Genomic DNA, 61,345 nt, shown 5'->3' on the forward strand with positions numbered 1-61,345 from the left:
CCATCTGAGCCTGGATAGTGAATGCCCAAGCCCAGGGCAAGGGTTACATGAGACCTTTACCTCCTTGAGCCTCTGTTTCCTCTCCAGGAAAGTGGAGAGGGTGATACGTAACCACCACAAGCCAACAGCTGGCAGATGGAGAACAGTGGGACTTTCCTCCCCTTCCAGTGCCCTCGGTAGTCTTGGTGCAGTGGGAGCTGCGGGGAGGGGCTGGAGGTGGGGAAGAAGTTGAGAGCCAGCCTGGCACAAAGCAGAGATGGCTCCCCCAGGAGCCTGCCTCCAAAGAGCTGGGAGAGTAAGCCAGGCCATCTCTTCCAGAAGTGCTCTTCTTGAAGAAGAGACAATGGGATCAAGGCTACAAGCATTCGTTTACCGAGCCATCCAGTCATTCGTTCTACAAATATTTATTGAGCACTGCTTATGTGCCAAGGGCACTCTGTGAGACCCTGGGAATAAAGCTCTGAAGAAGCGAGCGTAGAGTTGAGTGAGGCAGACAAGTACTTAAAGATACTTAAAGATACGTATTTGACTATAGTTGTAAAAAGCACTGCAAAGGAAAACAACAGAGATTGCTATTATCAAGAACTAGGAAAGGTCTGAGATCGACCCTCCTTGCAGCTAGCGAGTTAGCCTGCCGTAGCTTTATGGATGCTGGCAGAAGACACAAGACCTCTGGGTCAGAGACGAGGGACAGTTTATTACCGAGAGCACAGCAGTAACCAGAGTATCAGCATTTCCCTGCTCCCGCTCCCCAAGGTCCAGTTCCCACACGACAGTGCAAAGACATGCAATAAGTCGCCTTACAGGATAGGACAGGATAGGAACTCTGAGCTTAGGAAACCCAAAGTGTATGTGTGTGTGTGTGTGTGTGTGTGTGTGTGTGTGTGTGTGTGTTAAATACACATAACGTAAAATTTACTATCTTAGCTATTTCTTTTTTAAATTTATTTATTTATTTTAGAGAGAGAGCAGGAGCAGGGGGGAGGGGCAGAGCAAGAGGGGGAGAGAGTTTCAAGTAGACTCCATGCTGAGCACAAAGGCCAATGCAAGGCTTAATCTCAGGACCCTGAGCTCATGACCTGAGCTGAAACCAAGAGCCGGATGCTGGACCAACTGCCCCACCCAGGCATCCCTATCTTAACCGTTTCTAAGTGTACAGTTCAGTAGCATTAAATATACTACTCATCGCCAGAGCTTTTCCTTCTTGCAAAACTGAAGCTCCATACCCATTAAACGACAGCTCCGCATTTGCCCTTCCCCCAGCCTCTGGCAACTCTCACTCTACTTTCTGTCTCTCTGAGTTCAACTACTCTAAAGACCTCCTCTAAGTGGAATCCTACAGTCTCTGTCCTTGTTGTGACTGGCTTGTTTCACTTGGCATCATGCCCTCAAGGTCATGCATGTTGTAGCCCGTGTCAGAATTCCCTCCTTTTTCCAGTCTGAGTGATATTTAGAAACCCAAATCTTTTATAACGGACAGTAAACATGCCTACCTTCTGCTCTAGAGAAAGATACTATCTCTATCTTCCAAGGCTATTCACTACACAAACGACCTCTAAACTATAGTCTGGAAGGAAGGCAGTTAGTGCCTCTGCTTGCGAGATATGCAGAAATGCAAGACACCCATGGAGAATTGTCTCCAACCAGCTATCCGACCAAAACAGGTTCAGCCCTCCACCCACTCATCGATGCTGGGTAGGGCCCAGCTATTAAATACAGTACTTCGAATGACAACGGTCTGGGCCCTCACCCAGCTCACAACCAGGCTTCAGTCAGACCTACAGACAGAAGCCCCCAGCACAGGGAGGTGGTCTATCGTCACTATTGAGGACACGGGATTTTTCTCACCTACATTCGGCAAGTTCTCTCCTAGGAATTTTTTTAAAAATGCATCCACATGTCCACAAAAAGTCTCCCCCATGAATGTTCACAGCAGCTTTATTCAGGAAGCCGGTACCTGGAACAACCCAAGTGCCCGTCAACAGTGGAACAGAAAAACAACATGTGGTGTGTCAGTACAAGGGAACACTGCCCGGTGTGGAGTAGTAGGGGGTGAACCGCTGACACTTGCAACAACATGGACGCTGAACACCAAACTCGATCCTGCGCAGAGGCAGGCAGATGCGAGAGGGTCCACTCTGTAGGGCGCCATTCCCATGACATCCCAGAAGACACAAAGCTAATCTATGGTGAAAGAACTTGGGAGAGTGTTTGCCCCTGGGACGGCAGGGCTGGGGAAGGAGGGTTTGCCTGGAAGCCGGCAACTTGAAGGAACTTTCTGGGGTAATGGAGAGGTTCTATTCCTTGACAGGTGTGTGTTATTACACAGGTGCCCGCATTTGTCAAAACTGGTCAAACCATACACTTAAGATCGGCGCGTTTCACGGTATATCAAGTATATAGTAATTTGTTAAGTGGTTTTGGAAGAGTGTGGGCTTTGGGCTCAAGCAGACCAACCCCTAGACTTTCTAACCACGTGACCCGATGGAGTCTCTTTTGTGTTTAAGCCAGTTTGAGAAGACTCCTGGTGAAGCCCGGCTCTCCCGGTCGGTGCGGGGCCAGCACTTGCACAGCGCACGCCATGGCCCCAGTGCTTAGCAAATGGTGTCAGAGCCACCAACCCCTGGCTCTGAAGCGTTTTTAGGAGCGGACTTTGTTTCCACACATTAAGACCTTTCCTAAAGCAAATGAAGGGGTTTCTGTGGATGTTTCGATCTTCATTGCTTACTGAAAACTGTTTCCTTGTTTAAAAACAGGGCCATTTGGAGTCCCCAAAATCCCCCTAGCTCGGTTTATTCCTGCATCCCACACATGGTTATGGAGCCCTCTCGTGTGCCAGGTGCTTGAGAAAGAACAGGGAGTAAGACAGCCTGCACGGAGCGCCTGGATGGGTCAGTCAGTTAAGCGTCTGCCCTCGGCTCAGGTCATGATCTCAGGGTCCTGGGATCGAGCCCCGCATCAGGCTCCGTGCTCAGCAGGGAGTCTGCTTCTCCCTCTCCCTCTGCTCCTCCCCCTGCTCATGTGCTCGCACATGCTCTTTCTCTCTCTCTCTTTCAAATACATAAATAAGATCTATCTAAGAAAAAATAAGCCGGCCAGCAGTCCTGCCCCCATGGAGCTTGTGTTCTGATGGGAGAGATCATAAAAATGCAAGCTCGCCCCTGATAGGGGATCATTTCAGGTGCTAATCAGAGCTCTGAGTCGACAAGAAATGGAGGATGTGAGAGAATGCGGTAGAGGGTGGGGTTGGGGGGGTGTCGGGGGCAGCCTCTCTGAGGAGGAAACTTCTGAGATGAGAACTGTCGGGGAGAAGGAGCATCTGCTCAGAGAGCTGGCAGAAGAGCATGCCAGGTGGCTGGTGCCTAGGGAGGGGGGCCCTTGAGTCTTGGCCTTCTGAGATCCTCAAGGGGCAGGCTGGGACAAGGCAAAAGGGCTAGGGCCGGAGCTGCCAGTGGTGCTCTGCCACTCATTTGCTGTGCAAACCCCCCAAGTCTCTCACCCTCTCTGAGCCTCGTTTGATTATCTGAATCCTCAGAAAAGGTCTAACAACAACATCTCTAGGAGCCGTTCCAACTATGACGATCCAGGAGCGTTTGACAGGATACTTGCAAAGCACAGGCCACACTCTCTTAAGGATTTGAGTCCCCAAGGGCAGAAGATGGGGGGACAGAGTCCACCAAGGCAGTGCCCTCTGGGGTGGAGGGGTTAGAGCTGAGACTCGAAAGCTCTGGCAGCTTTGCTGCTCCAAAATGAAGATGTTCTCCTGTCTCCCATCCCTGTCTGCAGGAACAAAACAAGGTGGCAAAAACCCAGAGCGCTCCGTTTAGCTGTCAGCAGCCCTCCGACTGGCTGCAGCCTTGGAGATAAATGGTCCCGTCAGCTGCCGAGGAGGGTGAGCTCAGGATTTCAGATGAAAATGAAATAAGAGGGAATGCAGCCCAGAAGCAATGCAAAGTAACAACAAGGGTACTAAAATCTTCCACTGCAGCAAGATGGATGCTCAACGGGGCGCTGACCTCAGACGCAGGGACACGGGCAATGAGCTCATGCCCACAGGCTGGCTGGTGGGTCCTGTGCTTCCGGGATCCAGGCGCGGGCTAAGGGCACCTGGCCATGGCTGGTGTGAGACCACTGCTTCCTTGCCTCCCCCCACCCCATGCTCCCCTTGCTTCTGAAACCTCTTCCCCCTGCGTGTCTTTGGAGCTAACAGACCTGCGGGCCAGCTCACTTCAACCCTGTGCCAAGGAAAGAACCAGGAAGGAGATGGGCTACATCCCCAGAAAATGAGGCAACAACTCCAGCGAGAGAAAACAACGATAATGAACCCATCATCTACCGGCGCCTCCAGTCCGGCCAAAATTGAGATTCCTGGGTCATTCTGGCTGTGCTGCGATCCCAGCTTCGCGTTTCCTGGCTGCGTGATCCCGAGCGAGTTCCCGACCTGGGTCTCCACTCCCTTGCTCTCAGATGGGGGAAAATAGTACTGCCCGCAGACGGTGAGAAATATATGTAGAAATCTGAGAACGGTAGGCTCTCCATTGTTTTATATTCACACTAAATATATCTCTACATGTTCAGATAAGGCAAATAGCACCAGCCAAGTTCAAACACCCATGTGACTTCACTGATCCTAAGAATCTATGGACAGGATTCATAGCGAGCAGCTTCCTGACGTTCTCCTCCCCCCTCCCCAGCAAATCTTCAGCAATCATGGCCAGACTCCCTCTAAGCCTTGCTAAACATCTGCCAGGACAGAGTGCTCTGATGACCTGTCTCTCCTTTTAAAGAAAAAAAGCTGAAAGCAGGGGTTAAAATCTCAAATGCCTATGGGGGCCATGACGGTAAACTGGATGAGTAAAAGGAGCCCCCTTTTAGACATTAAGGAGTAGTGGGGACTGTGGCACACCAGAGAACCCAAGCTCCCTCTAAAGGAAAAGTTGCTACCAGCTCTAGCCAATTTTTGCCAGGGAGGAAAATAAGGTTCAGAGTTGGCACATCTTCTACGTTTTCAAAGGATGCCAGAAATCCAGATTTTTATGTGAGATCTACTGATTTATAAATATTGGCACATAATTCATTATTTCTAAAACATGGAAGTCCTAGCAAGGTGCATCTGTTTGAATCCTGGGAGCTGAGGGGACAGAGCCCTCCCAGCTGTTCCTGACTAGCAGACAAGTGACCTCTCCCTACAGAAACCAGAACACGCTGCAGGCACTAAAGCAGCAAGGAACTCTAACCTATTCATTGATAAAGGCTTTGGACAAGAGCGAGGGAGAGTCCCCTGAGGGCTGGGGCGGTGAAGGAAAGCCAAAGAAGGAGGTGGGCTTTGAGACAGGGTTTGAGGAACCTGAGGACTAGGAAAAACTAAGGAACAAACCACAGTCCAGAGGAGGAATGGAGGAAGAGGGGAGTTAGAAGGAACTGGAAGCTCTGGCTCAGAGCTCTGTCCATTCAAGTGTGGACAAAATGTAAACCTTTCAGCACTGCCTCGAGGAGATTCTATTAGGAAGGCGAACATACGTGGCTCTGGGCTGATGACATTTGGAGATAGCACCGAGGACGCAAGGTCCTCCCAGCAGAAAGGACAGTGCACAGTTCTCTCGGTGTGGCCCTAACTGGGCGGGAAGTCCTCTACCTCATGCAGACTGCTCGCAGCACAAGGATCTGCTTATGTGCGGTCTCCCTCACTAGAATGTAAGCTCTTCTAGGGCTGGAAATGTGTCTTTTATATCCCAAGTGTTTGCTCAGTGCTTGGCTTATGGAAGGTTCTTAATGAAGGTGAGTCACATGATCCAATGAATGAAACCAAAGAACAAAAAGTAAGACATCAAAGAATAGGGTGTATGATCACAGCTCCAAAACAGAAGATTTCCCCAGGACAGGGAACATGAGCAAGAAAATCAATGCTCATTGCTCACAGCAGCCATAAAGATTTGGTGTGTGCACAGACGAACACCTCACTTGGGGTACCCACAAAAGGACAGTGGCAACCCATAACGACCGGGGTCAGCGAGGACTAAAACTGTTACAAAGCTCCCAGGAAAGACAGATGATGCACAGTCCGTCAGAGCTCTACTGGGTGTCCTGGATGGTTCCGGAACTAGACTCAGGTACAACCTCTTCCCTGGAGAGATGGTACAGCCGAGAGGCTCAGGGCGCCACAGAGGGGACTTGTGTCCTTTCACACGCCTCGTCTAGCAGCACAACCTGAACCAGAACCCGGCTCCCCTGCCCGCCAGTCCGGAGCACCCCAGACTAGGAGCCGAGCTGGGAGGCACTCACTTAGGGTGCAGAATTTAAGGAGGCGCTAAAAATGTTCAACAATCAAATAATATCTTGATATAATATTGTTTTAAAAAATCAACATGTAGTGCAAAATAAACCCCTGATGAACAAAATACCAACTTTAAAAATAAAGACTTGAATACAGCTGCGCCCTTGCACTGCTCAACCTCACCCTCTCCGGGCCCGTGGTCCCAAGGGGACAACTGAGACCAGGGCGAACTGGTGACATGGAAACCTGGGGGCAGGTCGCTCCAGGCACAAGGACAGAGTTTGCTCAGGGTGTCCAAGGCACACAAAGGCAGAGTGCCTGGGGCAGAGTGACAGGAGGTGGCAGAGGTGGCCGGGAAGGCCCTCCATCCCCGCCCTGCCCCCACTCCCAGAACAGCACTCTTCCCATGGGGTGCGTACCCCTCAGACACCCAGGTACATCCCCTGCCAGGAGAGCCAAGGGAGAAAATCCCATCCGTCACCCCCTCTCCAGACTCCTCTCCTTACTGTCGCCAGTTGTCTTGCAAATCAAAGCCCTCTCATCTCAAGGGGGAGGATGGATTAAAAAAAAAAAAAGTTTGGACAGCTCTGGATAACCCTTCCTGTCATGGAAAAACAACCTGGAGCTTTATGACTTACTGACAGTTGGTTATGAATGGGAAGGAAACCATATGCTTAAACCCCTGACAGTAACGCCCTTTTAAGGTATTTCTTTGGGGCCAGTGAGGCCACATCCTTCTCCTGCCCCCATACTAATAGCAGCTTTCTGCCCCTGACAGGCTTGGGCTTTTAGATCTGATGGGCCTGGATTCAGATCCAGCTCCGTCATTGACTGTGCGTTCCTAGACCATCCGCCAGCTCACGTTTCTGCGGCCCGGTGGGCGTGCGAATGACATGATGTGGGCTGAGGGGCTGAGGCGAAGGGGTGTCCCCAGCCCAGCAGCAGCATGCCACTCACTTAAGGGATATCAGCCAGACCTCTCCGTGTTTCAAAAGAAAAAATGTCATGTGAAATCTCCCAATTTTTAAAGGTTGGCAACTAATTCACAATTTTTTAAAAAATTAATCCAGCCCAGCCAAAGAAAACAGTTCTTTGAGCCAGAGCCAGAATCCATTTTGTGCCTCTGACGCCTACAAACCGCCCAGCAACCTGCCTGGCACCTAGTAGGTGCTCAGCAAGCATCGATGGTTCATCTTTCCAGAAAACCTTCGCTGGCATCGTCAACGTGCCTTTCCACACAACAGCTTGGGAAGGAATGCTTCTCAGGAGGGAAATGAAGATATGAAGAGAAGAGCTGAAAATCTGGAAGGCTCTAAAGGGAGGGAGGAACTGCAAAGAGGGAATTCCTTAAAAGGACTTAAAAGAATTTTATTGGACATAGTTTAGCACAAGTCAGGGATAAGATCAGGCAGTAATTTAACTCCTGGGCACAGTGAGTCTGTGTATGTGGGTGGATGGGGGGGAGGGGGAGGAAAGGACTGTCCCTACTGATGGCCTCCACCCAGTCTCTCGGGGTCTCTGTCCACAGGTCACCCCAACATTTGACTCAGGCACATAGTGTTCTGATAGGCCCAACCCCCCGGGGACAGTACCCAGAGGTGCTCATAACGTCCAGCTGACCCTACACCCCAGTGGATCTCATTGATCATGTGGGCTTTGAAGTCAGACCCAGCTGGGATGAGCTTCAAGTCTTCAGCATCAATGGTTCTCAAAGTCCCAGACCAGGAGCATCAGAATGACCAGAGAACTTAGTAGAAGGGCTCCACTCCAAACCACTGAGACAGAAATCCGGGGAAGGGGGAGCACTTCTGTTCTGTATCTTCATCCTGTGCTCTTCAACAAGTCCAATGTCTCCCTGGGATGATCAAATCTACTCCTAAAGGATTGTCTTGAGTGTTCCTCTGTCACTTATTTCAGAAGCCTGGTCTGTCTGTGCCTGGCAGTGTGAAAGATGCTGGAGGGATAGCATATAGTCCCAGCCCTGATGGAGCTTGATGTCTAGTGGGGAGATGGACAATAAGCAAGGAAAATAAGGATACAGATGCCCATTTTCAGACGGGAGGGGAAAACAAGGACCTATCCACGGCATAGAGCCTTGTTTCTCAAAGTGTGCTCCGGGGACCACCTGACCGCCAAAGCACACACAGCTAGGAAGACCTCCTCTCCCACACACCCTCCCCAGCACCTCTCTCTGACGTCCCTGCCGTCCCTCAGACATGCCTCCCTCCACCTGGAAAGCTCTCTTACCAGATCTTCCTGTTCATGGCTGTGTAAATGTCCCCTCTTCAGAGGTCTACCGAAAGTGGTCTCTCCCCTCACTCTGTACCCCCCACCCTGCTCTGGCTTCTCCCTTGCCCCCCTCACATACTGCAGTCGTGCCTGTCAGCGGTTTTCCTGGTTCAGCCTCTCCCCGAGCAGAAGGTGAGTTCTTGGAGACAAATCCTTGTCTGCTGTGGTCACCCCGCGGCACCAGGAAGCCACTGCCGAATGGACGGACACTCGAACCCTATTTCTCTTCATCAAGTCCCAGAAAGCAAGGGCATTCACTCACGTGGGCATTCACCCTTAAGGAGAAGGTCTCAGGCCCCGCCCACAGTGGGGTTTCTTCCAGGCCCTTCTACGTTCTCTGATGGAGGGAGAAAGGGCGGTAGAGACTGGAAGGAAAAGAGGAAAGGCGGGTGTGAGGCAAGCGACCCTAAGGTGCCAACTCTGTGGTGGCGCCCGCCGCTCGGGCAGAGCCGTCCAACCCAACCCCCCCGCAAAAGCGCAACTCCTACCAATTTCGAAGCGCCACGTCGCACCCGACCGGCTGCCTGTGCACCACAGGGCGACGGACCCCCGGACCCCCGGACCCCCGGAACCTCAGGCCCCGGTGTCAGTGCCCCCTGTCGGTCGAGCGTGCGAGCGGCCGGTTTACGCAGACCCGGAGGGAAGGGCGCCTGGCGCGGCAGGTGCAGTCCCTAAGAAGTTGACGCCGCCCGGCGCGTGCCGTCCCCGGCCGGCAGCGGCGCGAGGGGCCCGAGGGCACCGTGCGCTCAGACCTCGCGGGAACAGCACACGAGAGGCGGCACGTGGCCCCCGCAAGGTTGAAGAGCGTGCGGCCCGGAGGCCGCGGAGCGTGGGGATTTCACATGGCACGTGTAGACCCGTGGGCCGTGGCGCCAGGGGTGGAGGGCCCGCGGGGCGCCGGAGCGGCGAGGGGAACGCACGTGACGAGGCGCGCGACCCCGGGGGTGGGGGTGGGGGGACGGACGGCCCCGGGGCAGCGAGGGCGGGGGAGCGCCGGGGCGGGTGGCGCGCGGAGGGGCGGCCGCGGCGAGGGGCGCGCGGTCCCGGGAGCGTTCGGGCAGGGCCGGGCGGAGCGCGGGCCACACGAGGCGCGAGGCCGGCCGGAACCGGGCCGCGGGGCGAGGCCGGCGCCGCGCTCTCCGCCGCGCGCCCACTCTCCCCGCCCCGCGCGCAGTCCCCTCCCTCCGTCCCGCCTCCTGCCCCGCTCCCTCCCTCGGCGGCTGCGGCGCGGCGCTCCCGGCGCACTCGGAGCCCGGCGGGGACCGGGAGGCGGAGGCGGGGCGGCCCTGGGTCCGAGTGCGGGAGCTGAGCCGGGCCGGGGGCCCAAGTTTGCCCGCGGCTCCGGGAGGCGGCCCGGGCGGCTGCCAGCCAGCCCCTGCTCGCGCCCTCGCCCGGGACCCGCTGGCCGCCCGGGGGGACGGCAGCCGCGGCCGGGCCAACTCCGCCGCGGGGACGCCGTGACGGGAACTTGAGGTGGGAACTTTGCGCGCGGCAGCCTCGCCGGGCGCCGCCGAGCGGCCCCCCGCGCCTGCACACTCGGGATCCGGGGGCTGCACGTGGTGGTGACCCCGGGCTCCCCTGCACGGGCACCGAAAGCCGCAGGGCGGCGAGGCGGGGGCGACCGGGAACCCGGGAGCGGCTGCGGGCGGCGGCGTGGGGCGCGCTCGCCCCCGTCACGGTGCGGGTCCGGCTTCAGTTCTTCCCGAGCCGTCCCCGGGGTGCGAAGTGCTGGACGTGCTCCGCCGCAGTGACGGGGCGGGGGGCGCATCCTGGCTGTGGCGGAGGTTTCTGGATGGGGGGGGGGGTGTTGGGGGAGGTGGAAGAGGGGGCGCCGGTCTCTGGCTTATTCACTCCATCCTTGGGCACAGAATGGAGCATCTCCACCAGCGGGCTTTAGTTAAGTCATTCATTTACTCAAGTAGCTTTTATTGAGCGCCCACTGTGTGCTCGGCGCTGGGGATTCCAAGACAGCTGTGTTCACTGGAGGCTCTAGGATCTCATAGGAAAAGTGGGTGGTCGCCTCCTCTGCCTCAGGGGCTCCATGCCCGGGAGGGGCTCAGCCTGATGGACTGGAATCTTTGGTTAAGGAAGGAAAAGAGAGACGTTCGTTCATTCATAAATTGGACAAATATGGGTTGAGCACCTACTATGGGCAGCTCACCATGCCAGTGCCCAACAGGCATTATTTCATTCATTTAACAGTTGCTGAGGTGCTGAGCTAGGACGAGAACACTGAAGGAGAGGGATGGGATGGGATGAGCATCTTGCAGCTTAGAGAGAAGTAGGGATTAAGCCCCAGCCCGAGCCTTGAGGAGGCCCCAGCCTGCAGGGGTGACTGACTGCAGCAACCCCTATGTGTGTAGACAGAAACAAAATAGCCTTTCCTTGGTTCATGTAATGCAGTCATTCTCAAAGAGAGCGGGAAAGCTGGAATAGGTTCTGGGATAGAAAGAAAATGTCTTCAAAAAGCTCCTTAGGGGAGGCTGATCACAGAGAGCGGCTGTTGAGAAATAGTGATCTAACCTTACTGATGAATCAGGCTCCCACCAATAATGGTTTATTAAAGTTGTCTGTTCAGCAGGCATTATCTGAAGCACTTAAAGGCTGCCAGGCACCAAAGTCACCCAGAGGATGAGACAGACATGGAGACCTCCTTCACTGGTACCATGAGATAAGGGCAAGGGGAGGTGCCTTGAGGGAGCAGGGACTGCTCTGATCATTGGGCAGGGGGTGGAGGGGCACCTGCCTGGATGAATCTGAGCAGAGATTTCTTCACTAGGGTGTGTCCGATACCCACACACATGACTGCAGTCAGCATAGGGAGCAAGTCTCCAAGGAAAGTTTGGCCTTCTGGAGACCCAGCGCCAGTGCTGGAGCCAGGGGACGCTGTGGGCCATGTGGCCTGGGCCTGCGCTCTTTCTTGAGTAGATTTCCTGGATTCTCCCGGACCTGAGCTTCGCCCTGGTGTCCTCTGTCTCGGACCTCTACAGAGGCCCCCGCTGAATGGGGAGTGAGGGAAGGTGTGTCTGAAAGACAGGCTAGGATGGCCCCTGGGGATGGCCCTTATGGGTCATTCCCTAACTCAGCCCATTCCAGTGGAAAGATGTCTGTTGTGGGACACACTCCAAACCCATGCGGAGCTGTGAGTGGGCTGGAAACAAGGCAGCCTTGATCCCTGTCCCAAAGTTTGAGAACCCAGGCTGGGGGCACCCTGGAGCCTGGTCAGGACAGATGTGGGAGCCAGGCTCCAGTCCCACTGCCGCTTCGAATTCTCTGTATCAGACACACAGCTGGACCCTGGCAAGAGACTCGACTGATGGCCCCAGGGAATGTGAGAGCAGAGAAATGTGTCCTGGATGCAGGGCTAAGACAAACCAGAACGAATGAATTAATCGCTTGCACCCCTCAAAAGTGTCTTCACTGCGCTGTCCTCTCTCCACCTCCCCTTTCTGAATACATACATGATGAAGCGTCAGCGTTTGCCTTCTGGAAAGTTTTTCTGCTTCACATGCCTCCTCTAAGAAGGAGGGTCCAGGAATCCACTCTTGGTTGATTTATTAAACCCAGAAATGGAGTCCCTGGGTGGAAAATGGTGGCTGGAAGAGCCACCCTACATAGAATGAATAAAAAGGGAGAGGCAGGGAAGCCTAGCCTGCAAGCACTCCATCAGTGTTGGCCATCTTTATGACAGAGCAGGCAGTATGTGGTTAACAAAATCAGAGCACAAAGTAACGTGCCACAGACAGGATCTGCATTTTGCCTCAGATGTGTCCCTGCTCTGTGGTGCCTTCGCCTCACCCCTGCGCCTCCCCAGGCGGGCACGCACAACCGGGTTCCCCCTCATTCCTCCCTGGGCCGCCACGGCTTACCGCAGACACTGCAGCCTTAGCACTTACTAAGGAAAAAGAACGGACAGACTGCGCGTATGCAGGTGTCCCCTTCCGGCTGCCCAAGGTCCTCAGTGCTCCCCCAGCCGGTTCCTCCACTGATGCCTGCGCTCCCAGGTTTCTGGCTGTAAGGAAGCAAATAGAAAAGGACCCTTGGCTCCCACCCCAAAACACCTTCCGGTAGAAGGCAAATGTGCCCTTTGCTGTTATTTTGCCAGAAGCAGAATAAGGAGGCTCCAGAGGCCACTTGGTCTTTTTTATGGGGGCAGGGGGGAGACCCTGGTACATTTTCTTTTAGGGGGTAGGTGGCGATGGAGGGAAAAGCCCAGCTCCCAGCAAATAGCGTCACTATCACCAGGGTCTTGGGCCCCAGCTCTCAAGAAGCCAGACTGAGATCCATCTGGCATGGTTGCAGGGTGATGAGGATGGACAGCAGGTAGCTAGGAAAGACAGATTCTCCATGCAGGTGCCGCATCTCGAGGTGGTCCAGCATGCTGGGACCGGGGCCAGCCTACTGGCTGGATCCATTTTGATTAATGTTTTAATTGGGAATTAATGCAGCATGACCCGCCTCTGAGTCAGCCCAGCGAGGAGCCCTAACCCTGACAGATGAAGCCACGCTGGCAGGGCAAGGGCAGCGTGGGGAGATTTCAGAGTGAGGGAACAACGCAGGCTGAGAATCGTGATGGGAGAAGAAGAAACCCAAGCCCGAGTTGCTCAGGAGAGAAATGCTTTTCTTTTAGAAAGTTGCCTTTGAGCTTGTGTTCGTTCCTTCCTGCCACGTATTACCTCCAATTTCTTGGCTTAAAGCAACACAAATTTAGCATCTTACAGAGTGGGGGATCAGAAGTTGAAAATGGGTCTCCCTGGCCTAAAATCAAGGGTTCAGCAGGGCTGTATTCCTCCTGGGGGAGAATCCATCTCCCTGCCCTTTCCAGCTTCTAGAACCTGTCCTCGCCCTTGGCTCCTGACCCCACATCACTCCAACCTCTGCTTCCACCATCACATCTGCTTCTCTGACTCTGACCCTCCTGCCTCCCTCTCTAAGGATGCTTGTGATGACATGTGCCCCCCCTCGATAATCCAGGATCCTCTCCCCACCTCAAGATCATCGATTTTATTAGTCACACCAGCAAAATCTCTTCTGCCACGTGAGGTCACACGTTCTCAGGGTCTGAGGATTAGGACATAGAACTCTTTGAGGGCCCATTCTTCTGCCTACCTCATCAGTTTGTTACAGATGGGGAAACTGAGGCCCAGCCTAGTGAGCGACTTGACGTCAGTGCTGGGTAAGAGGAGAGCCAGCACTGAAGCCCCCCTTCTGGAAAGTTTTTCTGCTTCACATGCCTCCTCTAAGAAGGAAATGTGAGGGGAGGTGCCAAGCTTGCTACACAAAAGACATTCTGGCAAACACAGAGCATGTGCAGACACAGCTCCGAGCACTTACAAGGAAGTGTGATGATGACCCCGGTTGATAGCTAATAACACTCAGGCACAGAGAGGTGAAGTCATTTTCGTAAGGGTGCACAGCTAGGAAGTTGGGAAGCAGGCAGCTGGGCCCAGAGGCCACACCCTCACCTCCAACCGGTACCTGCTTACAGTGGCTCAGGAGAGCTCTTCTGCCCGGAGGCCAAAATGGCAACTCGGAATTCGACAATACCAGGGGTTTTGTTGATTTCTTACTCTGTTCCTGTGCAAATATACACTAGGGATAAACGTGTTGCCCCCAGCCATGGGCAACTGCCTGCTTCTTCCCATCACAAAAGACCTTCCAAAAGCTTGTCAATAGACATAGAGATAAGAGATCCAGTCCCTAGCTTGCTGCAGGTGGTGGAGACCTCCCCCTTCCGCTGGGAACCAGTAATCCAGGGAGACAGTAAAATACAGAGGTCAAAGAGTCCTATGGGCGGGGCGTAGGTTGATTCTGGCTTTATCACTTATGTCACCAGAGTCCTGAGTTTTTATTTATCAAAGCCTCAATTTCTTCATCTATAAAATGGGGGTGTTAGTGGTGCCTGACGTGGCTCACTTGATTAAGACTCTTAGTACAGCACGTAGCACTTAGTATGCAATTAAGGGTGGCTGTGGTTGTTGTCATTACAGCACCGTGAGTGTTCAGCACTCTCTCCGCATCCCCCCTCCCACTCTCAGAGGAGGGACAGAGAGTTCCGTCCCAAGGGAGGGGCACAGGACTGGAAGAACAGAGTCCAGAGAGACTCGTGGTTTGTTAAAAATACCAGGAGGTATTTTAGCAGTTAGGATCAGTGCACACCAGTTTATGGAACCTGTTCATGACCTTGATGGGAGGTGGCCATGGGGGTGAGCGATCGGGCGACGCTGCTCATTCCTGCAGTAACCCTCCATTCACCCGATCCTCACAACAGCCCCGTGAGGTGGGCATGCTTCTCCTTTAGGGAAGAAAGAGGCTCAGAGAGGGCCGGCAACTCGGTGGGTGCAGATGACTGTCTCAGGCCAAAGGCTCATCAGCAGGAGCAGCTGCGGTGGCCAGGCCAGCCTGTCCTGGACCTTCGTCCCACCCCGCTCCCCTCTCCAACCCCCGCACCCAGGTCTAGCCCCTCCATTCGCGGCAGACGCTGACCACACAGTAGCCTCTGCCACTCAGAACTCCTTACGGTTTCAGTGACCCTTTATCTTTGGAGATGAGCACTCAGCCCTCCGTCCTAGCTTGTGGGCACCATCTTTCTCCCAAGAGGAAGGAAAAGAAGTTGCATGGGGCGTTTCAGCAGTGCTGTGTGCTCCCAAAGGGGAATTTGATCAAGGCGGCCCCAGTGCAGAAGTCTGTTCTCTCAGAGCGGAAAGGTTTCTCCTCCAGTGAAGTTCCCAAGCCTGGGACCCCCAGGGCTTTCCAGAGCCCCCAAAGGATGGAGAAGTTGGTCAGGGGGCTCCCCACCAAAATCCAGAGCGGCTCTTGCAGCCCCCAGCCCGAGGGGATGTGGGCTCCAGGTATCCAAGGCACTCTCTCTTTTTTGTCTCTTGAACGTGGGCATCCGTAAGGGAGCCTGTCAAACATGCCAGTTCCTGGGGCCCCCCCACTCAGGGATTCTGACTGCAAAGGTCTAGGGATGGTCCTAAGAATCCGTATCTCCACTGAGCACTTGGGGCAATTCAGAGCCTGGTGGCTTGGTTGGTTTCGTGCTCTTCATTTTTCTTTGCCTGGATTAAATCCCAAAGTTGTGTTAACCACACTCTTCACTTCATGCCACCACCCATCCCTGGCCTGTGCCAGGCTGTCTTATTCATTGTTCCCTCTTTCTACACACACACACACCCCTTGCTTATCCCCTTCCCCTGTCCTGCCAGGCACCTTCCCCGTGGTTGATATAGATCCTTCCATGTGCTTGAGTCTTTGTCAAATTTGTAACGTGTGTGTGTTCATTTACATAAATAGCATAGTGCTATAAACTTCTGTTTCTTTTCCACTCGGCATCATGCTTTTCAGATCTAAATGTGTTGCTAAACCTACATCTAGTTCAATGCTTCTAATTCCTGTGCGATGTATAGGAGTTCACCATCTGTGTCTACCACGACTCACTTGCCCATCTCGCCCCCCCCACCCCTCACCCCCCCCCCCCCGCCCCCGGCCCCAGGATGGATGCCAGGGGACCACGGGCAACATGGAACAGGCATTCTTATACTTTCATCCTCTCTTGGATCTGAGTCCCCAGAAGCAGACCTCTGAGGCAAGGATCTGAGTACAAATAATGTCTTATTATGTGTCACAACCCCTATCGATGCAGGTCTGAGAAATACACCCAGGACTGGGATTCCTGGCTCATACAGCAGCAACGTCCTTCACTTCCCTCAGCACCCCTGATGGCTTTCCCTGAGGCTGTACCAGACTGTACTTCCTCCAGCAGGGAGCTCTGGGGGTCAGACAAATGCTGGGTTCAAGTCCCTCTGGATCAGGTCACCCTCGGCAGGTGGAGAAAGATGACAGACCTCCCTCATAGCTAACGGCACAGCAGGTGTCTGTTGAGGGTCTGCTATGGGTCAGGCATTGGGCCACGCACATCACCCAGGTCATCTGCTTTGGTCTTCACCATGACACAGGGAGGTAGGAGCTATTCGTATCCCCATTTTACAGACGAGGCTAGTGAGTCTCCGAGGTAAGACATGACTTGCCCAAAGTCAGAGTGACTGGCCTTGAACCCACGTCTCCTGATTTCAAAGCACATGGGCTCTTCTGCTTCCGCAGCTTGGAGTAGTCAGCAGGCTGTCCCCCAAGCTGGTGTAGGACCTGCTTTTTCCAGTATCCCCTGTATTACTCTCCTGAGTGGCAGAAAACAACATAAACTTATGACCTCACATCTTGGAAGACAGAAGTCTCAAATGGGCCTTGCAGGGCTAAGATAAAGGGGTGAGCAGACTGCATTCCTTTCTGGAGAGCCCCGGGGAGAGTCAGGTCTTGCCTTGTCCAGCTTCTAGAGGCTGCCTGCTGTCGTCAGCCTGTGGCCCCTTCCATCTTCAAAGCCAGCGGTGGCCAGCCAAGTCTTCCTCACGCCGCATGGCATCCAACACACTTTCCTGCCTCTCTCTTCCATCTTTTAAGGACCCTCGTGATTGGGCCCCCGGAGAATCCAGGATCATCTTCCCATCCCAAAGGCAGCTGACTGGCAACCTTAATTCCTCCTCATGTGTAATCTAACCTAGACACTGGTTCCAGGGATTAGGATTAGGACATCTTGGTGGGGGTGTAGCACTCTGCCTACACGTCCCCCCCACCCAGTGGTGTCTACCTGCACTAACCAGGCCTGGTATGGAGTGCAGCTTTGACAGGGAAGTAGGTGCTGGGCACAGGGAGCACCTCGGCCTCTGGGTTTTGCCGTTTCTCTGCTAGGCTGGCCCTCTTGCCCTCTGCAGCTCAGCCAGGTCAAAGCTACCAGCTGATCCCACCACCGCCACCACACACACACACACACACACACACACACACACACACACACTCATCAAGACAGCTTTGGTGTGATTTGACTCCATCCGTCCATCCATCCATGCAAACCACGTTCATCCCTACTCTCTCGCTGATTTGCCCATCTGCCCTCCTGTCCATCATCCCACAGCCGGCAAATGTTGCCTCCTACACAAGCCTCATCAAAACGCCACCTAGTGTCTCCTCAGTGAATGGCACCGCTGGAATCCATTCTCCCCCTCACCACACTCCCCTCCCCCCAAGTCTTGGCAGCAATTCCTCCAAAGTCCATCCGGAATGCAGCCAGTCCTCTAGCCCCCTCCACTGGTCCAAGCCTTAGTTGACTCTTTCAAGAATGACTACAGAGAATTCCAGCCTGGTTTCCCCAGCCCACCCAGTCTACTCCTGAGGACCCTCCCTCCCATGGAGAGTAAACCCCAGCCCCTTGTCATGGCCCACTAGGCTCTGTTCCATCTGGTATCTGATGACTTCCCCATACTCAACTTCTCCCACCTTCTCCTCACTCACTGCATCCCAGAACTCGGCCTTCTCTGGCTCGACCACCAAATCCATCCCAGGTCAAGGAGCAAGCTCTTCCCATCCAACCTCAGCCTTAGACCCCCTCCTCCAGGTCCTCATAGGACTGGCTCCTTCCCATCCAACCTCAGCCCCGAAGTTGTCTCCTCCAAGAAGCCCTCCCAGACCCCTCCAGCTCCTGTTGCCATCATGTTCTTGCTCTATTTCCTGAAATGGTCTGTGTACTTACTTAGAGACCACCTCCACCACTAGAATGTCCGCTCCCTGAGGACAAGGGCTGGGTCTGTCTTGGTCTCTGCTGTGCCTGCAGACCTGACACAGGCCCAACACATGGTGAGTGTTGAATGACATCTCAGTACTTCTCGTCATCCTCAGTATCACAGCCCCTTTCTCAAATGGCTTTCTCTTCCCAAGCATCCATTGACCCTTGGAGACAAAATCACCAAAATCCATTATGCTCTAGGACTGACAGACCTAACACTGCAGAGAAATATTAAAAGACCAAACCTCTCATGAGGGTATCGGGCTGGGTGAAAAGTGGCATTGTTTTCCGGAAGCAGGACTTTGGGGCCTGTTTGATTTATGTACTTTGCTTGAGACTCTAGAATCTAGCATGCAGAGCCATCCCCCCTACACCCATCAGATTGGGTGTCCCCAAGACCAAAAACCAAGGAGAAGTGTGCCCATTCCTCATTTAGCAAATCCCAGCATCTGGCCTTCCGTGTGCAAGCAGCCTGCACGACGCGGATTTTTTCCTTCTCCATGCTAAACAGTACGCTGGGACAGGATAACTTTCCGCGTAGGAAATCAGTATTTAATTTGACTTCATCAGGCTTTAATTCACAACTGACAGGGGTCACGAGAGAAAGAAATAAAGGATCGCTAATTGGGGGAGCTTTGTGCTGGAGGGAGAGCTGGGAGCTTGAAAGAAGACATTCGGTCTGTAAGACGTGACTACAGCCGAGGGGGTTTCACACGGGCTCTTCAGGGCTTGCAGGACCAGAGGAAGTTTCCTTTTCCTCTGTCACCATTCTTACCAAACAGAATGTCACTTTTCCTCTTGTCTTTGGTGGCAAAGATGAAGCAGCGGAGCTGAAAAGCGGTACCGCTCATGTGAAGTGCCTGGAAGGGATTATTCTCGCTCCTCCAAGGGATTCTGGCAGGCTGTGCCTGAGGAGATGGGTTCCAATTTTAGGTGAAGTTAAGAAACATTCTCAACACTCTAAAATCATATCATTTTCATTTCAAGCGCAGGTGTACCTAGTTTTCCAGAACCCAATCTGTGAAACCGTAGCTTTCCCCGAAGATAAATGAGTGGAGCAATGATTTGCTTTATGTAAAAGAATTTCTGTTAGGAAGGATCCTCTTTCCGATGGCACCCCCTCCCCCCCGGCTCCTGTTGAATGCTTTCTCGTCCCTACAGATGTGCCTGCGCGTGCGTGCGTGCACGTGCATTTTCCCTGCACGTGTCCATGGCACAGATCGACACTCAGGTATTAGAAATGTTATTGGTAGACTTTGCTGGTACTACTTGCTTCCATGGGGGACTGGGCTGGAGGGAGGGATGGTGATTTTTAAAAAGCAGAGTACTAGACTCTTACTACTTTTCTGTGGATCAGCTTCATTCTGGAGAGCTCAACTGCTACAATTTATTCTGGGAGTCTCGAACTCAAATGCCTACGGGGGCAGGAAGGAAACATACATGAGTGAAGGCGAGGGCATATTAGAAAGACAACAAGGAAGGGTGGGGACTGTGGTAGATTGCCACATGCATGCCCTGCCTACAGGGCGCAGTCATTTCTCGGCTGTAACTTAGGCCAAATGTTGCCAAATAGTCTGATTTTTCAAGAGAAACCAAGAATGTCAATTTTACAGGAAATTCCTCAATTTTCAAAATCTTCTTCAAGCCAGGCAGAATTATTTGTGAACCAAATTCAGCCCATGAGCTACGAATGAATAAGCAATGTCATTCTAGTAGCACACACCCTTAGTTAGCTTGGAGGGCCAGGAAGGAAGGAGCCTGTGTAAGTGGATATTTTGACCTCCGGTTCTCAAGTGTCTTCCTCGTGTTGGCCTCATTCAGCAACTACTTCTTTGAGCTTTTACACTGCTGGGCACAGGGATTCAGAGCTGAGTAGAGCCCAGTTCTTGCCCTACAAAGCAAGCAGTCTCATAAAGAAGCCAGGCTTACACACAGATAGAGTAAGGATAATGATCCGGATACAGGGGTGGGAGGACTCGATTTCGCTGGAAGAGCCAAGGAAGGCTTCCTAGAGGAGCCCAGCTCACCCCCTCAAAATGTTTGATGATATACGAGCAATTATAGCACTATTGTGATAATTATGCATTTCTTTGGACATTGCCTCTTATTTATGGCCAATGATATAGGTTTTCCACTTATGGAAGCAATACAAGGTGTCCCTTTAAGGTAAACACAAATAGTAATAATAGACAACAATGATTGAGTACCTACCATGTGCCAGGCGCTGTGTTATTAAATGCTCTTCTGCACATAATTCATTGAATCGTCTCGGTAATCCTACGAAGTGGGTCAGATGGTTGTACCCACTCTACAGATGAGGAAATTGAGACACCTCAAGGTTAAGTAGCATGCCCAGGCCATGAGGCTCCAGAGTCTGTGCTTGTAACCACAAGTGCTTGGAAGTCGAAGTTCAGGGTGCCAATGTGGTCGGCTTCTGGTAAGGACTTTTCCTGGCTTGTGGGTGGCTGTCTTCTGACTGTGTCCCCACGTGGTAGAGAGAGAGGGAGCTTGGTGCCTCTTCCTCTTCTCATAAGGGCACTGATCCCACCCCTCATGACCTCAGCCAAACCTAATCACGCCCCCCCCCAAGGCCCTGCCTCCTAATACTGGCCCACAGGGGTCAAGTTTTCCCTTGTGAATGGGGGTGGAGGGGGGGCCGCTGTCGGCCTAGACTCCAGCGTCACTGAGGGTCTTTCCTCCTTTCTCCACCCCAGGCACGAGGGGGATGTGAAAGCCCAAAATGACCCTCCTACCGGGAGACAACTCTGATTACGACTACAGCGCCCTGAGCTGCGCCTCGGACGCCTCCTTCCACCCGGCCTTCTTCCCACAGGGCCAGTCCCTGAAGGGCGTCTTCTACCGCCGCGCGCAGCGGCTGCGGCCCCGGCCCCAGGACGCGCCGCGCCAGGCCGGCCAGCCCGAGGACCGGCGGCGGCAGATCATCATCAACGTGGGCGGCATCAAGTACTCGCTGCCCTGGACCACGCTCGAGGAGTTCCCGCTCACGCGCCTGGGCCAGCTCAAGGCCTGCACCAACTTCGACGACATCCTCAACGTGTGCGATGACTACGACGTGACCTGCAACGAGTTCTTCTTCGACCGCCACCCGGGGGCCTTCGGCACCATCCTGACCTTCCTGCGGGCCGGCAAGCTGCGCCTGCTGCGGGAGATGTGTGCCCTGTCCTTCCAGGAGGAGCTGCTGTACTGGGGCATCGCCGAGGACCGCCTGGACGGCTGCTGCAAGCGCCGCTACCTGCAGAAGATCGAGGAGTTCGCCGACGTGGTGGAGCGGGAGGACGACGACGACGAGCCGCTGTCCAGCGAGGACCCCGGCAGCGAGGGCCCGGCCGAGGGCGAGGGCCGCCTGGGCCGCTGCATGCGGAGACTGCGCGACATGGTGGAAAGGCCGCACTCGGGGCTGCCCGGCAAGGTGTTCGCCTGCCTCTCGGTGCTCTTCGTCACCGTCACGGCCATCAACCTGTCCATCAGCACCCTGCCCAGCCTGCGCGAGGAGGAGGAGCAGGTAAGAGCCACGGCTGGGCGCGGGGAGGCTCGCTGCAGTGAGGGAGGGTCTCTGAGTTCAGGAGACAAAGCAGTCCGCTGGACCCCTCTCTCCAGAAGTCCACATCCTTCACGCTGGCGCGGTCACCTCCACCAGGAGGCCTTCGCTGACTGCAGTGACAGAGCAGCATCTCCAGGCCCTCCTGTTTACATGCGTGTGGTCCACCTCCACGTTCACACCCGAGCTCGGTGCCTGTCCTGGTCCGTGGTGTGCCCCCGGGGTCTAGAACAGTGTCGAGCACGGCCAAGGCGCTCAGCCACTCTGTGGAAGGAAGCGATAAGGGAGTCTGTGAATGATGTGATCTATGACGTGCCTGCCCCTGAGCGAAACACGTAATATATCATCAACATCTATTTCACCCACGGGAGCCCTATCCCAAGCTTCCTAATTCCCTTGTTTAAAAATACCCCAGCACCATTTTCTGGGTCCGTCACATCATTTTTATTGAGAGCTGTGCATGTGCGCACGTGCTCGAACCGTGAGCGTCTCTGTGTTCAGCAAGAGAATTGTGTAAAGTGTTCACTCCGTGGCCTGGCCGAGGCATGTGCCGGCTTCTCAGGGGCAGCACTCGGCAGGCAGTTACTAGCAGCCAGGGGCTGGGCCGTGCTGCCTACATCTCATGCTCTCAGCGAATCTTCCGGCAACCCTGTACGGGAGCCGTTCTCATACCCAGCTGACAGGTGAGAACGGTGAGGCAGAACAGCTTGCCCAGACCCATGTCCCACTGAGTCCAAGTTCTGTGTTCTTGAACGAAAAAGTACGGGTCCCACGTGGCAGCCTGGGACTTCATGTACCCCACAGAAGCGTGTGATTGGCCCGCACCATGCTCCCTAAAAGTTTTACATGGTAGCATTTAAAAATTCAAACTCTCAGCTTCTCAAAATGTATACGGTCAGGCCCCCCTGCCTGCAGTCCACACAGCAGCTCTGGGTGGGAGCTGAGTCTATGGAAAGTGTGTGCTCCCCAATTCAGCTTCATAATGTGTGAGACCTTTGGGCCTTTAAGCTGGGACCCTTTCCTCACATTGGGGGGCTGGGGGTTCTAGAAGCAAGTTTTAAGACAGACCAAAACATTCAGACAAGTTGTATAGGCAATGGAGAAATAGGTATGGCTGTATGAACTCAACATAAATATCATGCCAGCCAGCATTTATTGAGCACTGGCTGTGTACCCTGCATGTGCTAAGTGCTTCACATGAACTCTTTGATGGAGCACTGGAAGTACTCACCAGGCGAGGGTTTTTCCACAAGGTAGCAATGGCTATTGCATTTACAACACATGGGGGGAGGGCGGGTTTCTGGCACGTCCTTATACATTGAATTTTTAAAGCAAGTATTAAAAAATAACACTCAACCAGGAAAATTAATTTTTGATAAGCAGAAAGGGAAGTGATCAAGAGGGTGGGGCTAGAGCCCAGTGGCCTGAATTTGAATCCCATTGCTTCCACTCTGGCTGCACATCTGTGGGCAAGTTACTTTCCCTCTCTGTGCCTCAGTTTCCTCACCTGTCCAAGGGGCTGTGCACAGGCTCACCTCACAGTGTCGTGAGGATTCAGTGAGTGAGTCCACGGGAAGTGTTTGGAGTAACGCCTGGCTCTGGAGCATTCAGGCGGTGCTGACTGTAAGGATTACAAGCACCTGCCAAAGAAAGCGAGAAAATGGTCACCATTTGAGACCTGTCTGGAAGTCCATGTACATGGTATAAATCTTTTCTTGGCTCCAACATATGCAATCCTGACTTTATCAGGAAAATACTAATAAAGCTACTGTTTTATTCACCTTCTGACACTTGCTTTTTTTTTTTTTTTTTTAATAATACCTGGACTTTTCCTTGATTCAGTGAAAATGCTGTTCTTTGATTTTGGAGACGAGTGGGGTTCACTGTTTCACTTGCTCCTCGAGCACACATTCGAGGGGCTCCTGTGTTCAGCCATCACCCAGCATGCAGGGTGACCAGAACGAGTATTCCAGCTACAAGGACTTCAGATCCCTTGGAGGAGGGACAGTGACACCCCTGTGACCACAAATGTGAGACACAAGCCAAGGGGGCTCTTATGAGAGGCCCATCAACCATGGGGATACTTGGAGGGGGCCCACTCCAGGAAGGCTTTCTAGAGGAGGCTTCCCATCCCACAGGGCTGAGACCTCATGGCCCACCGAGTACTCGTTCATTTCTGCAGCCTCTAACCTGTTCCTACAGAGAGAGCTGCTAGTGCGGGACTCACAGAACCCAGCTGTGTCCAGGAATGACAGATGCCCCAGGCTAAGACCATGTGTGCCTTCCCGCTCTGTCTCAGGCCCCTTTGAGACTGAGGTCCAAAGCCACCGGGCACAGTCTCCTGTCCAGTTCCATGGCAGGCCAGAGAGACAGGCTGGCAGCCCACATGCCAAATGCAGCACACAGATGTGTTTGAGCGGCCCACAGAGTGTTTTCTTTGTACTGAATTATCACAACACTTAAAACCCAGGAGATTTCATGCAAAACTCCAGATTCCCAGGCTCTCTGAAAACTTGGGTGCGGCCGCAGCCTCCGGCCTGAATCCTCCTGGCACAGGAATCAGGAGGTACTCAGCAGGACAGCAGTGCTCTCTGGCTGGCCTCCACCCCGCCTGGCCCAGCTCCTTCGGGTTCCCTTTGCCCACCTGGCCTTGAGTTGGCCTTCCCAACTAAATGCCAATCCCATGCGCTTCCATCCATCCTGGTGACAAACACAAATTGGCCACTTGTCAAGTGCTGGGTTGTTCTAGGTGCTGGGGTCCTGAGAGCGAACAACGCACGAGCTGTCCCTCCCTAGGGGGCTATAACCTGCTGGAGCAGGGGGCCAGGAGAGGTGGAGGCTGGAAACATAATAAACATGATACATAAGTAACTTATAAGGCATTTTAAGAGATGATGAGCCCTCTGAATAAATAGGCCAGGAACAGGAGAATCAGGGTGGAGGACAAAGGGAGGGCGGACTTTAAATCGAGGGGGTCATGAAAGCCCTTCCTGGGAAGGTGATATTGAAGCAAAGAGCTAGAGGAAGGGAGGGTAGAGCCATGTGGGTATCCAGAAGAGGACTCCTGCAGGGAGAGCAGAAAGTCAAGGCCTGGCTTGGGGGTGGGGGGAACCGGGGGGGCTAGGCTGGAGCACACGAACAAGGCAGGCAGGGGGGCTAGGAAGTGGGAGAGGTGGCAGCCAGGCCATGTGTGCCCCCAGAGGGCTTGAGCTAGCTCTCTGAGCCATGGAGAGTACTGAGCAAAGAACAGGATCTGATTCACGTTCCCAGCATCCCTCTGGCTATGTGTGCAGAATAAACAGCAGGGACCAGGGATCCCAGCAAGGAGGTTCCTGCAACCGGCCAGGCAAGAGAGGATGGTGGCTGCACCAAGGTGAGGGCAGCAGACATAGGGAGAAGTGGTTTGATTCCAGAATCATTTTAAAGGAAGAACCAACGGGATTTCCTGAGGACGATATGAGAGGTGTCAAAATGAGGCCGAGTCTCCCATCCTGAGCAACTGGAAAGGTGGGATTGCTAAGAAGGGAAAGCACTGGTAGGCGGGTGTGCAGGAGAAACCAAGAGCCCGAGAGGCTAAATCTTAATTGTTTCTACCCCAAAAAAGAAATGATAATTACGTGACATGATAAAGGTGTTAGCTTAAGGCCATGGTGGTAATCTTACTGCAATAGATAGATGTATCAAGTCAACATGCAGACCGGAAACTGATACAATTATATGTCAATTCTATCTCAATAGAAAGAATTTCGTTAAAGAATCAGCAGCCCGGTTTGGGACATAAGTTGAAACGCCTATCAGACAACCATAGGGGTGACATCAAGGAGGCAGCCCTTCTGGGGTCTGGAATCCAGGGGCAGCAGGTCTGGGCTGGGGAGAGAGATGAAGAGTGGCTGTTGCAGGTGCTTCAAGCCCTCGGCCTGGCCCGGGTCCCCGGGGGGCGTGAGCCTATCTAGGGCGGGGGGGTGGGGCTGGCAAAGCCCACGGCTTGGCCAGTGGCACGGCTGACCTGCCCCTGCCCTCCCCCCTCTCTGGGGGGGGGGGCAGCAAAGCACGCGGCCTGGCCGGTGGCACCGCTGACCTGCCCCTGCCCTCCCCCCTCTCTCCCAGGGCCAGTGCTCGCAGATGTGCCACAACGTCTTCATCGTGGAGTCGGTGTGCGTGGGCTGGTTCTCCCTCGAGTTCCTCCTGCGGCTCATCCAGGCGCCCAGCAAGTTCGCCTTCCTGCGGAGCCCGCTGACGCTCATCGACTTGGTGGCCATCCTGCCTTACTACATCACGCTGCTGGTGGACGGCGCGGCCGCGGGCCGCCGCAAGTCGGGCGCGGGCAACAGCTACCTGGACAAGGTGGGGCTGGTGCTGCGGGTCCTGCGGGCGCTGCGTATCCTGTACGTCATGCGGCTGGCCCGCCACTCCCTGGGGCTGCAGACGCTGGGGCTCACTGCCCGCCGCTGCACGCGCGAGTTCGGGCTCCTGCTGCTCTTCCTCTGCGTGGCCATCGCCCTCTTTGCCCCCCTCCTTTACGTCATCGAGAACGAGATGGCCGACAGCCCCGAGTTCACCAGCATCCCCGCCTGCTACTGGTGGGCCGTCATCACCATGACGACTGTGGGCTACGGAGACATGGTACCCAGGAGCACGCCGGGCCAGGTGGTGGCCCTCAGCAGCATCCTCAGCGGCATCCTCCTCATGGCCTTCCCGGTGACCTCCATCTTCCACACCTTCTCCCGCTCCTACCTGGAGCTCAAGCAGGAGCAGGAGAGGGTGATGTTCCGGAGGACCCAGTTCCTCATCAAGACCAAGTCGCAGCTGAGCACCATGTCCCACGACAGCGACATCTTGTTTGGAAGTGCCTCCTCGGACACCAGAGACAACAACTGAGCCCAGAGGACGTACCCCGTCGCCAGCGCCACCGCCACCGCCAGGACACCCCCAGCTCTGCCTGCCCTTGTGGCTTGAAGCTATCGCCATCACGACACGGAGCCTTCGAAGGCACGTGCTGCCCTGGGCGCGGCCCTGGCATAGGACCCACTCGAACCACACCCCAAGAAGGACGCCTGCAATATCCGCAGAGGGGTCCCTACCCCTCCGCCTCCACAAGTGAAGCAACGGCTGGTCAGGAGCCCGGCACACAACAGTGACAGGCCCCCCGCCCACCCCCGGCCCCGTGTCTGTTTCCCCCGATAGGAAGATGGTTTTGTTCTTTCCGCCATGTAAATAACATGCCCAGCAAAGACTTGCTTTACGGGTCTGCCCGGACAAAAAAGGACAGATGACAGCAGGACATGTCTGTGTTTCGTGTGGATCACACGCAATTAAAGAAAACTGATGAAAAAGAGAGAAAATGCCTTCCGTGGGGCTCTGAAGAGAGGAAGCTGTTCGCCAGCAAAGCCAGCCAGTGTGGGTCCTGGGAGGACAACGGCCTGCTTCCTGGGGTCATTCAGGCCTGGTCGGGCCCAGTGGGGTAAGAGAACAGGAAGAGAACAGACACCTTTGGGGAAATTGTCAAATTCTGCATTCCCTTTCTGTTTTTCTTTGATTCCTACCGTCTCCTCTCTTCTTCTCTTTTCCCTTCTCTTCCATCCTCTGTTTTCTTCTTTTGTGCCTTAGGGTTCTCAAACTTTTCCCCCAAGGCACCCCAATGGTTAAGTGGACACCAAGGGGCCCGTCCGCATTGCCGACTACAAAGGTGATATCGCTTCATTTTATCTTTTAAAAATACTGTGGGTTTTCTTCTCTACTCCACATTCATTTTAACTTTCTTTTTAAAAAATGCTTTAAATCACTTACCTGAATCTCAATCTAAATCTAGAGTGGGATTGATGCTTTGGGAAGGCGCGCCAGGGTCCCCTGGGCAGTCTGAGAGGCACTGTCTCGGGCCCCCTAAGGCCTCCCTGTGCCCTCCAGTGGCCTCCCGAGCACCCACCCGGCTGGGCACTGCTCCTGACGCACATTAGAGAGGGACCCCCCCACCAGCCAACAGATTTACTCAGCCTGAGGGCATCAGAGCCCCTCGTGCTAGGACGGGGGGGGGGGGGGCTTCACCCCCAGGGCACAGCCACAGCCTGACTTCACCCTCCCGGGTGTGGCCGTGGCCCCTCCCCGGCACGCTCTGACGCAAATCTGACCACCTCACTGTCCTGCCTCAGTCCACCAGGGGCCATCCATTATATTGAGAATAAAACCCAACTGCCCTGAGTGTCCCGGGCCCTGTCCTCCTGTCCAGCTTCATCCCCCGCCTCTGTCTGCTTTGCTCACTCCACCCAGCCACAGGGCCCTCCATCTCTGCTGACACACCCAGCCCCTTCCCATGTCGGGCCTTCGCATCTGCAGATCCCTCTCCCAGGAATGCCCTATCCGAGGAACCCTCCGCGGCTGCCCCTTCCCTCACTTCCCTGACCACGTCTCTGAAGAATGCACACCAGCACCTCCTCCCAACTCCCTCCTATGCTCCTTGATCTTCATCCGCCTGTCGACCTTCCAAGTTGCCCCGTGTATTCCCTGCCTCTCGGTTGCCGTCTGTCTCCCGCACAAGGAGCTCCGTGCTGCTCTCACGCTGTGAGTCCCTACGGGGCAACGCCGCTCACTGCTGACTCCCAGCACCTAGCCCAACGCCTGGCACAGAGCAGGAGCTCCTGAAACCTGAATGAATGAAGGGAAACGGGAAAGATGGCCAGAAAGTAGAAGGGCCTTCGAGCATGTCTTCCCTGTCTTGGGTGGGGAGGCATGGTGATCTCAGCACGGTGTACATGCAGTGAGGCAGAGGGGAAATATCATTTGAGTCACGAGGGCCTTGTTAAAGGCTCCCTGACACCTGCTTCCCGTGACTCACGCCTGAAAAGTAAGTTTTCCGACTAATTAGCTCTACCTTCCCCAGCCTGGTGGGTGTCATAGCAATCGGGCACTGCCGTCATGGTAATAATACCTTAGATTTATGGAATGACCTTTTTTCCCTCTCCAAAGGGGCTGTGAGAGACAGGAGACAATTGAAAATGCTACACAGACAGAAACGAGACACAGAGCGGTACACAATGGAGCCCTTTAAAACTCAGTGGAGTGGAAAGCAAATACCATTTGGGGTGGAGGAGGGAGCCCCAAATAGGACAGCACTGGTGGGGGAGCTGTGCCCCACACACACAGAGGACAGAGTCTAGGGTTGTACCGAGGAGGAGCTGGGGTCATGGGAGGGTTGAGAATTCTGCATCTTCTCGCACAGGGTCCACGATAGAGACCCAGACTTAGGCACCTCTCCAGACCTCCCCTGAGGGACAGAGGGGCTCCAGACACTGACCTGCACACCCAGAGGGCAGCTTAGGGTCTTTGGCCCTAATTAAGAATTGGGAGCCTTGGAACTTCTCACCAGCTGCTTCTAGGGCAAAAGTGACCACCTTTACGATTAGGGCTTTTCTGCCTTTTTCTGGCAATGTGGAATCTGATGCAGAAAGCCCAGCTATAAATCACACGGAAAAACAACTCTTCTCACGGAAGTGTGGGGGCAAATTCCTGGCCCCTGCCCTAATGGGGCTTCCCTTTTGACGCTGGTACAGGCAACTGACCCCATTCAGCTGGGAAGACAGCGTGGGAGAGTCACTGCTTTAGGAGAAACAGCAAAGCAAGCCTTTAGCCACTGGCACCCACAGCTGCTGGGCCAGGAGCCCCCATCCCACAGAGGGGGCTGAAGACAGATACCAAGACCACCTCCCTCCGCAGAACCAGAGCCCACACAGTGGGCCAGGTGAACTGAAGACAGTAACTTCTGATGTTGGTAAGCGCAGAGTGACCTGGCAAGAAGTGACTGGGACCAGGGAGAGCTGGAGAGCAGCCACTTAAGAGGGTCAGGGAAGGGGGCACCTGGCTGGCTCAGGGGAGCACGCGACTCTTGATCTCAGCGTTGTGAGTTCGAGTCCCACACTGGGTGTAGAAATTACTTAAATAAATAAACTGAAAATTTTTAAGAGGGTCAGGGAAGGACTCTCTGAGGAAGCAGCATTTAAAAGGGGACCTGGAGGAGGGGGTAGACAGCAATCCCAAGCAGAGGGGACAGCCAGTGCAAAGGGCAAGAGGTGGGGAAGATGGAGACATTCTCCGGTTGTCAAGGGAGCACATGGGCATGGAAACTCGTCCCTGCTGGGCACATCCTTCCTCCCAGGGAGAAAACTCCAATCTGCAAAGTAGACCCTCTGAACAAACATTTCCAGAGAACTTCCTCTGAAACAGGCCTTATCACAGCAGCTGGGGACAAAACAAACAAAACAGAACTGGACTCAGTCCCTGCCCCAAGGTGCGGATAATCTGGTGGAGAAAAAGACACGTAAGATATTTCCAAACGTATGGAATGACGGGCATGCAGGCACAGGGCTGTAGGAGCGTGGAGAAAGACATCAGTCAAAGAAAGTATGGTTTTCACTCAGATTTCCATTTGCTAAAATGGCTTCACGTATGTTTTCCCTCAGAAACCAATAAAGTGTTCCTCCTAACACAAGTTCTGTCTCTCCCACTCTGTCTCAAACCTCTCCCCATCCGGGCCTGTCAGCTTACAGCAGGGCTCTCTCCACTTGGATCTTCCAGTGGTGCAGCCCCCAGCCTCTCCCACCTGGATTGTTGCCACAGCCTCCTCCCTGGTTTCCCTGCTCTCCCGCCTCCCCTCCCCACCCCTTCTCTACACAGCAGAGGGACCCTATTAGAACCCACGTCAGATCATGCTCACCCTCTGCTCAGAGCACCCCGCCCCCACACATGGTGACATCTCACGTGAGATGAAAAGCCAGACTCTCTCTCAGCCCTTCCTCCCTGACCTGCTTTCCTCGTCTCTCCTATAAGCTATACCAACCTCTTCTCGACTCATTGAACAGACCAAACACGGTCCCGCCTCAGGGCCTTTGCACATGCTGTTCCCTCCACCCGGAAGACTCTTCCCTAGATATATCCACTCGCTCCCTCTCGTCATTCAGTTCTCTGCTCAAATGTCACTTAAACAGAGAGACCTCATCCGGCCTCTTCCCCAGCCCTGTGGAAAGACCACATTCCCAGAACGCCGCAGTGTACTAACCTTGTCTTTTGTTTTCCGTATTCTGATGCTTTGATAGCTGAGGACTCGCAGACCTTAGAGGGCCTGCCCCTCCCAGGATTCACCAATTCTTAGAGATGATAAACCACACACCCACAAATATGCTTTTCACATACAAACCAATCCAGAGCCTACGCCTCCTTTTTCAGGCCGTCACACACTAGCACATTCTCCACCTGCCCTAGTCACCCCGAGGCCAGGTACCAGACAACCAGGAATGGCGCTCATGCCCCAGAGCCCGCTGAAATCATTCAGCTAGACAATCCCGAGCTTGCTTGCCCGGCTTCACCTCTTCCTTCCCCCGGAGATCACAATAAAAAGCCGCTTGCCACAGATCTCCCCACCACCACCTCTGTCTCTGACCAGCCCTGTATGTGCCCCCTGCTCCCCATTTTGTGATGTGCCCCCTCTTCTTGGGAACTGTGAGCATAACTAACGGGCTTTTCAATGGTGGTTTCTCTTGATCTTTTGGCCTCACCATACCTGAATAATAAAATCTATATTCTGAAGCACCCAGCCCCCTTACCCTGCTTCATCCTTCTCTAAAACCCTATTATCACCTAACATATTATCTCTTTATTTGCTCTCCACCAGATGTTTAGCTCCATGAGGGCAGGGACCTTCACAGGAGTATCCCTGGTCTATGGCAGCAGCTGGTACATAGTAGGTGCTCAATAAATATTTGCTGAATCAATGCATCTGTAAATCCCTTGCTCTATACAAGTCCTACAAAATATATACACGTATCAAGCATTCCTGTTCATATACATGGTGACATGAATCTCATGGACATTTATTCCTATGTATTGACACCACAATTACGGCAGGCAGAAAACCTGCCCCGCCCCCCACCCAGGTCACCCAGTGGTTTCTGCTTGGAAACAATGTCTATTGTGTGAATTTAGTCCTCCACCAACATCCTTGAATTTTGAATTAAATGTATAAAAAGATACCATGGGACTTTGTTTGCAACCATAAAACAGAGCCTGAAAGATCTTTTTCATTTCCTTTTCTGGAATGCACGTGCCGCTTATGCAAAGGACCTATAAAATCCACATAAATGAAGTAAATTTAAAGCCATCAACTGGCTTTGCTATAAGAAATAAGGGGGAGGGGGAATGTAATAGGACTAGAGCCTACGTCTCAGTTACTGGTTATTAGGCTTATTTTTTTTTCAATATTTTATTTATTTGAGAGAGAGATCACAAGCTGGGGAGGGGGGGACCAGAGGGAAAGGGACAAGCGGATTCCCTGCTTAGCACGTAGCCAACATGGACCGATTCCAGGACCCTGAGATCGTGACCTGAGCTGAAGGCAGATGCTTAACTGACTATTGAGCCACCCAGGAGCCTGAGAGGTTTGTTATTATATATACATGGGACCCAAGAAAAAGTAATTAGAATCATTCTCTAAATGACAAGTGCATTTAATAGGCGTCGAGAATTGCTGCTAAATGGACAGAAACTGTTTCTCCATAAAGTTGATTAAATAGGAACTGCCTCCTCCCCTTAGAAGCTCAGAGGTCTTTTGCAATTGGCATAAAAATTACTCAGCAGTGACAGTCAATCAGGGTATCTGGGGACAGTTGTGGGGAAGAGAGGGGAGGCTGCAGAAAAGAAGTACCTTTATTCTCTTGCAGTCTGCAATTCAATCTTATCCCATCAGGGGCTGCTGGGCTCTGTTTTGCTTTCAAAGGAGAATAAATCCGGAGGCCGAGCGGAAAGCATATCCCCAAACCCTGAGACTGATGGTCTACAAGCAAAGGCTTGCAGTGGGCCCTCCAGCCTCCTCCGCATACATAAGGCTAGAGCCCGCCTTTGCCCAGAAATTGCAAGGCAGGGTCCGCGACGATCAAGAAGGTACTCCTCTCCTTTAAGGGAGTCTCACCTATTTGCCAGCAGGGACCTCGGAAAGATCTAGATGGGAAGTGCCAACCACGTGTGTCTGTGATCAGTGCTCAGACTTCACACCCCCGGTGTTGGGGGGCAGACGCTGGTGGCTGCCTATGTGAAAGCCGCTCACCTGACTTCCCCACCAGGAAGGAGGTCAGGCGTTTGCTCGGTGCCAACCATGCTCATCCCATCACCGTTTGCCAGTGAATCCTGGGGGTTGGCACATGACCAGTACTGGCCAATGAGACTCCAGAAGAAGGCGCCTTGGTGGTCACATGACCAGTCCTGGCCAATGAGACCCCAGAAGTCTGTCTGAGGTTGCTGCGGCTGTTTTCCCTTTGATGAGAGCAAGGCCTTTTCTCCTCTTCCCTCCCTTGCATCCTGGATGCTGTTGAGGGGGGACATGGTCGAAGACGCTGTGGGTGACGGCCCCAGCTTCTGCGTCCTGTCTTGCCTCAAGGCAGCCCCCTCTCCAGGGAATGACAGCATGCAGAGAGGCCCGCGAGGTCACACCCGCACCACGCTGAGGCAGCTCGCTGCCCGTGACCCGCTGGCTCCGGCGTGCAAGTCCTCAGCCCTTTGCCTAGAGGCCGAACGTGTCCTGGGATGGGGTGAACCTGTGAAGGAGGTGGGGCGAACCTGTGAAGGAGGTGGGGCTGAGAAACGCAAAGAACCTGCGGGAGGCCCCCAAACGTGATTAAGCTGCTGGACCCACCCAGGAACGCTAACCTCTGAACAATTAAGGCCTTTATGATTTAAGTTACTGCGACTTGGGTAACCATCCTGTTTTGCCCAGGCCCGGGGTGGTTTCTGGGATGCCGTGTTCAATTCTGAACCCAGGGAAGCTCCCAGAAAACCCAGATAATTTGGTCACCCTGCTGCTCGTTGGGCATTCTCAGCTTGCATCTAGAAGCATATCCAGCTGATGTGATGATTATGCCCATTTTACAGTTGAAGATGCTGAGACAGGAGAGGCAAAATGATGTGTATGTGATCACACAGCCAGTTAGTGGCAGAGCTGGAATTAGCGATCAAGAACTTCAAGACCACTGTTCCAGAGCTCTTTCTAAAACACCCATTTCACTGAGGAGGAACTCTAAGACCCCAGCACAACACTATCTGCCAACGTTAGAGGACACCTGTAGTTCCTCGCCCCACCAGCATCTGCCAATGGCCACTGGGACAGAAACTCTAATGGCCCATCCAACATCCACACTCCCCTTCCTTCCTACTATTGTCAGGATAAAATTCTACCAATTTAATCCAGACATGCTGCCAATGAGAACAGAGATTATGTTTCTTAGCCTCCCATACAGCTAGATGCAGCCAAATGGAAAAGTTCTGGCCAGTAAGATAGTCTTGTGGGGGATTGTGAGAAGGTTCCTTAAAAGGGAGATAGTACTCCTGTTCTTCCTGTCCCTGGAACATACATGTGATTGCTGGATCTCTAACAGCCCTCTTGGACCATGAAATGACCATAAAGATATAAGCCAAAAGCCGAGGGCGGTAGGACAGGAAGATGGGAATCTCGGTCCTTGAGGGTACCTTAGAGCTGTCACCTTCCTGGAATCCGTGCTCTGAATGCACGTTGGGATTCTTAGAGGCCCCATCCACAAAGATCTCTCTTGTTCACTGAATATAAACCTGAGTGGTATAGAGATGGGAGCTTGAGAGTGAAGCCAATACAGAGGAAAGAGATCCAAGGGTTGGAGAGAGTGAAACTAGGTTCTAGTCAATATTGAGTCTCTGGAAACAGCTGTACCTGAAGCCATCTCTTCTCTTGGGATGTTTATTGATATGATTCAATAAATTGGGTTTCTGTCATTTTCAATGCATGGTAGATACCTGAGTCTGAATTAGAAGTCCAGGAAGGGTCCTGTGAACTTTAGCATCTATCAAGACAGCCTTAACAAGAAGAGTGTCTGAAAGCTGAACTTAGGGGGGTTGCCTGGGTGGCTCAGTCAGTTGTGCGTTTGACTCTTAATTTTGGCTCAGGTCATGGTTTCAGGGTCCTGGGATCGAGCCCTGCATCAGGCTCCATGCTCAGCGGAGAGTCTGCTTGAGGATTCTCTCTCTCCCTCTCCCTCTGCTCCTTCCCCTATGCCCTCTCTCTCTAAGATAAAAATAAATAAATCTTTAAAGCTGAATTTAGCACGCTAGCCTCACTTAGGCACGCTTGCCTTCAGAAGAGTCAATCCACACAGTTTTCTTAATTAAACCTCCCTGAATAGACACATGCTAATACATGAGTGGGACGACTTGGAATAGCAAAAGGTGTTGCACATCCCAGAACTGAAAGAAGGATCTTGGGCTTTGGAGCCAAGGAATCCCCCTGACAAGGGAGATTCCCTGGGGAGATTCCCTGACAAGTTCAATTCCCTGTACTGCCTTGCTGTGTATCCCTGGGTAAGTTACTAAACCTCTCATTCGTCCTCTGTAAAAAAGGAATAATAATACCTACCATACTGGAGCAACAAGAGGATTGAATGAAACAGAGAATATAAAGCACCAAGAACAGAATCTAGCCCATGGTAAGTGTTCAATAAATAGTAGCTATTGCTATTATTGTTCATTACTCCCCAAGAACTCAGCTAGCAACAATGAAAAGAGTCTGGTAAATTAATAGCATATACAAGATAACAAAGGTATGCGTTCGGCTGCTTTTTTATAACATTTCAAGGCACTTTCACACATTTCTCTCTTGCCTGCACGGCAGCCGCGGCTAATTACGATTGCATGTTCGCACTTCGTTCCAACAGATTGGGCAGCACCAGGATTTGGAGATCTTTTCATTAGCAGTTAGGTAATGAACGTGGGGGAACTGCATTGTTGTACAATTACTCAGGGATCCAGATTTCGCCCTGCCTTCCCCTGCAGCCCGTGGGTCCTCCCTCTGTTGTGATGCGTGGCTCTGGCTGCTTGAGAAGGTGGCCCGCTGGCTTGCCTCTGCTCGGAGGCAGCATGAAGGGCTGTATCCTGCTTCTGCCACTGACTAGCTGGGTGGCCTTGAACTAGTTACCTACTTCTCTAAGCACTGTTTTCTTTTTTTAAAGATTTTATTTATTTATTTGAGAGAGAGCGCGTGTGCATGCACAAGCAGGGGGGAGGAGCAGAGGGAGAAGCAGACTCCCTGCCGAGCCTGGAGCCCACCACAGGGCTTGATCCCAGGACCCCAAGGCACCCACGCATTGTTTTCTTCATCTGGAAGGGAATAATAACAACTCCTCCAAGGCTGTGTGGAAATGAGGAAAGGATCCCAAGACATAATGCAATCAAGTGCTTGGCAAGCGGGAGATATTTAATCATATTTTTTCCTAAAGCCATTTTGTAAAAATTAAATGGATATATATCAGCAAGGATTATTATATTTCTAAACAGCAGAAAACCCAACTCAAACTGGCTGAAGTGGGGGGCGGGGGGGAATGTGTTGGCGGAGGAAGAAATGTGGAGAAAGGACATTCATAGGTTCACGTAACTGAAAAGTCCAAGGTCCTGCCAGGCTCGGGTGCAGCTCAATGTCAGGAGTCGTCAGTTTCTCTCCATCTTACAGTCTCCACCTGGTGGGCTTCACTCTCCAGTTCCACCTGGCAGCTCAAGACTCTCCCCACATGGTGACAACGTGGCTGCAGCTGCCCTGCTTCTCATCTCCTCAAATTCAAGTCCAACAAGAAGGAGCAAGGCGCCTCTTGGGTAGCTCCTGCCAGAAGTTCTGAGATTCACTCTGACTGTGGAGTAGCTTAGACCCTGTGCCCACCCCTGAGTCAGTCAGTGAGGCCACCAGGAGGCAGTGCTCTGATTGGCCAGGCCTGAGGAGATGCTCCACCTCCTGGGCTGAAAGTGGTCAAAGGAAGAAAACAGAAACAGAGCCAGTTGTGTCCCTCTGGCGCCCTCTATGGATGGAGCTTAACATTGCACTCACTGCAGGTATCACAGAACAGGCGTATTGAAGGGTGAATTTGAAGCTGAGAGGCAAAATACATTGGTAATTGGAACACATCCTCAGGCCTGGAGCTGTGGTCAGACAGAAACACAGCTTCAGGCCAGAGCAGGGAGGAAACAGGCAATAAATCCCTCCAACACCCATCTTCCACCAGTGCCCCCCTTTGCAAAGGCAACCAGAAGCCAGAGGGCAGGATGCCAGAGTGAGGCAGTTTCTAATGGTCAGTCCCCCAGGGCAGAGAATGGGTCTGGAGAGCAAACAGGGAATGCCCAGCTCAGCAGGCCCAGTCGCTATCCCCACATTATAGGTAGGATGAGAAACTTGCCAAGGTCACACCCCACCCAGCTCCACCACGCTGAAATGGCCTGGCGCCATCCACTATAAGCAATAGTGAGAGGGAGCAGGGGCGCTGGGGGTGGGTGGGCCCCCTCCCCCCAGACTCCTGCTCTTCAAAATAACATTCCTGGAACTCAACTGTCATTGTTGTCCCCTCCAGCAATGTCAACAAACCTGCCTCTACTTGCTCAGGAGAGGGAGAGGGGGAACAAATCTTTATTTCAGTCTCTCTCCAGCAGGCGGCTCAGCAAGTGTTCTCATCTTCCCTGGGATTGTTTTCCTTTGCACACGGACCCGGGCTACTGTGGGGTGAAAAGTAAGTGAGCTGCAAGGAGAGGAGGGTGCCCGGTGCCGCCCCACTGCACTCAGTTAGAAAGCAAACCACGTCAGCGGTGCCTGTGATGGGCGTTGTCGTGAGCCGTGTGCGTGGATGTTAAAGCGAAATATATCCAGCCAGCAGCTGATGCGCACTGCAAACCGGGGGCCTGGACGATCCCATGGAAACACGAGTGCGCTTTTTGGATGAGCAAAGCCCCTCTCTCCCTCCCCTAGTTGTGGTCAAAAGTAGCTAGTTTGCAATGAGCCTCGTGTGGTTTGGGAACATAGGTGAGGTTCAGGGGGGTGGAGTCTGGAGCCAATGACCGAGAAAGAATTCTTGAGACGTGTTTGGTGCAAAATGATGGTTTATTACAGCAGGGGGACAGGACGGGTGGGCAGAAAATGCCACTGCACCAGGGTTGTGAGGGGTGGCTGATTATATACTATGGGGTTGGGGGAGGTAAGGGAAAAGGGAGGTTTTGAGAAAGTACTTTCATATGTTAAAGAAGACTCACATGATACCCACCCGAGGCCTTGCCATTGTCTAGTTAAGGTTGTTTACCCTTCTAGTAAGGCATTAACAGTGAGATAGTTGGGAGCTTTCTGGAGGAACGTTATACTCTGCCCTGCTTCAAGTATTTGTCAATGGGCTGCAGATTATCAGGACATTTCATTGTATCTACATTTCCTTCTGGAAGCTAGGTTATTGATAGAAATGCTTTGTTCTTGTAAATTGCTAAGACATTGGTAAACTCAGGGAGACTTGGTCCTGCAGGACTGTGGTCTCTGTAAGTTAATTATTTGTTTTTCCTTTCCTTAGCTTTAGGGCCACCAGGAATGCCTGAGGAATGTCACATATATTCCATCTGGGGAGAGGGGGTGTGGGGTGTCAGCTTCTGCTTTGTCCTCAGCTTGCCTTCTCTTCCCTCATGAAGCCTAACTGTGCTCTCGGCCCTTGCTACTCGAATGGCAGTGCAGGGACCAGTGGCACCCAAGCCCCTGGAAGTCTGTTAGAAATGTAGAGTCCCAGGCCCCGCCCCAGATGTGGAATCAGTCTGCATTTTAACAAGAGTCCAGATGATCGACGTACACAGTGAAGTTTGAGAGACACTGGTCTACACCCACACTGGTGGGACCAGGAGCAGGAAGGGATGAGAGTGCACAGGTGGTCACCCCAGCTGCTACTCCGACCACCTTTAGCAGCCTCTGGGGCCCATATGCTTAAAAAACAAAAACAAACACCTCAGCCCTCAAGCTAAAGTGTAAGAGGACTCAGGCCATCTTGAGTCAGCCATGGCCAGGCCCCAGCTCCCCTCCCCATCATCTTCCTTCCCCACTTCTCCTTCCTCTCGTGGAAGCTCCAGGCATGTAGCGGTCTGCAACCAGGCTGTGGGCGTGCAGAGGAGAGGAGGCTAGGCCCCAGGCAAGCTGCCATCGATGGCACAACAGTTCATGACCAAACCTTTCAGGTCCTCTCACTGCCACCTAGCAGAGTTCTCTTTATCTGGGATGCTCTTTCAGCCTGCCTTCTCCTCTCTCCCTCCTCGCTTCCCAAGCCCACTGTGAGCAGCCTGTCTCCGCCCTCCTTCACTGCTGCACCCCAGCACTGACCTTGGGCCTGCCCATCCGGTGAGCGGAGGGTGCGTAATCAGGACTCATCACACTGAGCTGGGCTGAGAGTCTTTCTGAAGCTATCCAGAGGTTCTCAGCCATGCTCACATGAGAATCTTCTGGGGTTTTTTTTTTAAAAATTATTGATACCGGAGGTTCTGGTCAGGGACCCCACTAAGATAAATCTGCAAGTCACCCCCGACCCCCATTCCTACCCCCAAAGGTCTCAGGGAACTGGGCAGGGGTTCAAAACTCAAGTGTAAAACTACAGGGCCCAGACCAACAACTAGCACGTGGGACTTGGGAGGAGTATCAGATGACAGAGGGCTGTGGAGCACGCGAGCCACTCAAAGGCTGTCAACATGGCAGCCCAGGCAAGGCACAGTCAATGAATGGCGCTGAAAGTGGTTGAGAGGGAGCAACTTCCCCTTTCTCAGACTTAGTTTCCTCATTTGTAAAATGGGTATGCTAATGATACTACGTATCTCACAGGGTTGCTGTGGAGATAAAATAAGTTACTGCACGGAAAGCGCTTAGAATATTGCTTGGCACATACCAAGTATTCAATTAGTATTGCTGCCATTGCTATTATCTGCCAACGAGAGCCTCCTGCCCACCTGCTGCTAGAAGCTGGCGCCCACTAAGCAGCCAGATTTATGTTAGGGTTTGTAGCAAACTTGTTTTTGTTTTGTCTTTTCAATTTCTTTCCAATTTTGAAGAACCCCCAACTTCACGGTGCAATGCCAGCCTCCACCATTAGACTCACGTTCCCAGCCTCCCTTGCAGCAGGGCACAGGCACATGACAGAGGATCCACCAATCAGATGCAGCGGCCCAGGCTCCTCCCCTCTCTGCTGTCTGCTCTGTTCCTGGGCTCCATCTCGGGCGCCAGTAATGGGGTAACCAACAGTGTTCCATTGAACTTAAAAGGCTGCAGGAACTTTAAGGAGAATCTTTCTAAGTAGGCTTAGCCGTTAACACCAACACTTCCGTTACCATAGTTTCTCGGCATGGAACATAATGGTTGGGAACAGAGGCTCCGAGTCATTCAAACCCAGGCTCCAACTTTCTACAGAGATGACCTTCGCCAGGTTACTTTTCTCGTCTTCGGGTTCTTCCTCTGCAAAAAGGAAGTGCTTAACAACAGCTCCAGCTTCAAAAAGCTGTTTTGAAAAAATACATAAAAATAAATAAATAAATGCGCTTTAGGGGGCATCTCCCTGGCTCAGTCGGTAGAGCACGCAACTTTTAATCTCAGGGTCGTGAGTTCAAGCACCATGTTGAGCATGAAGCCTACTTAAAAAACTAACTAACAAACTAAATAAAAAGCTGTTTTGAAAGCCAAATAAAGCAGGGCATATAAAGTGTAGCACTTAAAACACAGGCACTTAACCATTTTGTGCCAAGGACACCTGCTCAGAACAATGGTTGTCAGTTCAGAAAATAAAACGCATAGGCTTGCAATAGAAACCCATCGTACTAAAGTATAGTCACCAAATATTTTTTCAAACAAATAGGTGTTTCCATAATAAGATGAGCTTCTTCATTCACCCATACACAAGACATAGCCATGTTTCAAATTAAGCATAATTTGGAGATAACATGGAAAATAAACAATATTTCAAGATATCTGCAGCAAGTGCAAAGAATTATGAAAATATCTGGGATCTTATCAGTGATCGGTGTAGGAGAGGAAAGAAAGTCTTTCCATCTACCCTTCTAGGTTCTCAGCTGGGTTGTATGACAAAAGACAGATTAACAAGAGAGAAAGCCAAAAATTTATTTAAGGGGTGTCTCGTGGCTCAGTCGGTAGAGCGTTCGACTCTTGGTTTCAGCTCAGGTCATGATCTCAGGTTTGTGAGATCGAGTCCTGTGCTGGGCTCCACACTCAGTGGGGAGTCCGCTTGAGATCGCTGCTCTCTCTCTGTCCCTCACCCCCACTCTCACTCTCTCGCTCTCTTTCTCAAATAAATAAATATTTTAAAAAATTATTTAATCAAAGTTGTGTGTGACACCAGAGCCCTCGTAAGGAAGTGAAGACCCAGAGAAGTGGTAAGGCCTCAGTGCCACACTAGGTTGAACAGAGTAACAATTCTGGAAAAGTGACTAAAATATATGGGGAAAGCGAAAGGAAGATGAGTTATTTTCACAAAGTTTGTGCAGATTTTTCTCAGCCAAGGCTCCCTGTCTCTGGCGATAAGAATGTTGCATTCCTCCTGGTGCAGGGAGGAGACATCTTTCACGTGGGAGTTTATCCTCTGCTTTCGAAAAGAAAAAGGGAGGGAGGTCAGAGTGCCCTTTTTTGCACCTGCTGTTTTTCCAGTGCCTTCAGCTTAAAATAATCAACATGTCAAAGCAGCGCCTTTGAAAGTGGCAATTCTTGAATTCCTCCACGTGTCCTGAACTCCATCATGGGCCAAGGGCACGGCTGATACTACAGAGGTTCGTGGCTCCGTGCATGGTAGAAGAAAATGCTAGTTGCAGCTAGAGCTTAGTGAAATAAAGATGGGATTTTTGTCCCCACCCAGAGTCAAGCACCATCAGACTTCTAGCTCTGAACCCTGGGCCCAACACGAAGTAACACTTAACTGTTAGCTAACCCCTTAGCATCAATTAGTGGCCTCCCCGCCCCGCCCGAGGTTTAGTTGGCTTGAGTGAGTCTAAAGGGTTGGCTTGGCCACGTATGAGGTGCAGGGCTTGGCCGCGTTCCTTAAGAACCCTGTGCCTATCTTGCTCGTTCTCAATGTACCCACGGTGCTTCAAGTGTGGCCCTGGGAACTGTCGCATCAGCCTCGCCTGGGAGCCTGTAAAAATGCAGATTTTTTCAGGCCCTGCTGAGACAAATGGCATCAGAAGCTGCATTTTAGGAAATCTCCTGGAGCGCCTGGGTGGCTCAGTCGTTAAGCGTCTGCTTTCGGCTCAGGGCCTGATCCCAGGGTCCTGGGATCGAGCCCCACATCAGGCTCCTCCGCTAGGAGCCTGCTTCTTCCTCTCCCACTCCCTCTGCCTGTGTTCCCTGTCTCGCTGGCTGTCTCTCTCTCTCAGTCGAATAAATTTTTTTAAAAAAAATCTTTATAAAAAAAGGAAATCTCCTGGTGACTGGCGGGCCCCGTAAATTTTGAGAAGCACAAAGGCCATCTCAACCCAAGAGGGGAGGGGGATCCACAGACTGATTCCCCCACTCCCAGTGGCTTCTCTCTCTCTCTTTTTTTTTTTTATTGTAGTAAAATGCACATCATGGAAGATTTACCATCGGCAACATTGAGTCCATTCACAATGTTCCAGAACGTTCTCATCACCCCAAACAGAAACCCCATCCCCATTAAGCATCACACCCCATTTTCTCTCCTCCCAGCCCCTGGCAACCACACCTCTGTTTTCTGTCTCTATGAATTGGCCATCCCAGGACATTTCATAGAAACGGAATCACACAATATGTGGCCTTCTGAGTCTGGCTTCTGTCACTTGACACCATGTTTCCGAGACGCATCCATGTTGCTATGCATGTCAGAACACCGTTTCCCGCCAGGGCGGAGTGACATTCCCTCGGGGACGTCACTGTGTGGATCCGCTCCCCAGCTGAGGGACACCTGGGCCGCTGCCAACCTCCAGCTCTCGTGCACGGTGCTGCTGTGAGCAGGCTAGTGGGGAGTGGGTGACTTCCAGGTGTCCTGGTCGCTCACTTCTGAGGGAGGCAGTGGGGTCCGGCTTCCAACTCTCCTTGGCCTCGCATTAACTGAGCAGCCCCAGGCCATGGCTTGAGCTCTTCAGCTTATGCGAATGGCCACTTCGTCCAGTGGACAGAACAGGAACAGGTGACAGACATCAATTCTCCCCCCAGGCACCTGGCGACACTCGCTAGGGCTCCCTTCTTCCCCCAGTCAGGAGACCAGTAGCCGCTCTTGCCAGAGGGAGAACACGGGCAGTCTGGGGACTGCAGGTAGCCGCTGGCAGCCTGTAGTGGGGCCTGCTCGGTGTGTTGTGAGTTGCTAACATTTTAAAACCTGGAGCTTTTACGTAACCATCTAGATTTCTGGCTTCTCCACAGAATGTGAACCTCCGGAAGCACCAGACTTGTATTCTGGCCAAGCTGGCACTCAGGGGCCGCTGGATGACAGCCGTCCTCTGTCCATGGGCACGTGCTGTCCTCCGGCTCAGAGCCTCCAGGCACAGCAGGCAGACCGGTCACTACCTGACCTCCAGCCAGAGGTCCCTTGCTTCTCTGAAGCCTATAATGTTTCTTATAATAGAAAAATCTTTCTCTCTGCTTATGATGCCTTTCCAAAATGGAGAAATGAAAACATTACAAAGGGCCACGTGCTTCTCACCCCCCCCCCCATGCCTTATCCACTCAACTACATTCCTTGCACGATGCCTGGTTTATGTAGTAGTGGGAAGCGAGAGGGAGATGCTTGCATGCAAATAACTTTGAGGTTCCTCGACAGGTGCTACATAAATGTCCTTTAATTTCCCCCGTGTGGACCTCACACGTTCTCAGACACAGTAATGGAGCAGAAGCTGCCATTCATATGCTGTATTTTTGCGCAGGATGTAGGGAGTGCTTGGCTCCATCTGAACTCCCAGCAGGCGGGACGCTGCAAAGTTTTGTCTGTTCCTTATCCTTCAGCCCCACCTATGGGTCTTTCCAAGAACTACAGCCTTCTAGACTCAAAGTCAAGACTGAGTTTCCCCCATTGACCTTGCTTGTAAGTATCCAGGTTTGTAGAACTCCATAAAGAAGGTAAGAACCCTAAAATACCTATGCTTCTAGAAGAAGTTCTCTCCATGGTTCCCCTTGATTCCCCATGTTCTTCTGGACCCTTCCATATCCACAGGGAGACATCATTCAGGCTGTCTATAACGTGCTCTCTGTCACATGGAGGCACTCGCTGGGCTCTCTTCAGAATAGTTTTATGGCTTCAACCTCAGATTAGACGTCGATCCCAAAACTTGGATAATGTAAGCACAAGAGGAATACAATCTTTTCCCAGATCCTCACATGCCCGGCTACTTCTGTCTTCAATCCTCAAACTCCAAGAACACCCACTCTGTAGGATTACCCTGACCTCCTTTTTGTATGAAGCCACCACCCACCTGCCCACCCAGTCAGTCCCTCTTACCACATCACCAGGATTGATTTCCTTCATAGCTTAAAGTATTTATCATTTGTTTTCTACCTGTCCATCACCTGTTGGCCCCAATAGAATGTAAGCATCCTTAAATTTTAGTCTAATTTGCCCTTACTGCCATACTTTAGGACTAGAATTATTTTTATAACACCCTCTTTTTAATGTAAAGGCAGTGCTTTCTCCTGGTAGAAAATTGAGATCTTTGCCCCAGCCGTTCCATGTCTAGAGAGTTGTCCTAGAGGAATAAGTAGGTATTTATACAGGATGTTCATTGCAGCCGGGAACTGGGAACCGGTTAGGGTCCTTATCTCAGGGTCCAGACTCCCAGAGTGCCCATGGGGAGAACTTCTATACACTGTAATCAGCTTCTCTTGTACTCCTATGTATTTTTCTTTATGCACATAAAGATTTTTTTTTCTGAGAAGATGTCCATAGATTTCACTGGACTGCTAGAGGGCATTATGAAAGGATGAAGACTCCTTCATCAAAAGAGACTAGTTAGGGGTGCCCGGGTGGCTCAGGTTAAGTGTCTGCCTTTAGCTCAGGTCATGATCCCGGGGTCCTGGGACCAAGCCCTGTGTGGGGCTCCCTACTCAGTGGGGAGCCTGCCTCTCCCTCTCCCTCTGCCATTCCCCCCACTTGTGCTGTCTCTATCTCTCTCAATCTCTCTCTGACAAATAAATAATTAAAATCTTCAAAAAATAAATAAAATAAAAATGAGACTAAAATATGTTTTTAATTTTAAAAATTTGGTTTAAAGAAGGTTACTTTTTCGAATAGGCATTATGACACTTTTTAAAGTGATCTAGCGCCCCCTCCTGGTGCTGAAGCGGTAGCTATCTGACTGATCCTCTCGTTCAGAAGTAGAAAATCAGGAAGATGGAAGATGTGATGTTCTGGATGGCCGGCCCCAAGAAACGCACCCTGCAGTGTAGAAGTAGCTTATCGAGAACCCACCTCCTATGCCACTGCTGTTCAATGGCCATTAGGGGCTCAGTGTGGCCCAGGTTGGAAGGGGACCCAGACTCAGCCAGCCCCCCGCCCCTACTCAAGATCGCTCTCCGGTTTCCCAGTCTGGCACTGTCCTGGACAGTGGTTTTCTCCAGGGAATGTCCACAGGCTTGAGGAAGCCCAGGGGGAAGCCCACCAGGAGGTCCTCCCCACTCCAGCAGGGATCTGGACCCTTCCAGCAAAGATATTTCAGAAGGAAGGACTCATCCTTCCTGTCCTTGTGCTCTTGATATATCGTGACATTTCCTGGGTAGGTTCACAAGACACAAATTTCTCCCAGGCTCTCCAGTCCCTACATCCTCTGACCCTGACCTTATCCCACCCCTCCTCTCCTCTCTCCCCACAGCAGCACACTGGCTTCTGCCCACCAACGTAGGGAGCTTCCTCCCACCTCAGAGTTGATGCCCTTGCTGGTTCCTCCACCCAGATTTTCACACCGCTCGGTCCCTGCCTCCAGGGGTCTACCTGGTGCGATCCCCTCCTGAAGGCCCCACTAACACTGGCCCCCAACCCAGCTCACCCCCAGCTGTCTATGCCACTGTCCCGTTCTAGTCCCTTCATGATATTCTTAACAGGGCAATTAATGTTTCTCTTTCCTTCCCTGTTTGTCCCCTCTTTGTCTCACCAGCTGTGAGCTCGGAGGAAACAGGTGCCCGCCTGGCTGGCTCACTCGCCCTCTCCAGCTCCTACTTCGTGTTCAATAAAGATTGGTTTCATGTATGAACATTATGCCCACTTTACACACACGGAAACTCAGAGAAGGGGAGTGACTTGCCGGATAGTTAGAAGTGTCCCCGAAGGTCGTGCCTTTGACTTAAGCCACGCTGCCGGGGTCTGACATGGCCACACCGGAGTTGGGTCAGGCATCTCCAGTGAAATTGCTTTTCCCTTCTGGTGGGGAGTGGGACTGTGAGTCTGGTGACATCCCATGGGGGAGATTTAGTCATCGAGCCAGCTCACTGGCCAGCATCTTGGTACAATCCTTCAGCCCGTGATTCATCATCACTGACATTTTCAAAGAATGTGTAGACACAGTATCAATGGAACTTTTCACTCACAGGCAAGAGTAATAGATTACTCATTCCCTCAGCCACCAAATTGGCTAGTGAACTGCCTCTCGGAGCCGTGGACAGAAGGGGAACCCTTATGCATCCTCAAAACTCAGACGCATCAAGCAGATTTTTTTTAAAGGGTCATCAACTCATCCAAACCCTTATTCAGACCATTAGGTAGTTGCCAGGGTGATCTGATCAATCATTTGACAAATATTTATTGAGCACCTACTGGGATACAGCAGGGAACAAAACAGACACAAGCCCCACCTTTGCAGCGCTGATGCCCCGGAGACAGATGGTAAACAAATAAACAACGGAAGCATATGGTACCGCAGAGGGTGACATGCCCCGGAGAAAAACAAAGCAGGAAAGGCCAAGAGGAGGTGCAATCTGAAATTGCATTTTTAATTTTAAATTATTTAAATTAGCTAATTAGGGAGGACCTCCCTGAAAAGTGACATGTGGCCGAAGCAGGAATAGCCTGTGCGAAGGCCCTGAGGCACACATCTGGTGTGTTGAGGCACAGCGGTGAGGCGGTGTGACGGGGGCTGAGTGAGCAGGAGACGTGAGGAGAGCAGATGGCAGTCCTCTGGGCAATTTGGGTTTTGCTCTGAGTAAGATGGGAGCCAGGGTCTCCTCGGACCTGCTTTAGAGCACAGGTGTGACAGGACAGCACTGGTGCTAACAGATTGCCCCTGGCTGCTGTGATCGAGGTGGGCAAGGGGAGAGCAGGGAGACTAGAGGCGCTAGTGCCCCAGCCAGCGGAGGCAGTGAGAAATGGACAGGTTCTGGCTGTATTTTGAAGGGAGAGCCAACAGGGTCTGATGACAGATGGGATGTGGGAAAAAGAAAAAGACAGGGGGCAAGGATAATTCCCAGGCTTACAGCCTCAGCGCCCGGAAGGATGGTGCTGCCACTTTCAAACCCGGGACTGCTGTAAGGGGGGCAGGTTTCGGAGCTCTGTGTAGCAAACCAAGCTTCTTTGGGTCCAGAAAACTCAAGATGATCCCAAACCAGTCCCTCACAAAACCCCAAACATCAGTCCAGCACGTGGCAGAGAAAACGGTTAAAAGTGGGTGTGCACACTCCTGCTGGCATCGCCAAGGCACAAAACGGGCTGCTAAAGCCAAGGACGAAGGCTGAGCACAGAAGGCTCTGCTGGAGGAGGGGGGCGCGCCCAGGCCTCTCTCCCCATGTGGAACCCAGGCCCCAGGCTCAGGGCCTTGAGCGATCAGCTCCCCGTCCACACATGACAACCACAACACCGCAAAGGACACGCCTTCTGATCTGCAGCTTCTGATGAACGCCCAGCTCCCTGCGGAAGATCTCAGTGAGGAAGGAGCAGGAACGAAAAGGGGCAAAGCCCTTGAACACATAACATGTCTCAAAGCCTGACAGTCTTCTCTCGGCAGAGACCGTCCAAGTGGCAGCCGCCCAGGCGTGCATCTCTCACTTGGCCCAACGCATGTGCCTCTCAGGTCACTCACACGCCCGTTAACGCCTGAAGACAAACATCATAAATTGCTCAGATCACCCCTTGCTCCCGGCGACAGCAGGCACAGTTTCTGGACGGTTTTAAATAAAGGAAGAGTGTCAAATGTCAGCTTTTCCCGGCCGTGGTCCCGAATGGATAGCAGTGGCAGGTGCACCCCATGGGCCCTGTGACCTGGGGGGCTAACCGGGAGGCCCGTGGGTGCAGCGAGTCCCAACAGCGGGGAAAGACGGCCCTTCTGGGAGCGCCAGGACAGAAGCTGACAAGGAAAGCAGGGCTCCAATTGGGGGCTGGAAGCGGCGGGAACTGCATTTCTGTAGCGTGTGTCTTGTTTCTGCCTGCCCGGCGTCTGTCGCTACTTCTGCCCACAGAAACTGGATTTTTGTTTGGAGGACTCTATTAGTGATGTCTTTTCGTTATGTATTTTTTATGCTTTCACCTCCTGGGGTCTTGCTGGCCGTGGAGGGGCTGCCCCTCCCAAAGTTAACCGATTCCTAGCGGCAGTAGACACCGCTGGCCTGGAGCCCGCTCTTCCCATGCAGACCAAGCAATCCAGAGCCACACCCCCCAACCTTCTCCTGCGTCTGCTCTCACCCTCCAGGCCACTGTCCACCTGCCCTAAACCCCAGGGCCAGGTACCAAGCAACTAGGGACAGTCCCCCTGCCCCAGAGCCCTCTGAAATGACTCAAACTGGCCAATCCTAAGGCTGCTTACCCTCTCTCCCTGTTCCTTCTCACAGAAACCACCAGAAAGGCACCTGCCCACGTTCCCCCCACGCCCCACCCCTGCCCAACCCCAGTGCTTCCCCATGTGGCTCCCCCGTGGCATGCCCCCTCTGCTTGGGAGCTGTGGGTATAAAACCATCTCCTGATATGCTGACCTCCCCGCTTCCGAAGAGTAATAAAGCCTTAGCAAGAGCCACCTCCCTGCTACCTGAAGTCCATGGATTTAGAAGGAGCTTACCCACCCCCAGCCCGGTTCCAGGGGAGCACTGGTGACCAGACCTGGCCAGTCAGGTCATCCCATCCCTGCTTGCCCCAGTTAAATGCCCAGCGAGAGTCAGTCCCGAGGTTTGAGTGAGAGCAATTGAGAAAGTGGTTGAGAAGATGATCTCTCGCGTCTGCTTTGTTCTTCCGCTCAGTTCTCAAGCAGACTTTCCCCAGTGGGCGGCTGGACCCCACTTGGCCGAACAACGTCAGTCAACATGGCGGTGTTCTCTCCAGCCGCGCTGAGCTGCGCATGTGCGGGAGTGGACCGGAGTCTGGATTTCGTCCGCTCTGGGATCTTGCCAGCGGCGTATGTAACACAGCAGGAAGGGCAAGGGTGTGGAGTATGCTGGAAAGTGATCGTAGTGATGGACAGTGGACTCTAAAACGGGGTAGAGGGGAGCGAAATGAGGGGTCAGGGTGCAGTGAGAAGGCTGTAGGATCCTGGATTTGTGAGGCCCCAGGGTCAAGGCACGGCTGGAATTGAAGCGCTACAGGGAGTGAATTGAGAGGTAGAAACAGGATGGATCCAGGCCTCACGAGCCTGGTCGTATAATTTGGGGATCCTTGTGAAGAAAAAGATTACAAAATTCTAAATACGAAATTAGTAGGATCCCATCCAGGGCCTGAAAGAGGGGTCCGAAGCTTAAAAGCTTCATTAGTTTCGTGGCGAACCACTGGCTAGGATAGTCCTTGAAATTCGATTATGGAGGATACACGATTGATTATTGGTACCGCTCAGGTCTGGGTCCAGGTTGTGACGAGATTGTAAGTGGCCATCTTTTGGTTCCAGTAGAGCTTCTCCTCTAAGAGAGTTTTGATGACAATGGCTGCTGATCTCATTGTGGCTTTCCGCCCAGTCTGCAGGCTCGAATTCTCAACCACGTTACAGAGAATCTGGCTTGAAATAATTGTTGCCAGACCCACGTTGGTTCCGCTTCTTTGGTGGCCCCAAATTTTACTACTATTTTTGAGGGAAGTATTCTCTCAACAATAGTAGTAAAATTTGGGGCCTGCCTGGGACTCTGCTTCCCAAAGTCAAATCTGATCAGGGAATTGAGGAGGAATGGAGATGGTTGAGAACCTACGAGCTTCGTTCCTCCCATCAGAACAGAAATAGTGGAAAAATGAAAACCAATACAGGTCACTCACTAGTTGGCAACTCCTGGTGAACGTATCCTCGGGGGCCATGAAGGGCGGGTAATGTCACAGACAGAGGGGCACCCAGACATTCCCAGCCTCCTGCTGGAGGAACGCACCACCCCCTATGAAGATGATTTGCCCCAAAAAATTAGCCCTAAATCTGATTCAGCCACTAGGTCTAACTACCAATTTACCGGGAACACAGAGGATAGAGGAACATTTTAAACTATACCATGAGGCTAGGGCTGCAATCAGCAAAATCCAGACTGTGAGAAACTCTACAGGACACACCACCCGGGGGAAAGAAAAGGTGGAACAAGAAGTCTATAGATTAAAAGATATGGAAGACATAGATCAACCAATTGGAATATGTGAACATAATTTAAATCTTTAACTTTTTTTAATGCTAATATTTATGAGACAATTGGAAATTCAAATATTTATTGGCTATCCAATGATATTAATATCCAGTTAATATCCAATAATAATTATAATTATTTTTAAGATATAATAATGGTATTGTGGTTATAGCTTTTTTTAAGTCCTTATTTTTAAAAATATGGATAAAATGGTATGGTAGGCAGAATTCGAAGATGATCCCCAATCTCTCATGTTCTTGAGTTTGGGTGAGATCTGGTATGAGGATTATCACTCCCACCATATGTCACCTGATAGGCAAAAGAGATCATTGCGCTTATAAACATGGTTCCTAACCAGTTGAAGTCATCACCAAAAAGGGAGGTTACCTTGGTTGGGCTTGACCTAATCAGATGAGCTCTTTAACCAATATCTGGAGGTCAGAGACAGAGTAAGTTAGAGAAACGTGCTCCTGTTGGCCTGGAATAAAGCCAACAGCCATGTCGTGAACTGTCTGTGGGAACCACGTGGTTGGGAATGCCCAGCAGAAAGAAAACAGGGGCCTCAGTCCCACAGCTTCAAGGAAATGAATTTCGCTAAGAACCAGTGGCCTTCAAAGAGCACTTCAAGCCCCACATGAGAATTGCAGCCTGACCAAGATCTTGACGTCAGCCTGGTAAGATTCTGACCGGAACAGTCAGCTAAGCCAGACCCAGACTTCTGACCGGTGGAAACTAGGAGATCACAAGCTTGTCTTGTCTGAAGCTGCGAAGTCCGTGGTGATTTGTTACGCAGGAATAGAAAACCAATAGCAGTAACCGTGTTTGGGGTTTCCTTCAAGCTACGAAAGGCAAGAGAAGGTGGGTGGGGTCATGCCTAAAAGGGTCGCTCCTAAGCTGACTGATGCTGGGTGAGGGGTACATGCGGCTTCATTTCACTATTCTGTCTCCTCTTGTGATCGAAGGGCTCCATCAAAAAAAGTTAATAAAAGAAGGGGGTATAGCTTATTAAGCTAAGGATGAAATAAGATATTTCCCTAGAGATAAATGTCAACATCTAAGAAGGTAGCCAGACCAAAATGGAGAAGAAAATGAGAAACAAAAGGCCAATTTTTCTCTTTTTTTAGAAAGAGAATGAGGTGGGGGGGGGGCAGAAGGAGAGGGAGAGAGAGAATCCTAAGCAGACTCCACTCTGAGCGTGGAGCCTGACATGAGGCTCAGTCTCACGACCCTGAGATCATGACATGAGCTGAAATCAAGAGTCAGATGCTTAACCGACTGAGCCACCCAGGCGCCCCATGAAAGGCCAAAATCTTAAAGGCAAAGGGACTATATTCAGGTCTACCATAGCCTACAGGGGTATTTGAAGAGAGGAAAAGCCCTGATTGCTACTAAGAAGCAAAGAAGTCTACCAGAGGTAGAAAGGCAAGATCTGGACAGACTAGAGCAGGCTTTGGATATGGAGCTAAGATATGGGAAACCTTTAGGGGCGCCTGGGTGGCTCAGTCATTAAACGTCTGCCTTCAGCACGGGTCATGATCCCAGGGTCCTGAGATTGAGCCCCACATCAGGCCCCTGCTCAGCGGGAGGCCTGCTTCTCCCTCTTTCACTCCCCCTGCTTGTGTTCCCTCTCTCACTGTCTCTCTGTCGAATGAATAAATAAATAAAATCTTAAAAAAAAAAAAGATATGGGAAACCTTTAAAGCTGCAGAGAGAGACTCCAAATTGAGAATGATAAGGGAATCACCCCTTGGAGGTAGGAACAGCTAGACCAAGTGGTTCAGATTCAAGAGGAAAACGTCATAGTAAAACAAAATTATTATTCTGGGAGTTTCAAGGTAACACGGATTCAGGTGAGGACACAGGACTGTGTCCAGAGGAAAAAGAGGCTTGAAAATGCTATTTAATCATGGGTCCAAAGATGACTTAAGCTGGAGCACTTGGGTGGCTCAGTCAGTTGAGTGTCTGACTCTTGATTTCAGCTCAGGTTGTGATCTCAGGATTGTGGGATCGAGTCCTGCCTCGAGCTCTCGCTCAGTGGGGAGTCTAATGGAGGTTCTCTCTCTCCCTCTGCCCCTCCCCCTCCAAATAAATAAATAAATATTAAAAAAAAAAAGATGACTTCAGCAAAGATGAGACAAGTTAAAAAGGAATCATAGACCAAGCCCAGGCTGATTCAGAAGTTGGTCTGAAAGGAGACTCTCTCCCAGGGAAGACAGCTCAAGTCAAGGAGGAAAAGGGAACAAGACTTGTTTAACGATGGATGCTCTTGGCAGACCTAGAATTAACTTCATAAATCTCACTCTGAGAAATCCCACAAGGAATGAAGAGACCCCAGTAGAAGAATATGGAAGAAAAACAAATGGCAGGGCCAGAAAGCAGAGGGAAAGCAAAGAAAGCCAACCCACGGGTCTAGCACACAGAGCTTGCCTTCCTTGTGGCAGAAAGGGAAATGGACCGGCCTTAAGAAACAAGTGGAACTAGGGGTTGGCCAACTGCAACCCCCAGGCCAAATCCAGCTCTCGGATGGCCTGCAACTAAGAATGGTTTTTACATTTTGTTTAATGGTTAAAAATAAAAATCACGAGGAAAATAATATTTCATGCCACATAAGAATTACATGAAGTTCAAATTCCAGGGTCCCTTAATAAAGTTTTATTTAAACCCAGCTCCATGTTACAGCTGCAGAGCGGCGTAGTTGAGACAAAGGCCGTTTGGCCTGTAAGGCCAAAAATACTTACTCTCTGGTACTTTACCAAAAATGTTTGCCGACCCCTGAGGTAAACCATTAAAACTCTGAATGAGCCTTTCCTATAGGATGAGACCAGCGGGAGAAATGCAAACTGAGTGCAGGCATCCTTAAACTAGGTCCTCATACTTCTAGAAGCACCTAGGGTGTCTCTGAACCTGGATCAGGAAAAAAAATCTTTATTCTCATCAACCTTTAATCAACATGCTACGTTTCAGTACCAGCAGATTAACGGTACCTGTGACTTGGTGACCAGTAGAAATCCCGGATATTTTTACAATGCATTAGAGTTGTTGCAAGTATTTCAGAATACTGCTTCTGCTCGGAGTTAGGGGGTTGACCTTGCCATCAGATTGTTATTCAATGCATCAATAACACCAAAACACAAGGAGCACAAATATTCCCACGTCACAAATTTGTTTCTATAAAAACGTAACTGTGTTTCACCATAAGCCACACGGAGGCTTACAAAGGAAGCCAATTGGGTATTCTGAGAAAGGGTTCATGGGCAACCCTAAACGGCCAAAGGCACCAGGGCACCCCTCCGCCCCCTAAATTAAAAACCCCTGTCAGCAGAGTGCAGCCCACTCCTGCAGAAAAAATGGCCAGAATATCCTCTTGCAGACGAAAAGCCAGTCCTTACAGGTTCTCACCGAGAATGCCTGCCTGTTTCCCATGAGGGCTCTGGAAACACAAGGCTCAAGGGGAGGCAAACATAAAGAGGCTTTGGACCAGCTCAGACTGCCTGGGTACAAATCCTGTCTTTACCACTGCCTCCCAGTTGTGTAGACTCGGACCCAGTTATCTAACTGCTCTGTACTGAGGTTTCCTTCCCTGAAAAACTGGAATAAGAACAGAATCTGCCGAGTGAGTTCTCATGAAACTCAAAAAAGTAAATAAGTGTAGGGCACTTAGGCCTGTGTTGGACACGGTGACCTGAACTGGATCCTTATTTGTTGTACGTGATTATCCAAAGTCAGAAGGAAAAGACCTCAAATAAGATCCTCATGTCTTAAAACTTGGCAAAAAAAACAAAACAAAACAAAACAAAAAACATCTTAAGGGCTACTCTCAGAGGAAGAAGTCACTTGAGCCAATGGATGGATGTTCCCCACGGATCTGGTGGATGGCTAGTGCCAAGAGTAACTTTTTGGTGGGAGATTCCTCCCAATGAAAGGATTGGCCGATTACAGCCCATCACCTGGTTTTGTAAATAAAGTTTTATTCCAACACAGTCATAGGCTTTGGCTGACTACTGTCTGTTGCTGCTTTCACGCTGCACTGGCCAAGCTGAGTAGTTGCAAGGGAGACCATATGTCTTGCAAAGCCAAAAATAGGTACTTTCTGGCCCTTTACAGAACAAGCTTTCTGATTCTTTTTCCAACTGGATTTACGTTTACTAGCTGTGGGCGTGTGGCAATTCAGCCTGGCTGCACTGCGTCTTGGGGAAGCTGGTGTTTTCAGTTCTTGCTATTAGCAATAATAATGTGGGCCTGGGGGATGCCAGGTGAGGGGTTGTGGCACGGTCATTTGGCTCGAAGGGCTGCTCGGAGAGGGAATTGGCTTCTTCAGAAGATGTTGGGGGTGTGGGGCTGGTGCTGCTATATGCTGGTTTCACTTTCCCTCTTTCAGACCCTGAAGCAAGGGCCCCGGGAGAGGAATTCAACCTCCGAGATCCTGTGGGAACTACACCTGTTCAGAAGAGAACAGCCCAGACCGCAGCTCCCGAAGGACCCCCAGCTCTACCTGCCGTAGTCATGAGACCCCTCGCGGCTGAGACTGGGCCGAGTAAGAAACTAGGGGAAATGAATTTGGAGCCTAATTCCTTTGGTCTTACAACTTATAAGGCAAGTGGATTGGAGTTCAGCCTTTAATTCCTTTGGACTTCAATTTATTTGCACTTCCAGTTACAAGGAATCTTTGGACATTCATTCATCCCAGGGAATATAATAAAGACTTTATCTTCAAATGTGGGAGAACATACTGCTGGCTTTTATTCTGGGAGTATATATAATCTCATTACTGAACCCTCAACGAGCCACATTGGCTAACAAGGCTGGACATAATTTGAGATAGGAAAATAAATAGGAAATTCATTTTCGGTGAGGAGTACTGAGTAGGCTTTGTGTGGTTTTAAAGACCATGCTTTTCCCAGCCCACTGCTGAGCCAGCCAGTCCAGGAGGACCCTCAAGGAGCACCAGCTGATATTGGAGTTCGAGAACGCAGGCGCAGGACTGGCCAGAGAGACTGCTCTCCCCCCGTGGGGACAGCCCAGACCAGGTTGTCCCCAGGCTTGATAGTTATGCTTAATGGGTCAAGAGAACCAGACAGGAAAATGTAGGAGGACAACGATTTCTCACGCTTCCTGCTTCCTTGATTCAGTGGGGCTCAAACTTGGTTGCAGGTGGAAATCATCTGGGATCACAGGGTTGCCAGATCAAGCAGATAAAAATTCAAGATGCCTCGTTAACTTTGCATTTCAGGGGCATCTGGGTAGCTCAGATAGTTGGGCGTCTGCCTTTGGCTTGGGTCATGATCTCCAGGTCCTGGGATTGAGCCCCATGTCGGACTCCCGGCTCATTCAGGAGTCTGCTTCTCCCTCCCTCCTCCCCCTGCTTGTGTTCTCTGCCTCTGTCTCTCTCTCTGTCTCAAATGAATTAAGTAAACTCTTCAAAAAAAAAAAACCTTTGCATTTCAGATGAACAACACATGCGTTTGTATTATAAGTCTGTCTCAGGCGATCTTTGGGATACACTTGAACTAAAAAAATGTGTTGGGGCGCCTGGGTGGCTCAGTTGGTTAAGTGTCTGCCTTCGGCTCAGGTCATCATCCTGGGGTCCTAGGATCGAGCCCCACATCAGGAGCCTGCTTGCCCTTCTCCCTCTGCTGCTCCCCCTGCTTATGCTCTCTCTCTCTGTCCAATAAATAAACAAAAGTCTTTTTTAAAAAATGTATGTATTGCTTATCTGAAAGTCCTGTGGTTTTTCTGACAACCTTGGGAGGGGGAGCTTTAAAAAAAAAAATCAATGCCCGACCCCTTAAATTCTGGCTTCCTTGGGCTGGAATGCTGCCCCGGCAACAGGGCTTTGCAAAGGTCTCCAGGTTATTATACTCCACAGTCACGGTGGAGAGCACTGAGCCGGAGCTCCCGTCTGTCTTCCCTCAACCCCCACTTACCCTCTCACGCCCTCGGTGGGGGTTGGAGGATGACTGACCCAGCTGGTGAGTGGCAGGGAGCGGGGCAGGGGGGAATACTGGCCTTGGCCCCTTCCTGCCTCCTCTTTTTGAGATTGGTGGGGGGTGTACTGTGGTGAACAGCCCAGCAGCTTTGTCCCTGGGGGGGAGGGCGGGGGGGGGTTGTCTCCTGGCTGGCACAGTACGTGCAAACCAGCACAACCGATTAGCAAGTGTGCTCGCACGGAAGCACAGTCCCCAAGCAGCTTTTTGAGTTACGAAGGTGCAAGTGTCACCTTGTCTACCTAAACCCCGTGTCTCTTTCTCGCTTGGATTTGAACCTCCATAGGGATGAAGAGGATGTTAAGAACTGACATCCCCCCCCAACCAAGACCAAAACAGGGCCATCTCCTCTCCTCTCGGGCTTGGCTAATCCATACCCAGTCTTTGTGTCTCAATTTAAAGGGTCTTTCCTCCAAGAAGCCGTCCCCAGACTAAAGCAGGTCCCCTGGCTGTATGTTTTCAGAAAACCCTCTGAGTTGTGGGGGGTTTTTTCTGGCACATATTAAAACTGTCATGGACTGAAGCAGGATTTCTCCACCTTGACACAACTGAAATTTGGGGTCAGATAAACCGTCGTTGTGAGTCTGTCCTGTGCATGATAGCATGTTAAGTAGCACCCCTGACCTCTCATCACTGGGTGCCAATAACCCACTCCCCTGCCCACCCCCAGCTGTGACGTCACCAACTAGCCTGCACACTACTTGTGCTCCCGGCCAACGCAGGTGCAGGCAGAGTCCCACATACGGTCTCATGCTCTGTTGTCTCCGTCGTGAAATTCTCAGCAGTGTTTGAATAAGGGGCCCCGTAAATGAGACAGCTGGTTCTACTGCCTGCTTCTTTTTTGTTTTTTTTTTTTGGGGGGGGGGGGTTGGTGTTTTCAATGCTTCTCTCCCCCTACAACATGAGCTTTGGGAGTGAAGAGTGTGTCTACCTTATTTACTGCTGTACCCCAGTGCCGGCACAGAGAAAGTGCTAGAAATACATATATATAGTTGAAGAAGACAAGGAGCAAGGCAGACACTGAACGGAGGCCCTGCAGGCTCTCCTGGCTGAGGAACAGAAGGGAAATATAACCTTAGCCAACCCGCTTAACTTGCTCTATTCAATAGCCTTCCTTCCCCCGGCTGCCGGAACATTCTTCCAAACTCCTCATGCGTGTCGAGCGGCAAGTGTACCCTGTGTGGTCTCCAGGTCTTTCGCGTGGCCCTCCATATGCCATGTCAGCTGGACTGAACAATAATCCCCAGATGTAAGAAGACAGGGCCGAGGCGACAGTCCTAACGCTGAATTTCTAAACTCTGCCCGTTCAAAGCAGGCTTTCTCTTTGTATGAATTCTGGCCAGTTTAGTTCGTGCCCCCATCCAAAAATCTGGGTCCACCAGGTCGCGATGCTTAGAGCCGGATGAGCTAAAGACAGCAGGCCCTTGCTAGATGAGTATGGCTAGCACCAGAAAAAGGCTGTTGAGAGTAAGTCTACCTAAAAGGGAGACCCCCATTTCAGAGTAAACAGTGGAGGGGAAGAAATCTGAGTGGGGTTTTACCTTGAAGAATGAAAGCAAAATTTATTTAAAAAAAAATAAATCTATGTATGTTCATAGCAGCTTTCTTCATAATCGCCCCAGACTAGAAATAACCAGATGAACGATGAATCGAGCCACTGTAGCCCCGCACCACGGACCCCACTCAGCAGTGAAAGGGATCCTCGCAACCACTGGGCGGAGTGTCCGTCAGTTTCCTAGGACGGCTGTAACCAATTATCATGAGTTTAGTGGCTTTAAAAAGAGGAATTTTATCCTCGGAGCTCTGGAGGCCAGAAATGCAACACAAGGTGTCCGCACGCAGGGTTGGTTCCTACCCAAGGCTCTGAGTGAGAACCTGTCTCGGGCTTGTGTCCCAGCTTCCGGTGGCTGCCAGCGACTCTTCCTGTCCTTTGCCTTGTGGCTGCATCACGCCATTCTCTGCCTCTGCCTCCCCGTGGCCTTCCCCTCCGTGTGTCTCTGTGTCTCACATCTCCCACCCTTTACTCTTATAAGGACACCAGTCCTAGGACTTAGGGCCCAACATATAGACAGCATAATTTCATCCCAAGATCCATTAAATGAATGCCATCTGCCAAGCCCCCATTTCCATATAAGTCACATCTACAGGTTCCAAGGTTTGGAACTTAGACCTGTCTTTTATAGAAAAACTGTTCAACCCACTAGTGACCTCAGGGAAGTTTTGACATGGTTGCATCGTTATTTATGCAAGATGGAAACCGGGGGAGGGTACGTGGACCCCTGTACATTTTCCACAATGGCCTATGCATCTATGATTCCTCCAAAATAAAAAAATATATATATAATTTTATTTAATGAAAGTTAGGCTATTGCAGACTATGACCTCATTCTTAGAACAAAGACTAGAACAGATCAGGAATAGATTTTTTTTTTGGTCAGTTTTCAACAAAAACACTTCCATTGTCCAACGAATTATCCACTTCACTTTCATAGCCCAAACAGAAGGAGGGTTGTTTCTGGAATATAATTTCTGGGAACTCCTGGAAATTACATGAAGGTTCGTTGATGTTCTAAAGGACTCTCTTAAGTGTTTTCACATGATTCTCCCAAAGAAGTGCCACTCGGAGCCTTACCCATGTGGATTTCGTCTTTGCGGCTGTCTGCCAAATCCTCGTGTAGCAACTTCGGGAGTTTCAAGCAGTTCTCCAACATCACCTTATGAAATCCTGCCTCTTTTGTGAGATTTGCAGATTTGATTTGCTGGGTGACTGTCATTCGTCAGTCTCATGCTGACCATCAGATGTCCCCAGCATCCAGCCAAGCAAATCTGCCAGCCTGGAGCAGCCATGGGCGTGAGAAGGCATTTGTTTCTGCCTGGCCATTTCATTACTGAAGAAGCCAGTGATAGGACAGCTTCTGCCTCCCCAGGCAACCTTGTGGCTGGGGGGCCCATACCAGCTATGGCGGGAGAGTCCCAGCAGAGGTCCCTTCTGTATGCTTCCCAAGGGCCCCAGGAATAAAGTTCCAGAGGAGAAGTTCCAGTACTGGGGCATGTAGAAGAAACCAGAGTATTTGTGGAGTGCATAGAATGTAATGCAGTCCGTTCAGGTAAAATCCAGTGGGAGCTAAGACAAATATATTCTCTAGCCCTCCTTTTAAAAAATAAGTCAAAACCAAAACAAGAAGGAATGAAATCCTAAACTTCCATGCATGTCTTTCTCTATATACTTCAGCTGCCAGAGGTATTGGTTTAAAGGCTTTCTGGACACCTGCTGAGTGTCGGGTCCCAGGAGAGAGTTGAGTGAAAGGAGGGGTCCTGAGACAAGAATCTGGGTGAAGCCATTGCTGTGGGAGGAGATCCCAGATCTAGTAGGGCAATGGAGGAGTGAGACACAAGGACTTGGGAAAGTTCTAAGTGCTAAAGCCATTAGCCTGGTATATCCAGCTTTCAGAAATTCAACCAATGAGAACCAGTTCCCACGATATGTTTGTTTTCAAATCAAGAAACTCAAGTGTGAAATTATATCGTAAAGAGATACACAGGGAATCTTCAATAAAATAGTATATACAACCCACGCATTGGAAATAAAGAATGTGCGTCAGAAATATCTGAGCTTAACTAATGGTCTAAGTGTCCCAAGTGCCCTGAGCCCAACCATCTCCTCTTAAATTAAGAGCCAAGACGGCACTGACCCCATCAGGAGGCCATCAACAATGGACCAAAAGGGCACAAGCCTCATTACAGTGACATTCATTGCTTTCAATGACCCACCGTGGCTCCAAGAAAAAGGTTTTCTGATGACAATCAGGGCATACAAAATACTTGGGAACAGCTGAAAAATTCACCCAAGCTACAGTACAATCTTTTCTAAAATGCTATACAAGGACAAGAGAGGCTGACCTCATTAGTGGAGGAAGGGTTCCACTTTAAGAATAAGGCTTCCCACCAACTAAGTTGTTTCAAGAAAATCTATTACCGGTAAGAACACTAAGAGGAAACTCTGAACAAGGGATAGTTCTCTGTATCTCAGATAAAGGACTGAATCCCTGCTGAAGGATTAGATGAAACAATGTAGGTGGGAAAGGATCTGGAAATTACCTGTATAAAGTTGCAAAATGAGCTACGAATACCTGGAAGGCCAGCCTCACATCCTAATTATCTTGTACCCAGAACATGGCCAGTGCTTGGTACATAGTAGACTTTCAATATAAATCTGCAAAAATGAATTCATTCCATACCGTTTTGCTAAGGAATACAGATACTTTCCCCCAAGTGGTCATTCTTTTTTTTTTTTTTAGGATTTTATTTATTTATTCGACAGAGAGAGACACAGCCAGTGAGAGAGGGAACACAAGCAGGGGGAGTGGGAGAGGAAGAAGCAGGCTCATAGCGGAGGAGCCTGATGTGGGACTCGATCCCATAACGCCGGGACCACGCCCTGAGCCGAAGGCAGACGCTGAACAACTGAGCCACCCAGGCGCCCCTCTTATGATTTTCTTAACATTTCTTTCTCTAGCTTCCTTTACTAGAAGAATATAGTATATAATGCATACAGTATATAAAATATGTGTTGATCCACTAAGTATTGGTAAGTCTTCCAGTCAACAGTAGGCTACTAGTAAAGTTTTTGGAGAGTTGTTGGTTGTTTTGTTTTGTTTTGTTTTTTGTTTTGTTTTACTGCACGGAATTGGTGCCCCAACTCCTGTGTTGTTCAAGGGTCAAATGTAGCACTATTTTTTGTTTTGCTGTTAAATTTTTATTTTTAAATAACGTTAGAGTGGCAAAGATAGTAAAGAGAGTTCCTGTATACCCAGCTTCTCCTAATGTTAATACCCGTTAACTCAGGGTACATTTTTCAAACCTAAGAAACTAACTAAACTAAACCACAGACTTTACTTGGATTTCCTGTTTTTCCATTAATATCCTTTTTCTGTTCCAGGATTCCATCCAGGATCCCACATTGCATTTAGTGTACATACTTTGGAACTGTTCAAATTTTACTGTGAGTATCAAGTATTTTTTTTAAATTAAGTCTTTGTAAAAACTGAGGGTATGATCGTATCACTCATGTTGTATTGATGTTCTGAAGGTATATTTTGCTCTTTAAAATTACAAGTAGGGGGCTCCTGGGTGGCTCAGTCAGTTAAGGGTCTGCCTTCAGCTCAGGTCATGACCTCAGGGTCCTGGGAATGAGCCCTACTTCTCCCTCTACTCCTCTCCCTCTGATACCCTCCCCACTCATGCTCTCTCTGTCTCTCTAATAAATAAATAAAATCTTAAAAAAAAT

General features: G+C 51.3%; 1 protein-coding gene across 1 annotated transcript; it reads left to right on the forward strand.

The window, feature by feature from the left end:
- Nucleotides 1-9,824: 9,824 nt before the first annotated feature.
- KCNG1 (potassium voltage-gated channel modifier subfamily G member 1) lies at nucleotides 9,825-31,739 on the forward strand. The gene is made up of 3 exons (XM_026503744.4): nucleotides 9,825-10,036; nucleotides 20,894-21,702; nucleotides 25,846-31,739. The coding sequence occupies exons 2-3, from the start codon at nucleotides 20,920-20,922 to the stop codon at nucleotides 26,614-26,616; spliced, it is 1,554 nt and encodes a 517-aa protein (XP_026359529.1). The 5' UTR covers nucleotides 9,825-10,036; nucleotides 20,894-20,919; the 3' UTR covers nucleotides 26,617-31,739.
- Nucleotides 31,740-61,345: the final 29,606 nt, after the last annotated feature.

The sequence above is a fragment of the Ursus arctos genome, unplaced genomic scaffold (genome assembly GCF_023065955.2).
Source record: "Ursus arctos isolate Adak ecotype North America unplaced genomic scaffold, UrsArc2.0 scaffold_16, whole genome shotgun sequence".
NCBI classification, from domain to species: Eukaryota; Metazoa; Chordata; class Mammalia; order Carnivora; family Ursidae; genus Ursus; species Ursus arctos.

Coding starts and splice junctions, on each gene's coding strand:
- KCNG1 (XM_026503744.4), top strand. CDS start 20,920: ATGACCCTCCTACCGGGAGACAACTCTGATTACGACTACAGCGCCCTG. Junction 21,703..25,845: donor TGCGCGAGGAGGAGGAGCAG/GTAAGAGCCACG, acceptor CCTCTCTCCCAG/GGCCAGTGCTCGCAGATGTG.